The 70,115-nt window shown below is 53.9% G+C and overlaps 1 protein-coding gene across 2 annotated transcripts; it reads left to right on the top strand.

Annotated features, from left to right (window-relative positions):
- Nucleotides 1-26,100: 26,100 nt before the first annotated feature.
- Nucleotides 26,101-64,057, top strand: ST3GAL5 (ST3 beta-galactoside alpha-2,3-sialyltransferase 5). Of its 2 annotated transcripts, none has more exons than XM_081264279.1 (7): nt 26,101-26,281; nt 49,922-50,045; nt 51,171-51,282; nt 55,954-56,297; nt 59,152-59,338; nt 59,717-59,875; nt 61,881-64,028. In XM_081264279.1, the coding sequence occupies exons 1-7, from the start codon at nt 26,206-26,208 to the stop codon at nt 62,127-62,129; spliced, it is 1,251 nt and encodes a 416-aa protein (XP_081120405.1). In that variant the 5' UTR covers nt 26,101-26,205; the 3' UTR covers nt 62,130-64,028. The 2 variants fall into 2 exon arrangements, with proteins under 2 accessions (XP_081120405.1, XP_081120406.1); XM_081264280.1 differs by lacking the exon at nt 26,101-26,281 and adding an exon at nt 26,330-27,086 and having other exon boundaries at nt 61,881-64,057.
- Nucleotides 64,058-70,115: the final 6,058 nt, after the last annotated feature.

Genomic DNA, 70,115 nt, shown 5'->3' with positions numbered 1-70,115 from the left:
TAACAATACCTGGTCCTTCACTTTTTAACTCAAGCCCTGCAGCTTGGAAACTTTACAATGCCCGGTCGTTTACACTTTAACTTCAATTTCTTTTACTCTTACAACATTATGACAGAATCAGCGACATTCCTTCCCCTCCTTATGGAAACGCAGTTTGTCAGTTACAACTAGACTTCCCCTAAGTCGCCTTTACCTCATGCAGAGACCTTGTCCTTTCTGTCAGGATAGTTACCCCTGGTCACCAGGTCCTGTAGGGGGGCTGGGGCTGGGGCTCAGTGGCAGAGCGCTTGCCTAGCCTGTGTGAGGCCCTGGGTTCCATCCTTAGAACCACATAAAGATAGATAAAATAAAGGCATTTTGTCCATCTACAAGTACAAAAAGAAAAAAAAACTATAATAGAGGAACTCCCTATCTTTTGAGACACTTGGGAAACCACCCAATTATTTCCCAATGGCTTTAAGGACCCTCCAAAAGAAAGAAAGAAAGGGGAGGTCATCATGACCACCCCAGGATTTCTCTTGAGGCTGACTTATAGCAGCTGCTGGGAACCTCCTTGCTCAGGAAAAAGACCTGTAGTGTGGGCTGGGCTGTCCGGTTACCGTTCAGGGGCTCTCTTCATCGCAGACTCCAGTGTAATGGTTCTTCAGAGGAGGCCAGCTGGTTAGAGCTTGGTGCTGATAACGCCAAGGTCGTGGATTCGATCCCCCCCCCACGGGCCATCAAATGCCGCAGTCTGGCTGGGCACAAATCACCGAGCCACCACAAAGCACTTGTATGTTCAAACAGGAAACTTTATTGCCCGAACTCCACCAGCACTCCACGCACACTTCTGGGGAACTCTCTCTCCTCTCCACCGGGCTCCACCCCTACTCTCTCGGACCCCCAGGAGAACTCAACCGGGAACTCCAAAATAGCAGGTGCCTGAGGCAGCAAGAGCTGCCTTATTGCCGGACAGCAAAGGTATAGACCTGAATACACAGCTTAACATAACCATCATCATCTCAATGGCTTGCTGGCATCACCTCTCAACCACTCCCTTCTGGCAAAATGCCATGCGTCATCCTGACTTGGCTGTGGCCCTCAACAGCCTCCCCTCAGATGCTTGTGCTCCTGAGAATTCTGAACCCCTTTCTGGCAGGATTAGGGCGGGAATTTCATGATTTCTGGGATGAAAGCATCAGAAAGATCTGGGTTATAAAAAGAAATACTGGGGACATGGACAGCAGGCCAGGAGTAGGCTTGGCTGGTCCCTACCTGGACACCGTCCCCCGTGGGCAAGCCAGTCCACCCTGTGGACTTGTCAGAGTGAGGTGGGGGTGGATGGCCCCCATGGGGGCCTCTTTCTTTTTGTTTCCAGATGGGATCCCATTCTTCCAAAATCCTGCGAGCTCATCCCTCTCCCATCTGCTCTAGAACTGGGATAGTTTGGGCTCCAGTTAAAGAGAAAACCTTTGATCTTTTGCACTGAGGCCTGGCCCCAGTACCCAGAGGAGATGGAGGACAGTGGCCCCCTGAGGGGACCCTAAATCACAGAACTATTCAGCAATGAGACCTTTTCTGTAGCAGGAGGGTAAATGGATGAAGCTCCTTGGTCCACTTGTTCCTTTACCTGAGACATCGTCCTGAGCTAGCAGGACTGCAAGCCTGACCCTCAGACCCTAGTCTGCTGCCCTGAGCCAGACACCAAACCCCAGAACAGGAAAACTTGTACAGAAGAAAGGGGACCAGCTGCACAGGAAGTCCCCTCGGCCCCATCGGAAGGAAAGGTAATGAATCCTAAGACGGCTTCCCCTTTACGTCCCAACTTAGAAGTGTAAGGGTCCGGAGAATGTCGGAGGAAGAGACCACCAAGAGACCGACTCATGCAAACGCAGAAGGGGGTTTATTGATCCAGCGCGCTGGGGCTCCGTGCTCACTCAAGAAGGGAGAGCAGCCCAGAGCCCAGAGCAGGGTTTGAGCAGTGCTTAAGTATACTTTTTGGGGAGGGCAGGGACTTTACATATATCACAGTCTCCTTTAACAAATCACCATACACCGCGGGAAAATCAAACAACAATTCTTAAACTTGATTAGTACATTCATTGGCAGGAACAGGTCGGGCTGGAGTCATAGGTCATTCCTAAGGAAGGGGTTACATTCAAACTGGTTCGGGCCCTGAATGTCTATGTGACAAGCTGCACAGGGTCCTAGGCTATTAATCAACTAAATGGTCAGTGGGGCATTGTCTTAACTGCCTCAGGAATTTCAGGTTCTGTGTGCAGTTCAGAAACTTTACAATACCTAGTCCTTTACATTTCAACTCAGGCTTTGCAGCTTAGAAGCAGCTTTACAACGCTTGGTCCTTTACATTTTAACGCAGGCTTTGCCGCTTAGAAACTTTACCCTTTCAGAAGGACTGGAGCCCAGTCCCCCTCCTCCAGGGACAACTCCACCTGTGATCCCAGAGGTGCTGGGAAATCGGCTGCTCAGGGTTGTTTCCTCTCAGGGCAATGCTGGGGCAGGGGGTTTGGACCTGAGATAGTACATGTCCCCTTTTCATTAGCTGAATTCAAGGACATAAAGAAAGACCTAGGGAACTGCACTGAACCAGAGCCGCCTTCCGACCTTCCAGCACCTTCCAGCGGTTATCAGTCTCTATGACTGTGCAAGAAGGTGTCCTGTTGCTCTGAGTCACACTTTACCTTCCTTGAAAAGCACAAGGTCTTAGAGACGGCTACGCTGCAGCAGGAGGACAGCAACCCTGGCTGGCAAGAGTGGGACCTCCCTGCGGGAGCCCGGAGTCCCCACCCTGAACCACATTGGGACGCTGACAGAGAGACAATGGGCTGGACGTCACTGTATACACTGGGTGTCAGGAGGGCTGAGGACGGGGATGGAAGTCACTGTATACACTGGAAGTCAGGAGGGCCAAGGACCGGGATGGATGTCGCTGTATACACTGGCGTCAGGAGGACTGAGGATGGGGACAGATGTTGCTGTATACACTGGGTGTCAGGAGGGCTGAGGACCAGACAGACATTGCTGTATACACTGGCGTCAGGAGGACTGAGGACACGGATGGACGTCGCTGTATACACTGGGTGTCAGGAGGGCTGAGGACCTGGGATGGACATCACTGTATACACTGGGTGTCAGGAGGGCTGAGGACCCGGGATGGACATCACTGTATACACTGGGTGTCAGGAGGGTTGAGGACCTGGGACGGTCGTCACTGTATACACTGGGTGTCAGGAGGGCTGAGGAGAGCCCATGGTAGCCTTCCATTTACGCCCCGCTGGCCACTGTGATTCCAGGGGGAGAGGAGCCACGGTGACCTTCCTCTGGGAGGCCATTTCCAACACACTAGCTCTGTGTCCCAGAGGAGGAAGTCACTCCTACAGATAGACTCTTACCCAGTCCTCTCCAGACCTGTGGAGTTTGCTGTGCAAACGGGCTGTGGAGCCAGACACAACCTTGGACCTTTGGTCCAGGCTGCTGTGGTCTTTCATAATAGAGGCCTGGGAAAGGAGGACAAGGAGGACAACGGACAGGGACGACAGATGGCAGCCTGTGAGTGGGCTGTCCTCCTTGTTCTCCTTCTCCAGGCCTCTAACAGGAGTGGAGCCTCCTCCACTCCTGTTTCTCTTGAGGGAAAGAAGGCCATTCCTAAAAGGATTGTCCCCGGAGGTGTCGACCACCTGCCGGACTGCCTCCCAGACCTGTCCTTTACGTCCAAAAGCCCACCTCTATTTGCCTTTGAGGACCCTACCCGTCAGGCAGGACTGGTGCAAGGCCTCTGGACTGGTCATACCGGACACAGTGTTCCTTCAGTGTGAGGGCGACCTTCTTTTGTGTGGACCTTCAGAAGAATGATCTCTGAGGGCACTGGCTCTCTTTCCAATTCCTGGCCCTGGGGATATAAAGTCTCCCCAGTTGTGCCGACCCAGGTCTGACTTGGACATGATACTGGAAGGGGAAACTCGAAAGCTTGACCCAGAAAGAATCCCAGCCGCACTCCCGCACCCCCTTCCTTGGACAGTAAAGCAGCTCAGGGGCTGGCCAGGACAACTAGACATTGTAGAATTGGATGCCTGGATGTGCTGAGAGGTGAGGCCCCTCTGTGAGTGCCTTAAGGGGGCGCAGGGACATTCACGGGCAGTCCTTAGTTGGACTCCAGAGGCAGGAAGACAGCGCTTATCCAGGCCCCTGCTCTGGGCTGGCCGCCCAGTTGACTTTTCTATGTGGCAGAAAGGGACGGAGTGGCCCACTTAATCACTGGGGGCCCCTCCCAGCCAGTGGGGTACCTAAGTAAGGAGTTGGATGAGGTGTCCCGGAGCCGTGGCTGCAGTGGGCTCTTGGTGCCTGAGGCACATAAACTCACCCTGGGAGGCTCCTCCTATACTGCCCTCCCAGGGCATCAGAGGCATCCTGAGCTGTAAGGGTAGCTCTGGCTACGGACAGCCGCACTCTCCAGCAGCAGGCCCTGCTGGAAGGACTTGAAATGACCCGAAAGACTTGTCATGACCTCAGTGCAGCCACGTTCTTACCTGAGGTAGAGGAAGGCCCTCCACTCCCCTGAGGAGTTCTAGTGGACACTTGCGCTGCCAGGCCAGAGGTACCTGATCATCCTGTAGATATTCCGATCGCACCCTATCCACTCCTGGGAATTCATCAGTGATCGACGGGACTCAGAGATCTGGGTACGCAGCAGGGACAGACTTTGAGGTGGAATCAGGGCCACTTCCTACTAATGCCAGAGTGCAGGTGCCAGAATTGGTTGTCCCCCCAACCTCTGGCCCTAGAGTCTTCTAAAGACAAGAGGGTCGAAATGCACAGGGAGCTAAACAAGCCTCTCGTACCTATGCTCACGCCTGGGGGAACGGGGCTTGCTCACCACCGCACACTCCTGTTGGCACGCCGAGGAGCTCTTCACTTCCTGAGGCCACCTCCTGCCGTCTCAGGTGGCAGGTGTCCATGCTCCTGGGCATCAGACGTAGCAGCCAGGGCAGCTGTGGGACCCTGCCCTGCTCCTGTGGGAAATTCTTTCTGGTCCTCTGAACGCCCCAGTTCTAGCTGAAAGAGGCCCAACAGGCTGCGCCTCAAGGACCCCACCTGAGTCGTAGAGGATGGGGTTTCTCCTGAGGGCACCCTGTTACTTCCCCAGCATCTGATGGAAGGTTTTGAAGTCTCTTCCCCAGCTCTACCATTGGGAAGAGACATACTCTTACCCTAAAACGAGATGTTTTCAGGAAAAGTCCAACAGATCGTCCACAGCTGTGGCGTCTGCCGGCAGGGTAATTCCTCTAACAAATGCCTCTGCCCTCCTGGACACCAAGGAACAAGTTGTCTGTCATCCCGGAGGGGACTGGCAGCTGGATTTTACCCATGTGCCCAAGGGACCAAATGCGAAGCATTTACTAGTTCTGGTGGACACATTCCCTGGACAGGTGGAAGGCTTTCCCTGCAGAACTGGAAAGGCGACTTGTAAAATGTCTACTTCAGGACATCATTCCTCAACATGGTGTCCCTCAGAGTCTTCAGAGATATAATGGGCCTTTTTTTTTTTTTTTGATATTTTTAGTCGTAGGTGGACACATACCTTTGTTTTATACATTTATATGTGGTGCTGAGGATGGAATCCAGTGCCTCACACGTGCTGGGCAAGCACTCTGCGCTGAGCCCCAGCCCAGCCCTGGACCTTCTTTTAAGGCAGAAGTAACACAAGCATTAGGAATTAGGTTTCATCTTCATTGTTCATGGGACCTCAATCTTCAGGCATGGTAGGAAAAAAACAATGAGCTTCTTAAGAGACACTTAAGAAAATTGTTTCAGGGGACTAAAATTCTGCCCTTGGCCCTGATAAGGCTACTGGCCCACAGGATCTAACTCACTTGCATCCCCGTGCAGAAGGCCTTTTTCGTCTAACGATTTACTTGCAGGTTTTGAGACCTCTCCATTAGTATCAATTAGTGGGGGTTTCAACAGATGCTTCCAGAAATCTGACTAGAACTTCCTGAGGGAGACGATCAAGGGCCCCTCTCTTCTGCCATGTAAAAACCATAAATCCAAGTAAGGGGCTACATACTCCCAACTGGGAGGGTCCTTACTTGGTAATCAGGTTTACCCCTTAGTGGCCGTGTGGCAGCAGGACAAGACCCCTGGTACATCATACCCCATACATCCCTCAAGCCTTTTCCTGAAAACATTTCCTATTTTAGGGTAAAAGTATGGCCTCTTTCAAATGGTAGAGGTAAGGGAGAGTTCCTGTTTAAACAAGCTAAGTGGCATGTTTGGTTTTATTGGTTTTTTGATTGCAACATCAGTGGCTGTGTCGCTTGCTATCAGGTTAGTAGGGACAGCTCCACAGGACGGAGGTCCTTCACATGAGCTATTCCTAGCTTTAACCTATCCAGGCACAACAAGGATCCCCACTTGTGTGTGCCTTGGCCCAGGGAAGGCTTCCTTTTACATTGGACATTGGGTCTAACCTCACTGCTCCCTCTTTACGGCCCACTTGTCCTGCCCAGGGTCGCTCTTATCTGCATTCGGTAGGCACAATCGCTTCAGCTATCCTGTCTTTAATTGCACTAATGGGAACATTACATAAACAAACGACAGACTGTTTTATGTGCTAATGCTACAGCCACCTGCAACCGCACAGCGTGGGTGGAGGGCGCTGCTGTTTAATCTCAGATGACAAAGTACAGCCTCCCCAAATAGAGTCCCCAGATCTTGCGTAAATGTCACTCAAAATTATCGGGAACAGCAATTACATTTTAATTTGACTTTCCCTACTTTAAAACAACTAAATTGGAGAAAAATAATTTGGTCTGATACACCTGTCTTGGTGGAGCTGAGACTGGTTTGGGCCTAGTGAATTCCATGGACCTGGAGAGCTGGGTGGGCAGAATGCAGAGCGGGATGAGACATGGCGCCAGTCCTGTGTCACCAAGACGCCCTTGACCTGAGGAGCCGTTCCTGGCCTGTTTAGCAAGTCTACTCTTACTAGTCTGAATGTACACACAATGTCAGCGTGTTGTCTAACTGGACGGCCCTGAAAGACATGTACACCTTAATACAGAAAGAAAATGGACGACTGGTACCTGCCAGACACGAGGTCACTTTTAGGAACTTATTTGCCACTTACATTCCTAGAGCTCCGGGGGACTTCACAGCCACCTAATTGACAAAGCGCTGATTCACTTTGCGCTGCGACTTCCCAGCACTGTGAACGCCGTCCGCAGGTGCTCTGTGTCGTTCTCTGGCCTGTCACCTACACTGCCCATTGCTTTGGCTGGTCCCCATCTGAGTGTGTCAGGTGTGATCAAGGAGGAGCGTGTGGTGGCTGAGCAGGCGGGCAGAGCCCCGTCGCCATCGGTTCCTCTGATTCACGTGACCTCACTATGAATCCTGTGCGTGGCTTTCTGTGCTCTATGAAGTAACTGCTCCACGTGTCCCCTTGGCCACTAATAGTCAACCTGACTTAAATGTCCTTAATCAACTCGCTCCTCTCGCTGGTTGTATGGCGCACCTCGAGGTCCTCCCATGGCAGGGTGACATCTTTTACCTTTCTCCTGACCAATGGATGTTACTTAACTTGGGCCCCAAAACCATTACCTTTACCCCACCTGGGAATTTACAACCCCTAATAGACGTCCTTAATAAAAGTACTGTATGAAGTTAAAGATTTAAACATAATTAGCATCAATTAAATCAACACAAAACACATGCAAATTACGAATTAGTCTGCACTAATTGATGTTTCACATTTAATAATTACTGACACTGATCATTGGTATGATTTTCTATTTCCCCAACTGCACGATGACATTTTTCTGCTCTGTTTAACCCTATAACAGTATTTGCTTTAGTGTTGATCTCACTTTGATGTTGTGATATGTATCTGTATGTTAGGATCTAAAGAAGGGCTGTACAGATAAACCCCAAATAACTGTGCTGGCCAGCTTCCACCAAGGGCCTCTGAACTGTCCTCACAATGCCTCCTTGCCTGACCTCTCCCTCGGGAGAACCCCGAGACTCAGGCCCTTAATGCCCCTTTCCAGCCTGAAGTAGCCAGAGTAGTAGCCAGAGTGGCCCCAGCTCCCAGCAGTAGTCAGGGTTTCCCCTGAGCGGGGATTGAGGGAGATGGAGAAGGGCCTAGGCACCCAGGCAAGAGGCAGTGAGGAGGTCAGGGCAGGGCCAGGACAAAGGAGCGTGGACAGGGTCTCCTGGTGAGGTCAACTTCCAACTTTACGAAAGTGCTCGTGGACACAAGCCAGGACCCAATCAGAAAGGCACCTCCGTACTCGTGCTCCTAAGCCAGGGATCCAATAGAAAACCTTAATCAGAGGCATGGGCAGCAGGGCACAGTCAATAACAGTGAAGAGCACGTGGACAGGGCAGGAGACAAGGACAGGAGGGAAGTCCAGAGACCATAAGAACAGGCCCAAGCTCCCACCAGAGTTCCAGCTCTGGGACCCCTTCTCTTGGGAGAAGTCTCTCTCTATCTCTGCTGTGTTTGCAATAAATCTGTTGCTGGCTTGCTATCTCTGTGTCCTGTTCCTCAATTCTTTGCTGAAGAGAGACAAGGAACCCAGCATCCAGACAGCAAGAGAAAGCTCCCTCTTGCCCTCTCCCAACACCCTGACTGTTCTGATTCCTAACACTCTTGATTTTTGCCTTCTCTGGTGTGTGGTGTAGTAGAACTGTGTAGCACACGGGCATTTGTGTTGTCCCCTCCCACCTGCAGGATTCCCTGGAGCCTTTCATCTCTGTTGAGGAGGTATCCATTGTACACATCCTCTAGGACTTGTTTATCTTTTCATCTGTTGATAAACACTTGGATTTTTCCATTTTCTGACTATTAAGAATAAAGTTACACTGGGCGCAGCGGTGAACACCTCTAAACTCAATGGTTCAGGGGACGAAGGCAGGAGGACTGTGAGTTCAAGGCCAGCCTCAGCAACTCAGTGAGGCTCTAAGCAACTTAGAGAGATCCTGTCTCTAAATAAAATATAAAAAGGGCTGGGCATGTGGTGCAGTGGTTAAGCACCCCAGGGTTCAATCCCTGGTACTAAAGAGACAAACGAAAAATAACCTCACGGGAAGAGGATGGTGGTGACTTTATTGGAAATGACTGTCACTTGCTGAATCAACCGTCTCCTGGTAGGAGTCCCAGAGGGCTAACTGTGGCCTGCACCCAGGAAAGAGCTCCTTCACATTCCTGGGAAGTGGACCAAGCCACACAGCAACGTCGAGCTTTGCTGAAGGTTAGGCTGAAAGGTTCACTGCATTTCCAGAGTTTTGCCTGAGCTCAACTGACTCCAACTCAGCAGGATGACATTGAGAAGATGAAGTGGGGAAAGTGGCCTTTCGAAAAGCTCATCTGAATTCTGAATCTTCACCGCTGTAAACTTGGTGTTTTCCTTGCCAACATACACAGCATTCTCTGATTCGAGGGCCTCATTGTCTGCACCCTCGCCCTCTCAGAATGTCTCTCTAAGCTGCATCAATGATTTCTGAATAGAGACTGGCATCATGGAGACTATGTCTTTTGGGGGATGGGAATGGGCAGGCTCTGACACTGGCTGGACCTCTGGGGATGCAGCAGAGGAAATGTCTGTGGGTCCCGCGAGAAGGACTCCTTGGAGGCCCGTTTCCCTTGGCAGGACCTCAGAGGAAAGCCTGAGGGGCGGCTGGTGGGGCTCCAAACAGGATTCGTGGCCTCAAAAGCTATTGTGAGGCCAGGCCAGCTTGGCTACCACCTGGAGAGCTGGAGCTTCAGCACCAGGAAGTAGATCAGGAGTGGTGCAGGAACAGCAGGGACAGGGGCTCCGGGAAGCCTCGGTGGGGGGCCAAGGGCAATGCTGCCTTTCCCAGCACTGCTGACAATCCGCAAGCGAAGGCTCATTGTTCACAGCTGAGATGCTTCCTGTGTAGGCCTTCACCCAGTTCCTGTTCTGTGGCGTTGGTAGCCAACTACCCACAGCTTGCAGAGAGCCAGGGACCAGGCCAGGGAAAAACCCAGGCCCCCGAAATCCAAACGCAACATTCTTTTTCTTACCTTGCACGCGTGCTTACTCATCAGTGTTCTCTTTGGGACTCCCACAGGTGGGGGCAGAAGAGCAGTTACAAAGGGATGAGGAAAGAATAAGAGAAAGCCAGACAGGGAGCATCTTGGGGAGAGCAGGCTGTGCCTGCCCTACAGACTCCACAGTGTTCAGGACAGCAGTCCTCAGGCTGCACCTGTATTAGGTGGCTCCATGGTGTGTAGAATACCAGTCCTCAGGCTGTGCCTGCCCTAGGTGACACCATGGTGTGTGGAACAGCTGTCCTCAGGTTGTGCCTGCCCTGGTGACTCCATGGTGTGTAGGACAGCAGTCCTCAGGCTGTGCCTGCCCAGTGACTCCATGGTGTGTGGAACAGCAAACCTCAGGTTGTGCCTGCCCTGGGTAACTCCATGATGTGTAGAACAGCAGTCCTCAGGCTGCACCTGCCCTGTGTGACTCCATGGTGTGTGGAACAGCAGTCCTCAGGCTATGCCTGCCCTGGGTGACACCATGGTGTGTAGGTCAGCAGTCTTTAAGCTGTGCCTGCTCTAGTGGTTCCGTGGTGTGTAGGACAGCAGTCCTCAGGCCGTGCCCACCCTGAGTGACTCCTTGGTGGGGAGAACAGCAGCTCTCAAGGCTTTGCTCCATACTCCTAAATTACTCCAAGGTATATAAAAAAGCATTTTTCCAACTCTGCCTAATCCTGAGTTCCCCATTTTGTAAAGTGGAAATTTGCCATAAACTAGTCCATTTTAAATGCAAGCCTCAATGTAGGACTATTGTTTGTACAAATAACCACCATTTCCTAAGGACAGCTTTAAGGAACAAACTGGTCAATGTGCCAACTTATCAAACTGATTCAGGAGCACCTGGACTTGTGGACATTCCAGATGCTATCAGGAACACCAGACAGGGAGGCTTATCAATATCACCTAAGACCCGTAAAAGGAGGAGCCCCCAAGCCTGGGCACAGCAGCACCCTGACCCCAGCACGTGGTCACTTGCCATGAACCTTCCCCAGGAAAACTGCCACGGGGACAAATCTCCCCTTTCCTGTCCTATCAGGAGGCAGCAGAGCACAGGTTCACCACACAGGGCCCACTCCAACCTGACACCCTGAGTGGACACACCAAGCTGACACTCTGCAACTGAAAGTGCCACCCACCGTGACTCTACCCCTGCCTTGCTCGGGCTCAGCGTGCTGTATAGCTCTGTGGCCATCATAATCCTTCTTGATCTTTCTGTGACCTATGAACCTGGACAACATTATGTGAAGGCTGGTGTGTCACTCGCGTGTATCAGGTTTAAAATCAAGGTTGGGATAAACAAGTCTGTGATTGCCTACTAGTGAGTGCGGGTGACCCATGGTCTGATTCAGGACTCAGACAAGCTTTTCCGAGGCGCCCTTTCCATGTCCACAGCCTCGTTCTCCTCAGCATGGAGGAAGTCAGTCTTCAACTCCAGCCCAACGTGTGCAGCAGGAGACTCTCCCGGCTTTCAGAGGGGAAGAGACGACTCCCTGTGTTCACAGAGTTTGGGCAGAGGGCAGGAGGGGGACAGGGGAAGAGAGCGGGAGAGGTTTTGCTTCATCCTCTTAGAGGTGACCCAAGGTGCTGGGGATGGAAGCCAAGAAAGTGGGGAGGCAGAGGCTGCAGGCAACCAGGGCCCCAGAAGAAAGAGGGACACTGCAAAGGCCGCACGCATGCTGGACAGTGTAGTTGCTCTTTCGAAACCCTGTCCTACAGTGTCACCCACAGGATCTTGTGTCCCGACAAAGTGGGCTGCAGGTAGGTGGGCACCAGGGCCACCCACTGGCTGCACCGTGTGGCCTCTTACACATGGTGTGCTCCAGGCCCTGGTACCACCCAGATGCCTTGGCCGTTGGGATTCCAGTCACGTGGCTCCATCTAGATTCAAAATGCCAGTGAGGGGAGCAGTGCGACCCTCAGCCCGGCCTCTCTGAGCTTGGCAGGGCAGGCAGACGGCCTCTGGTCCCCAGCTGCTCCACCTCTGGCGCAGCCTTCCTCCTCACCTCCGCAACACAGTCAGGCAGCCACTCAGAGTGACAGCCACCAGGGGTGACATCGACACCAGCCACCTGAGTGAGGCGACTCCCAGGATAGGGCATGGTGCCCAATAAGACTACCCCACCCTGTGATCCACATGACGGGGCCTCCAGGCATCTGTGCTGTTCATCACTCGCTACAGATTCAGGGTCCCCACCACCTCCTGCTCTGTTTTCTAGACCAACTCAGAACTAGGGCAAGTACTTGGTGATTTCAGTTTTATCATAGAAGACAAGATCAAAGTCAAATGAAGAGGGCGTGGGGGGTCTGGGGAGGGTCCTAAAGAAGGCACGCACCTCCCAGCACAGGGATGCACCCACGACTGGCTCAGGTGTGGTCAGGAACTTTGGCCACCCTACCTTAAGGCTGAGTCACATGGCTACACCCCCACCCCTGCAGTCTCAGGACTGCAGCCCCCACCCAGGAGTGTTGTGGCCACCAGGGGTCCCCTTGTTTGTATGAATGGAGCACTAGTCCTGGGGTCCTCAGTGAGAGGGGAGACTGGACACTCAGGGAACCCAGGACAAAGGCCAGACAGTGCTGTCGGCCTGGCTATCACAGGCTGAGCTGTTGTGGGGAGGGCGCCTTGGTCCCCACCTTGTTCCTAGTGATGGGTGGTGTGTGTGGTGGATTCTGGGTGTGTGCAGCACCAGCTAGTCCGGAGAACCCTGCACAGAGAGGGCGGGAAGGCAGGCGAGCAGGTCTCCTCACAGGTTGCCCACCTAGGGTTGGGGATTTTTTGTTTTTTTACACAATAACTTTATTTTATTTGTTTATTTTTTATGTGGTTGTGGGGATCAAACCCAGTGCCTCATGCATGCTGGGCAAGCGCTCTACCACTGAGCCACAACCCCGGCCCCTGGAATCTGGGGATTAAAAAAGGAAATGAAATTTGATTAGATAGTTATAAAAATGTGCCTGCTGTTTCCAAACAACCACTTGCTCTTGGGCATGCGACCCACTCCCTGTTAGCTCCAGTCCTCAAACCGCATGTCCCCTGGAACCTCCGCTGCCAGAGGTGCGTGTCTCTGGATGGTCACAATCTACACTCAGCATGGACACAGTGTCATCTGACTCCTCGCCTGCCCGCTAGCTTCTGCCCTTTGATCCTGGTTTCCAAACTACGTGAATTATTTGGGGCTCACCGTGGGGACCACCCCTGTGGGGACCCTGTCAGCTGGTCAGCACTGGAGGCTGCCCCTCCTTAAAGACCGAGGCACTTCATGCTGGTGGGTGGGTGGATGGGTCTGCTGCTCCTGCGCCCTTCCCCCAGGACATGAGCTCCTCGGCCCCACAGTGCGGGCAGTGAGTGGCCTTGGGGTTTGAGAGTGAAGACTGGGGCGGAAGGAGTCATGGGGATAATGTGGAGCCTGCTGACCCATTAGTGAGCCAGGCACTGGCCAGAGACCAACCAGAGGAAAGCAGGAGGGGGACTCGGGCTGAGGGGGTGCATTGTGGGCTGGGCAGGCTGCTCCCCTTTCCCAGCCACGTGCCTGGCTGAGGCTGCCCCCTGGAGGGATGAACCCTCTGCCCTGGGTCTGCTGCCCTAAAGCGGGGCTCCAGAGGTGGGGGTCCACTCAAGAGATAATGGGGGACCTGCTGAGAGTGAGTGAGCTTTGAGAAGCAATTAATTTGCAAGCCAGGCACTGAGAGAGGTGGTGCCAGACCACAGCAATTGAAGCTGTTGAGTGTCTATTCACAGGGTGTGGAGGCCGTGGGAGGCCAGGGCCCCTCAGCCACCCCTCCCTCGTTCTCTGCTCCTTGGAGGGCCTGTCCTGGGACGCCAGCTGGGCCGCCATCAGGACTGAGTCTCTGTGTCAGAGGCAGGTCACTCTGGAGCGGCCCCTCCTGCAGCATCCTCATTCAGAGCCGAGGTCCCTCTGAGTTGGGAGGTGGGAGCTGACCTCTTGGAGTGGCGGCCACCTGGTGCATGTGGGAGACTGCCTGTGGTACAGAGCTGGATGCTGTGCACAGATGAGGCTCCCTCCCCAGCCAGACTCTAGACAGCAGCTCACAGGAACTGGGCCTGAAAGACCAAAAATTGGCCTTAATTCTGATTCAAATACCTAGATCCCAGATGAGCTGGAATTGAGGCAAAGCCATCCTTCTTCAAGGACCCCTGGGAGATCCATGTACAGAGGAAGATGCCAAGGGAAGGGACAGTTTATAACTTGTGGGGACTTTGACCTAGAAATGGAGACCAGTATGACTCTCTTTAACTCTAGAGAAGGCCAAAGTGCTCTCTGGAGCTGGGACCCTTTGGGCACCCAAGGAGGACCCTGCGCTTTCCCACGTGCTCCTATGCCGTGCACGCCCATGTCCCCCTTTGCATGCCCTGCTGGTCACTAGCAGGTCCAAGGCTGCCCATCCAAGGACTTCAGCTGCAGACCCAGGATGAGGACATGGCCACTCCTCCTCTGGCCTTGCCACAGACGGGGAAGTCCCACCCTTGCCTACCTTTGACCCATACCATGTCTCCAGCACCTACTATATTTAAAAATAAATATCATTAAGAATTAGGGCCAAATGCCCACGTGTGACCCACAAAGTGCTTTTCGTGCTCAGGAACCCACCACATGCTGAGGGCCTCCCAGAGTGGGGCTCGGTGGAGCTGGGATGGGAAACAGAATCCACTGTGAGCAGAGCAGCACACAGGGTGCTGGTGGAGGGCAGCAGGTGCACTTGAAGCCAGGGCTAAGTAGTCATCGGGAGGGGAGAGGATCCCTGTCACAGCTACAACCAGGGCCCGGCAGGACACTGATCAGGATGGGACGGGAATGTGAAGGAGAAGGATTGGTAAGAGGACTTGGCCATCCTGGACTCCTGGGCGTGGTCACCAGAACTGTGAGGGACAGTGTCCACAGTGAGAAGTGCATGGAACCAGGGTGGCCGCTGCCAGCCCTGCTGTCCTGGCTGGGGTCTTGGGGAGGGAGAGTGCGCCCGCCCCTGTGGTGTTTGATACTGCACTCTTCCCAGCAGAAAGCAGGTGGCCTGAATGGGGACACCAAGGAGGGCTTACGGAAGGGCCTGTTTGTAGAGAGTGGCCTCAGGGAGCCTACAGGGATGGGAAACACAGGAGTCTACAGCAACAGCCACCGCAGAGCCATCAGCACTCCTGGACTTGAACTCCAGCTGGGAGAGGATGAGGCACCACTGAGGGGCCCGGAAGCTGGTGGCCACAGCAACAGACCCCGTGGGTCTCCTCCAGGGCCCCTCACTGCATGTCCAAAGACCAGAGGGCAGGTGTGCAGGCAAAGGGGCCTGCGGACACCCCCTCTTTCATGGAGCTCTGCCAGGCACAGGGTGACCCAGCTGCCATGTGATTAGCATCAGGGTGTTCTTACTTCTAAAGCCAGTTCTACCTGGTGGACCAGATGACTAATGTTGGCCTCTAGCTTTAGAAGTGCCAGTAAAACAGGTCAGGGGGCCTGCTTCCGGCCCATGGTTGGTGTCTCATTACTGTTTACTTTCATGCCGGGCCCTGGATACCTGCTACTCTGGTCCAGAGATGCCTCAGTCACCCCAGCCAGGCAGGGTCTTGACCACAGGGCCTCCAGCTTCCCGGGTGGGACCATGAACTTCCTGGAGTTTACACCACGGCCTGCCTGGACACTTCAGCAAGCTAGTGCCTGCAGAGGACATCTGGGGCAGACCTTTCCAGCTGAACTTCTCTCCATCTGCCAGGGTTCCCACGTGGTCCCCCTTAGCCCTGCAGAAGTCACGGGCCCTCAGGGAAGTTCTGTTGCACCCACACAGTGTTCATTTTCCTTGAAGTTGAATTTTTAAATTTTTTTTGTGTTGCAACATTTAGAAACTGGGCAAATTCACCCCCAGATTCCAACTCCTGGGTTTGCTTGGGAGCTCTGACGACCTGGAAGCCCAGGGTGCTGAGAGGCCGCGACAGCACCGGCAAAGGTGGAGCACAGGCAGCCCCTTCCTTGGGGCTGCAGCTGCCCAGCTCCTGCTTCCTACCCCCTTGTGCCCCTCTCTGTGCCCTCGGTCTTAAAGATGACTCCTTTATTGTACAAGCTGAGCCAACAGCCATTTGTCCCCGGACGCTACAGACACTATCTCCCCTCTCCCAGGAGCCCTTGGGTGGCTGCTGCTTCTTTGCTTGTCTCCTTCCTCCGGCTGCCTCAAAGGTCTTTTCTTTTTTTAATATTTTTTCAGATGTTAATGGACCTTCATCTTACTTATTTATTTTTATGTAGTGCTGAGGATGGAACCCAGGGCCTCACATGTGCTAGGCAGGCGCTCACCACTGAGCCCCACCCCAGCCTCTGTTGTGAGATTCGTCTGCTCACTTCCTGCCTGTGAACTGCTGTCTGCCCTCATCTGAAGACTGTGTCTTTCATTAGTTCTGGAAAAGTCTTCGGTCATGGCTTCCTCAGTTCTTGCCTCTATATCATTTGCTCTATTTTTTTTTCTTTCTAAAAGTCTGGTCAGGCATGTGCAAGCTTTTTCCTTACTCATTCTGACCCACCTCCCAGCTGCTGAGCCACACACCTGGCCTGCTACTCCCCACCAAGAAGCCATGGCCGAGCCAGAGCCGTGGAGAGCAGCCGGGGCAGGCTGGGGCATGAGTGAGGAAAGGACAAGGCTGCAGGGAACCAGCCAAGCAGGCGCAGGCCTGGGCTCAGGGAGCCAGGCCAAGGCAACCCATGGTAGCCAACCTGGTGCACCGCAGTGGCCCAGCCCAGGCCCAGGGTTAGCCCTGACCCTCCCGGCATCTGCAGTCCACCAACCTCAACCTCCTGCATCCTGGTGAGCGTTGAGAGGTGGGGCAGGCCTGAAAGTTCAGGCTTAAGAACTAACCAAGTGCTGAGCCCTGCTGTAAACCCCAGGCTAGCGCACTCAGCCCACAGCCCTTAGGCCCCTCTTGCCCTAGGAGAGCTGTCTCTCTTCTTCACAAGTGACTAGATTCTACTGTTTTATTCACCCTTCCTACTCTGTAAATTTGATTCTTCGAATTTGTGAGACAAGAACCCAGAAAGAAGTTGCCAGTGAGTTGCTGAGGTCTGTTGTAACACAGAGGGGGCACAGCCCGCCCTCAGGGGCTGCAGCATGTTACCCTGTGGTCGGGAGGAGAGTTGGCCTTTGCCGGCTACAGCCTCAGAGCTGGGGCAGGCAGACATCCCCTGCCTTGGTTAGCTGCGAATGCGGCCTAGCAAGTCCAGACACAGGCTTTCCTGACTGCAGAGGCCTGCAGCTTACGCAGAACCCACCTGCCAGTAGGAGGGGAGAAGCTCTGGTTTCAATCCTATCCTCGGTATCTATTTGCCTCATTTCTATTCTCTGCAGTACTAGTCTCAGTACTGCATTTGGGGAAATTTCTCTCTCTGCTGCTCATCCTGCGCACTGAGTCCCTGTAGGTGACCCCCTGCTTTTCTTATCCCCCTGTTATACTTTTGACATCTGTCTTTCTAGAATCACCATGAATAGCCTCACTTTTTCACTCTCCTAACTCCATTCTCTGAGCCTTTATTCTATTATTTCTGCTGGATATCTTGTATAGGGGCTTCCCCTTATGAATATTGTGAAGTTTTAAATTGCAAACTCAGATTCCTTGGAACCTGGGATGGACTATCCTAGGCTTAGGTCCAGAGAGCATGCCCCTGGAGGTGATTTGCTCTTTGCAGGTGCCCAGGGGAACTACCAACCTGGGACTGCTTTAAAGTAATGTTCAGCTTGAAAGGTTTTGAGTTCCAGAGGTGGTATGAATTTCAGCGCCAAGCCTGCAGGAGAGTGGCCTTGGGTTAGGGGAAATTTACAGGGGAAACTTTTGGTTTGGTTTTGGTGCCACTTTGAGCTCACAGGGGGCATCTCCACGCAAGCTGCCATTTATGGTGCACTTCCCCTGTTTCCTTGAGGATCAAGGTCCCACTGCCACCTCTGGAGTTCTTGCCCTTTGGGGCTCTGGGTGGGCACTGAGATCTCCAGTCCCCCCAGCACTGGCTGCCAGGCTGTCTCTCCTGCCTCAGATAGCTTCTTCCCACCCTCCAGCTCAGCCCTACTACGTAACATGGACCTTTTAACAATTTCCCCAGCATCTTAGAGATTTTGACTCAGCAGATTTTTCCAGAATCTAGTCCACCATGTTGCCGCCAGCACGGCCTTCACGTTCCTATCTTCATTCCCAACAGTCTCTCAGAGTTCTTTGCTCATTCTGTTTCCTCTTCCTCCTTTGCATGTCCGTGTCTTCTGCATTTGCTGAATTCTACTGTAGTAGTCAGGGTTCCAAGATGGCTCTCACATTCCTGGCCGATGGTGCGCACACACTTTCTCCCTCTTTCAAGTGCTAACCTAGATATTGCTATGATGGGAAGTCTGCAGATGTAATTAAGATCCTAAATCAGTCGACTGTAGAGGAAAAGATTATCTGCCTGGTCTCAGCTAATCATGTGGGATGTTGAGTCTTGTCTAACAGGTGGTGAAGGGAAAGCCATAAACCATGCTGCCTGGTAAAAAAGCAAACATCCACACCTCGAACTTCCTTTGAGGCCACACGACAAAGAAATATGTATGGGCAGCTCCCAGGAGCCAAGGGCCCCCTGCCAACAGCAAGCAAGGAAATGAGGGAAGAAATCTGAGAAAATTAACTCTTCCCAAGACCAGTGAGCTTGAATGAAGACCCCAGGGCCCAGATGAGAACCCCATCCCAGGCCACCATCTTGGTTTCAGTCCCTCCAGACCCTACAGAGTCCAGTTGCACCCACAGATCTGGTCTGTGAGATAGCGCTTTTATGTTGTTTTAATTTAAATTTGTGGTAATTTGTGACACAACAGTAGAAAGTGAATACAACCCCCAACTAAACTCCCTTGGAATCACCCTCAGGAGCCTCCTGGAGCCCTGGGCAGGTGCCTGTGCCCCGCCCTGCTGCCCCGCCCTGCTGCCCCGCCCTGCTGTCCATCTTGGTCAAGAGTCCTTCCCTCTGTCTGGCTGAGTTCCTGGGCTGGCTAGTCTGTTTTAAAGTGTCTTTTCTTCAGTGAGGCCATTTGGACCTGTCAGTAGATGGGCTCTGGGGTCCTGACTTTGTGACCTCTTAGCTGAGTGACCTTGGGCAAGTTATTCCACCCTCTAAGCATCTGAGTCTCAACTTCCTTACTGTAAGATGCAGGGATAAGAGGACTGTGCCTCAAAGGGGTGCAGAGAAGACAAAATGAAATGACTTAAGGGACCTAAAGGGCTGGGATAACAGGCACAGAGCAAACCTTCCTGCAATGCACACCCGGGTGAGGGAATGATCCTCCACCACCCTCGAGGCCTGCCCAAATCCGGGGACAGTGTCTGTGCTTGCAGAAGGATCACATCCCTGCGTCCCTGCGGGGCGTCTGCTCAACCCCAACCTCCCACTGCCAGGAGCCTGCCCTGCTTTGTCTGCTCCCCTCCTGCTCCAGGTGGCTGCTCACAGGAAACATTCCCAGAAAAGCCTCAAGGGGCCACTTCCTCTGTTCCCCAGGAAGCAGACAGTCTGCTGTGTCTGCAGCTGGGCTCCAGTCCCTGGGGGCCTGAGCAAGGGTCAGGAGCTCAGGAGGAGCCAGGGGGTGCAGTGCCACCAGAAAAGAAATCAAAGCACCTCAGCAGGCCCCGTGGAACCCACAGGGAGGCCTGTAGGGGCCAGGGCCCGGTATGCAGCCCCTCTGACTGCCTTGGCACCCTGCCCCCTCACTCCCTCTTCCTGGCGCCACCAGCACCACCCCTCCTGCTCTGAAGGCCCCAGGCCCTGAGGGAGGCTCAGCTTCTCCTGGCGTGGGTGTAGGCAGGGAGCTTTTGGTAGGCAAAGAGAATAAGGCCATCTGGACCCCTGGGGCATCAGTAGTTTGTACCAAGAATTCCCTCATTTTATTTATTGTTAAAAACAACATTGTAACAACATTGAAGAAGCTTTTTTGAAAAGGGGGGATGAACACCCCATTCATAGTTCCCCCACCCCAACACCCTGTGGTGGGTGTCATTTCTCCAAGTTCCCTTCCAATTGGGGGCTGCAAAATAGAAGGTGGCACACCATCTGTGTCCTCCCCTTTATTCTTTTCAATGAGTGTCACATCCCAAGCCTTTGCCATGTTGCCCGAGATCTTCATACTGCCCTCTTTTTCTTTCAACTGCAAAATTCCAGCCAATTGCATTGAGGCATAATTAAGAATTCCTTAACCCATGGCATCTGGCTCCTGGCTTTGATGTCCAAGGTGGGGTCTTGGCAAAGCTGTAAGTAGTTTGTTTTGGGAGCCATCTGCATCCCTTTCCCATCTTTCTTCCCTGCTAGGCACCGTAGCCTGGGAGTTCTCTTGCCCTACCCTGACCCTCAGAACCTGCTCCTTGAGATTGTGTCCCCAGGAAGGTGCTATTTAAAAAGTAACAGTAGAGGTTCTATTTGTTCCTCATGTAACAGCAATGCATGCTTCTCCAGATAGGCACTGATGGGGGCCCAGCAAGCCTGCAGTGGGGAAAGCAGGACTCTAGGATTGTGGTTATAGGGGGTGGGGTGGGTGGGGGTGGAGGTGGGGATGTAGGGGTGAAGGTGGGGGTGTGGGGTGGGGAGAGGTAGGGGTGGAGGTGGAGATGGGGGTGGAGGTAGGGGGTGGGGGTGGAGGTGAGGTGGAGGTGGAGGTGGGGGTGGAGATGGGGGTGGAGGTGGGGGTGGAGATGGGAGTGGAGGTGGAGGTGGGAGGTGCGCTGGCCACTCCCCACTGAGTCTCAACTTTCTTACTGTAAGATGTGGAGTGTACTCACAAACCCCGAGGAAAGCCACGGCACAGTGGGCATGCACCCTGTCCCATGAATCCCCCCAGGAAGCAGGCACGCATGGGCCTCTACTGTGTCCCACTGCCCCCAAGGAGCATGTGAAGAATGTCCAAACCTCTCCCTGGGTCCTCAGTGCAGCAGGGCATGTGCAGCCCTGGGCTGGACGATGCTCATGTTTCCAACTTGTAAACAATGAAACACCACGAGATCAACTCTGCTCTAGTATGCCAGTCAAGCTCAGAGTGGTCACTGGGTCCCTCTCCTCTCAGACTGTGCCTCCTCTCCAGCCCAGTCTCAGATCTGCGCTGCCATGATGACAGCTGAATGTGAATCCCAGGGATCCTGAGGTCTACCGCACTGGTCTAGGTAGAATACAGGTGAACAGGTACACAGGGCCTCACATGCACCTGAAGCTCTCTGGTTTAACCCACAGAGGAATCCATTGTCTCCTATAACAGGAATGTATAGAGGCTGTAGGAGCTGTAGGACTGGTTTGATCTAGCAACTCAAAAATGTCTTAAAGGAAAAGGTTTCTTTCAAATCTCTCTCCTCTGCTCCCAGCTTCCTTCCTTCCTAGGGTCAGATCCTCTTTTAGACTGTATGGTTTGGCTATAAAGTGGCCCCCAAAGTTCCTGTGTTTCTGCAGGAATATTCAGAGGTAAATGATTAGATTCTGAGAGCTGTAACCTAATCAGTTCATCTTCATTTAAATGAGTGGATAGTAACTCTAGGTAGGACAGGCGTGGCTGGAGGAGCAGGTCTCTGGGGGTGTGCCCTGGAAGGGTGTATCTTCCCGTGGGCCCCTTCCCTGCCCCAGTCCTCTCTGCTTCCTGGTCCCACCATGAGCTGAGCAGCTTTCCTCCATGGGGCCCTTCACCATGATGTGCTGCCTCACCTTGGACCCAGAGCAAGAGTCAACTGTCTGTGGACTGAGACCTCTTACACTGTGAGCCCCAAAGAAATTTTCCTCCTCTAAGTTATTCTTTTCAGGTGTTTTGTTCACAGTGATGCAAAAGCTAACTGAAGCAGAAATTGGTCCCAGGAGTGGGGTCATTGCTGTGATTAACCTGACCATGTGGTCCAGGAACTTTTGGAACTGGTTTGTGGGAAGAATTCTGAAAAGGTTAGAGACACAGACTGGGAAAAGCTTTAGAATATTGTAAGCAGAGTATAATAGATGATTCTGGTGGGAGCTCGAGAACCAGGATACTCATAGGAATGTGGACTGTGCTCATGAGGTTTCAGAGGGAAATGGTTGCTACCAGGAATTGAACTCATGTTATATTCTGGTAAAGAACTTGGTTATATTTCACCCATGTTCTGAGACTGTGGGACTGAATTTAAAGGTAGTGGACTAATAAATCTGGTGGGGGATATTTCAGGGCGGCACAGCCTTTGGTCAGTGGTATGGATATTGCTGGCAGCTTTTAGTAAGGCTTACTGTGACAATTAGGAACAGAAAACAGATCTAAAGGATTTTTAAAAACTTGCAGTTTGGCCAGAACAGTGCATGAAAAGCTGGGGCCAATGAAAGTGTGCTTTTTGAAGAGATTACAGACCCTAAAGAGATGCTAAGTAGTTTGCACAGAGAAAACAGGAAATATGGTTTGAGAGCATCCCAGGAATTTACAAGATCACACTCACTGAAGGCTCAAGGGTGTAGAGGGAAAATTCCTTTGAGATCACGGAAGACCCTGCTTGCCTAGGGAGGCCTAGGAGTTGTTTCACTCATCATGCTGAGTTGCAGAGGTATGCAGAGACCACTGCAGCCAGGGTTCCAGGGGGTCCAGGTATTGCACAGGCTGGTAGCAGACCTTGGACTCCTCCACATAGTGCTGGTTCAGCTGCCCCTGAGAGGGTGACATGTGAAGCTGTGAAGGTGAGATGCCAGTAACGTGGGCGTCTGCTGAGAGAAGCTCCTGGCTGCAGAGAGGGCCAGGCTGAGAGAGAGCCCACATGCACTGCAATGAGCAAGGCCAGTAGTGTGGGCTGCTTAAGCCCTATGGAGAGCACATCATGTGGCCATGTGTTCCAGGTGCTGTATAAGGAGCTACAGACAGAGTTCTGTAGTGGGTAGTTCTCAGTGTGTTTCAGGCTAGCTTTGGTCCCATTCTTTCTTCCTGTGCTCTTATACCTCCCTTTTGGATAGCAATGTTCACTCTGTGTCACTGTATATTGGATATATGGAACTTGTTTTCTACAGGTGCTCACAGTTCGCTTTGACTCTCAGCAGACACTGGACTTGAACTGGATCTGTGGGCAATGCTGCAACTGTTAAAACTATGGGGCCCTTGGAGATGAACTAATGCATTTTGCATTGTGAAATGGACATAAGCTTTTGGGGGCCAGGGATAGGATGCTGTGGTTTGCATGAGATGTCCCCTAAAGTTTCTATTAATGCAGGAATATTCAGAGCTGAAGTGATTGGACTATGAGAGCTATAACCTAATTAGTCCATCCTAGTTTGAATGAACCACCTGGTAGCGTAGGCAGGTGTGGTGTCGCTGGAGGTGGGTCTCTGGGGGCATGTCCAGGAAGGGTGCATCTTCCTTGTCTCTCCGCTCCCTAGCTGGCACAATTAGAGCAGCTCTCCTGCGCTGTGCCCATGCGCCATGACATACTGCTTCACCTGAGGCCCACAGCAATGGACTGAGACCTCTGAAACCTGAGCCTCCAATAAACCTTCCCTCTTCTAAGTTGTTTGTATTGGGTATTTTGGTCACAGTGACAAAACATAGTTCCTGTGGCTACCTTATCAGCAGCTCTGGAGCCCACTTACTGCCTGATTCCTCTCTAGCAGGAAGTGGAAGCATCTCTCATCCTCCAGCAAATCAGACCTGAGATTTCCTTTGATTGGGTTAGTCTGGCTCCTGTGGTCACAGATGGCACTCTCTCGGTCGCTTGGACAGTGAGTTTCAAACTAGCCTCAGGACCCCTATGTACTTGTAGAGATTACTGACGATCCCAAAAAAATCTTTTTTATTTTTTTGGAGGGGGGGGGGTGGGAAGCGCAGTACCGGAGATTGAACTTGGGACACTTGGCCACTGAGCCACACCCCCAGCCCTATTTTGTATTTTATTTAGAGACAGGAACTGAATTGCTTAATGCCTTGATTTTACTGAGGCTGGCTTCAAATAAAAAAAAATATTTTGAATGTAGTGTCTTATCTCTTGAAATTTGTCAGATTAGGCCTCAGGACCCCCAGGGGCCCTCAAATGGGACTGTGAACCCAGTGGCTCATACCCATCAAACTCACTCAGCACTCAGAGGGCATACCTACCTACGTGGGCCTGGGCCCCTGGGATGCCTGCTATCAGACTGACCCAAGTAATAGGCCAAGGAAATAAAAATTTAGGAAACCATACTTGCCATCCCAGATTTCTCCCTCTTGCCAGTCAGAATCTAGAAGCTTCTCTGAGTTCAGACACTGACCTGGAGAGATACCAGCTAGGCTCTGAGACCTGGCGGCTGACCCCATTTGGGGATCTTTGGGGAAGGGCTCATTTGGCAGTTGGAGTGAGTCAATTCCTCACTCCTTGCCAAATGTGAGTGGATGAATGAGGTAGTGGGTGCTCACGAGAGGTCCTGGGGGCTGGAACGGGAGGCGGTCAGATTTCTTTCCATCCTCACCCTCCTTATACCCATCCTTCCAAGCCAGGGTGCAGCAGGCACCCACGACAGCCAGGACCTGGGAGATGGGGGACCTGGGAGGGAAGCAGAAAGACAGCTGACCAAGCAGGCAGGCCTCAGCTGTCCTCCAACAGGGACAGGGTGAGGTGCTCGCATTCTCCTCGAAGCCGCCACTGCCCAGGGCAGCTGCTCTGTCTGGCTAGCTGGGGCCAACCTGAGGCCATTAGCTGCCAGCGACAGCTCTTCCTCCATTTTTGTTCTAAATGTTCCCACATCCTCACCTTAGGATAATCCAGAAATATTTTTACAGCACGCCCCCTTGGGAGGCAGGAAGCAGAGTCCTCCCCACTTCCTTCAGTGTCTGCTCTTGACCTTGATCACCCAGATAGCAAATGTCCCAGCAACCCTGCCCCACCAGAGGAAGAACAGATAGCTTCAAACCAACTGCTCCTTACAGGCTGCCCAAGGTTCTGGGCTCATGCAAAAGCATTTGGATAAGGGCTAGGATCTTCCTTTTCATCCGAGAGGGGTGTCATAGGCACGTAATGAAGCAAAGACCACATACATGAAGAATACATAAACTCGTCCTCTATGATGGCTAGCGATTCTGCAGAAACCTCTTCACTCCTTAGTGGGGTTTAACAGCAGAACCAGGAGCGGGGGCCTGGGAGGGACTAAGGGCCATCGCAGACTAACCCTCCCAGCCGACAGGAACCCCAGCCACACGGGGGAGGGGTTTTATTTCATACATGTTTTATTTCTTGTATGTGGCCTTTGCTTCCTAGCACTAATGCTGGGGGAGCAAAAATGCACACACTGATGCGTTAAAGAAGTACAAGTCAGAACTCTAAACTTTTATTAATTCCAGTTGAAGGGAGATCAGTCACATAGAGGAAGGGAAGGGGAAGGAGGGGAGGGAAAGGGGGAAATACTGGGAATGACACTGGCCAAATTATATTGTTACGTTGTGTGCACGGACGAATATGTAACAAGAAATCCCACTATTATGCTCAATTGTAAAGCCCACCAAAAAAAAAAAAAAAAACTTTTTTAGTTTCTTAATTCTGGGGCTAATATTTATGCTTTAAAAAACAGTATGATCTTTCTTCTCCAGAATCAAACACAGGTGAGGAGGCCTCTGGAGTTGTGGAAATGAGCGCTACCGAAGCCCAGGTCCCGACGCGGCAATGACTTAAGGTCACCACGTTCCCCGGGGCCTCAGCGAGTCTGCTGGCGGTAATCAGCGCGCTCTCTCCAGCACGTGGACCAGCACAAGGCGGCCGCGCAGCCCCACGGACACCTACCCCATCCTAGGAAGCCGGGGAGGGCTGCGGAGCGGCGCCGGCGGGCACGGCACGTGACTGCGTGAAGCCCCTGGTCCAGCGGCCCAGCAACCACCCACCTAGGAGTCGCACGAGCCCCTGTCGTCCAAGCACCTTTTGTTTCTGTATGCGCTCCACCACGTCACCGCGTGGAGCCCGGGGAGCTGCGGGACGCGGGACACCCGGCCAGCCGCGCGCGCCCCCCGCCGTCCCAGCGGGCGCCCGCCCCCGAACGGGTGGGGACCCCTGGGGCGGGGCCTCGGACTCCCGCGCCCCGATTGGCCGCCGCGGCCCCGTGACACCGCCCCGCCCCTCGCGTCCACGGGCCTCGGGCGGGCGTGAATGGGCGCGCGGCGCCGGGGCGGGCGGGGGCGCAGGGCCCGGGCTGGCGGCCGGCCGGCGCCCGCTCCCTAGGATGCGCGCAAGGCGGCGGGAGGCGGAGCGGCGTCCCCTGCAGCCGCGGGCCCCGGCGGCGGCACCTGCTGGCCGAGGTACGTGCTCCGCACTCCCGGCGCAGCGGGCTGGGCCGGATCGGTGGGGGGCGGCCTTCTGCCTCGCGCGGCTGGCCGACGGCTCCTCCCAGCCCGCGGGCGGCGTCGCTGCGCGCCGAGGACTAGCTTGGCGGGGGCCGCGGGCGGGGGTCGTGGCCCGGCCCGCGTAGACCCGGCAACCGCGCAGGTATGGATGCGGCGGAGGCAGAGGCCGGCGGCAGGTCCCGGTCCAGCCGCGGTGGCCTTTCGCCGCCGCTCCCCGCAGCGGCTCTGGATAATTCATTGCTGGAAGCTTCCGAGCTGGCGGAGCCGAGTTAACTCGCTCCCCAGAGGGTGCGGGGCCCTCTGCGGGGCCACCGCAGCCCCGAAGCCGCCTGCTGCCTGGTCCCGTAGGCGCGACGCGTGGGTCCACGGTGCGGGTCCGCTGCTGGCCCTCCCCGCCCCCTCTGCGGACAGCCCTGTGGAGGAGGCACGATTTGGCGACCTTTTGGGTTCTGGGACCCGTGAGCTGTGGCTCGACACGGGCATGCCTTCGTTGTGCGCCTTCTGCAAGGATTTCGGGAGCGTCTCCCGGATCTCAGCGATGGACAGGAGGGTTCCTGCCCCTACCCACGCTGCTGGTGACCTTGGTGCCTCCCTCCTCCCCGGTGCGGCTGGGGTTCCTGTCAGCTGGGAGGCTTAGTCTGCGGTGGCCGAGATCCCTCCCAGGCCCGGCTCCTGGTTCTGCTGTTAAACCACACTAAGGAGTGAAGAGGTCTCTGCAGACTAGAGGATGAGTGTGTTTGTATTCTTCTGTTTACTTCATGTATGTGGCCTTTGCTTCATTATGTGTCTTTCATTTAAAAGGGAAAACGGTTTTGTGTGCTGCATGTAGCACCCATGGGTTGCCTGCCCCTGGTGGCAAGGGCCCGGCTGGGCTGGGGTCACAAAGAGAAAGGAGACTCATCTCCTACCCCCTGGTGTTTAGCAGAGCCCTCCCCTTGGCTTAGGACCGTTAAGCCTCTTGAGCGAGCGGAAACGATTCTGAAACTGGGAAGAGGGATCCTTTTCTCCTGAGTAAAGGGCATGAGCTCCCACACAGGAAAGGTAGGGTTTCCCAGGGTAACTGAAGGCCCAGGCTCAGAGGGGCTCCAACAGTCCAAGTAGCCACAAGGAATCACCTGACTTCCAGCCTTTGTTTGGACAGGAGAGATGGCAGTGAACCTGAGGGCTTAGTGCTCAGAATGTCCTGTCTTTTCACACATGTGTCCAGCATGTGGGTGCTGCTGTTTGTGTAGGATGAGATGACCCTTGCAGCCCTGGTGATGTGTGGCATTCTTTCTCTGGGCAACAAAAGGAATGGGCTTGATGAGAAGGCACAAGGGTTCTGTGGAACAGAGGGGACTGGCCTGACTCAACTCTGAAAGCTCACATTTGTGGAAGATTCTTACAATTTGGGCACACATTGCAGATGGTCCATGTAATCAAAATAGATGGTGTTGTAAACATTAAGGGTGCATTCAAGGCAGACTGAGGACAAACCTGTTCTTCCGTTAGCCCCCCCCCCCACACTCTTCTGGCTTCCCACATGGGCTCTTCCTAGTGGGGAGGGAGGCTGGCAGTGAGTGGCAGATAGAAGAGGATCCTCCCCTATAGGCTAGCTGCCTGTGGAGACGGGAGGGTTGAAATCACCCAGAGGGCAGGCTCTGTGTCTATAGTCTAGCTAGGACGCTTTGGTTCTTTTTTTTTTTTTTTTTTTTTTGTCTTTTTTTTGGAACTGGGGGGCTAGGACGCTTTGGCAGGAATAAAACAACTGGGAATTGGCACGTGTTAATAATAATGCAAACACTCTAAGAGCTGAGGAAGGGGAGGCCGGGTCTGGATCAGCATGAGTGGCATAAGGTAGCCCAGGCATCCCCAGGAGGTGTGGTGAATCTCAGGCCTGGGTGGAAGGAAGCCATAAATACAGATGGTCGCACAGGCCCTCCCAGGAGAGAGACCACGCTGAAGCACATGTGTAGCGGGGGGGAGGATGAACAAGGGGCAAGAAGACACTGCACGCCTGTCCTACCCTGACTCCAGACTGGGGAGCTGTTTTATGTTTTTTTAGGTATAGCATAGATACCAGAAAGATAGACATATCCTAGCGTTCTGCCCCGGGGGTTTTCCATGCTGAACCCACCCATGCAGTCACATTCAGATCCAGGACCCTGGGATCTATCTCCCTGTTCTCCCTCCAGCCATTGTCCCCTGCCCTGGGTTTACCCCATCTACCTGCCTTCCCCAGGTGTCATGTGACTAGAATCCTGCAGGTCTGTGTGTGAGTACCAGTCGTCTGAGAGCCCCTCCTGGTGCCATTGTGGCTGTGGCATGTCCACACTCATTGCAATGGAGGCCGATGGTGAACACGTAGGTACCCACACATGGTCTTGAGCTTTGGACCCTTCCAGCGTCTGACTGTTGGTGCTGCAGCTGTGGCCGCTCAAGTGTCTGGCTTTGGTGATGCGCACTTCCAGTGGGTCTGTGCTGAGGAGTGGGATTACTGGGTCCTAGGCATGTATTGCTCCTTCTGGGGACTGCAGGCAAAGCTGTCACCCAGTCCTGGGGTAGCCACATTGGTAGGTGCTCACTACCAGATGGAGAGGCAGTCTCCAGGGACTGAGGCAGGATCTCCCAGAAGTCTGGTAAGGTCCGGGAGAGGCAGTCCCTCCAGCTGCAAGCTGCCCTCAGGTGGACAGCAGACTAGCTGCACGGGGGGCCTCTGGCCCTGATACCCCCTGGCACGAGGGAAGAGTTTCTGCTGCCCTTCGCCTTACTCCTGGCAGCTCCTGCCCCTCTTGTGCAACAGACCATACCCTGGAGCTGGTGACACGGTGGTACTACGTGCCTTGTCAACTTGCTGTGTCCGCCGACCCCTAGGCTCTGCTCAGGAATTCCCCTGACCTAGAAGGAGAGCCACTTCTTGTTTGGGCTTTTGAGCCACACAAGACCCTTCTGTTCTGTGACAGCATGGAGAGACATCCAGGAGCCAGTGGTGAGATTGCCACCAGCTCTTGGACCCATGAAGTCACCATTTTCCTTCAGTTTTAAACGTCTGGAATTATAACAATTAAATATCATGTGATAGAATTTGGTAGGCTTGATAAAAATAGCCAATTAACTTTAAAATGCCTACCCTGGTGGGGTGTGCTTACGTCTGAACGCTAGGCTGTTTCTAAGACTGTTATCTTCATGATGACAGGCTTGTCGCCACCCGGGCAGAGACGGTTTTTCTTTTAAACCCGGAGAGTTTGTTTTTTTTTCTTCTCCTGGGCCTTAGCGTTGCCTCCCTCTCGAGTTCTGTTCTTCGCCCTCCTTCAGTTTTTCACAAACATCTTGTTCTCCTTTCTTATCTGGACGTGAGCAACAAGAACGTCAGGAAGCCAGTGTGGCCTCCGATACTCTTCTTGGCTTGTCATTTTCTGAGTTCAGATTCTTGGTTATCAGGGCTTAGTGGCTGGTGTGGGCTTCTTGCTTGTCCTTCCACTAGGTCAGTGCCATGCGATGGACATACCACCTGAGCTCACCTGCAGTGTTAAGAAAGAAAACGCAGATCCAAGCCTGAACGTTCCAGGAAGATGCAGGCTCCTGGGCGCTCAGCCCTGCTGCTGCAAGGTATCGAGTCCATTATTGATGAGCTACTTTGTATTCTTCTGTATTCTTCAGACTAAGTCTTCACAGACTTCTCCTGCAGACCAACCTGGCTGGCACAGGACAGGCAGGGCAGGAGACTGGGCTGGGCAGTTTTACTGTGGCCTGTTGTAGATGTGTTGGCACCAGCTCGCTCACTCCTCAGCACAGCCCTGAGCTTGGTACCATTGCTGCCCCCCTAGTGGGGCGGGGGGGTGAGTCAGAGAGGGCCAGGAGCTTGGAAACAGTGAAGGCAGCATGGCCTTCAGGCCTGGAGATGGCCAGGCGACTGGGCCGTGTCTGTGCAGTTGGTCCCACCACTCACCTTGGTGAGTCCCAATGCCTGGTATGTGGCGGGGAGGGCCCTATCCTGTCTAGGGATGAGGGCTGGGCACCACTTGCCGCCCCTACATGGCAGCCTCCTCCCAGTCCAGCCCCGCAGGAGGACTTCCTACCCCAGTCCAGCCCCGCAAGAGGACTTCCTACCCCAGTCCAGGCCCGCAGGAGGACTTCCTACTTCAGTCCAGCCTGAGGTGGTCTCTCCAAACCCCAGGTCCAAGTCACAAACCCTGTACTGCTCCTGTTGCTTTTCGGGTCAAATCCCAGCCTGTGGTGGGCACTGCCTGCTTTTCCAGCGTCCTCCCAGCATCTCATGCCCTCCTGGCTGGTCCCTTCTAGAGCTCTGCGCTCAGACTTCTCCCCGTGCGCCTGCTGTCCCTCCCTGTGCCAGTGACGCCTGCCTCCTCCTCCTCCCAGATTCCTACTCAGACCACGGCAGACTTCCTTCCCCAGGGAAGCCTCTTCTAGGACACGCCCTCCCCAAACCTCTAAAGTGTGACACTTGGGTGCTTGTTCTGTCCAACGTGGAATGAGAAGAAAAACCGTGGCTGGGCACAGAGGTGGCACCTGTCGCCCAGCTCCGAGGAGGCTGAGCCGGAGGATGGAGCCCGGAGCCCAGAGCTTGAGGCCAGTCTGGGCAGCACAGTCAAGCCCGTCTCAGAAAAGAGGGTTACACTCTGACACACTGACAGGTCCCATCCTGCCCTTAGAGGGGGACCCTAGGAGCGTTGGACCCTAGGAGGAGGGGCTGTGGCTGCTGCTCATCACACCCTCTCCATCGGGAGCCTGCCAGATGCTGAGTTCCCGCACGTGTGGAGCCAAGTAGAAGGGCTGTGTGACTAGTGTGAGAGGAAGGCACTGGCTGTGGTCACTCCTCCCACAGGCCCGGGAGCATGTCAACTTTGTGTGTTTGTGTGGGAAAGGCATCTTCCCTGTCTCCCTCTCCTTCAGCCCCCAAGTGGCCAGCTGCTGCCTACCCCCTTGTTCTGGTCACCTTCCTTCCGTGGTTGCTTTCTTGCTTGGGTCCTTGTCTGCCTCCTCCGGGTCTTTCATTCATTCCCACAGGACAGGAGGACCTCTGAATGTGTGGGAATGACCATAGGGTCATTGCCAGGCTGCCTCCCACCCCAACCCCTGCCCCCAGCCAGCTGCTCCCCGAGGACTGATTCTGAGGCCCACTGGCAGCGTCACTGCCAGACACCAGCACCTTGTGGCCGTGGCCTTGCCCTCTTCTGGCGTGTGGCATCCCAGTCACTGTGATTTCCTGCAGATGACTCCTGCCGTCCTGTCTCGAGTGCCCACTGGGCTGTGGCTGAGGCAGCTTTAAAGCCGGAGCCCTTCCTGCTGGTCATGCCGTCACTCTGTGGACTGCCCATCCTCCTGAGGTCCTCTCTCTCCCTTCAGGTCCTGACTGTTCAGCCAGGGACTTGTCCCCTGCAGATTAAGAGGGAAGCCTTGTGCTGAAAGGTCAGCTGGTGCCTGGCTTGTTGGGGGCTTGTGGGGCTGTGGTGACTTGTTCTTCTGCATCAGGTGGCCATGGCATTGTGCTGTGCCATCACAGCCCCCCACGGGCAGCTCTTTCATAAGGCACTGGTTAAGGCTACGGGAACCCCAGGGTGGGGAATCCTGTGGGCAGCTCCCTCCGACCCCCGGTGCCCTGTCCTGCTCCTCTGGCCTCTTTCTGCCTGAGGGCTGCGTAAGCAGCTCTGCCACGAGCACTCCCGAGCCTTCTTCTTGCCTCTTAAAACGTTTCCCTTTGTGACCTGAACTTGCTCTGCGGCAGACCTTGGCTGCCCTGGTGCTGAGAGCAGCCCCCAGGCCAGCATCTTCCTCTTCTGTCTCTGCTTGGCCACCCTGGCCCTGCTGGCTCTGACTCAGCCGCTCTGTCCCTCCGGTGGCCATGATGTCAGTGGCCCTGTGACCCTGGTAGGGCTTCGCCGTCTCCTCCCCCAGCTGCTGTTGGGAAGCCCTGCTTCTTCTTAGCTGCGTCTCTGACCACTCCCTGTAAGCTGCGGTGGGGGCAGCCTCAGTGCTCCTCAGGTACCTCTGACTGGCTGCCCCACCAGGGCCATTCACATATCACCACCTGGGCAAGGCCCCTGGTTCCTGAGAAGGCCCAGGCTGAGCCGCAGCTCCTGTTCGATGTTTCCATAACCCCAAGTGTTTGGGTGCTTTGACTTTCCTGGTGGATTCTTCATCTGAAGAGGAAAGGGGCTGCGTCTTACTACTTCTTGTATTCTCAGTTCCTGGTATGTGAGGATTGCTGTGCTTACTAAATAACCTAAATGATCATCAGGTGAACAAGACAGGTTACACAGTGGCACAGATGAGCCCTTTCTCTGAGGCCCGAGTGCCCCGGGCTGCCTGTGTTGTCAGGAATTAGCTTTCCCCAGGTTCTGAGATGATCCTCAGGCACTGTTGAAAGGAGAAAGGAGAAAAGAGACGCCCCATCCTCTGCTGTGGGCTCCTCCCCACTAGCCCTGGGCCTACAGGAGGTGGGCAGAGGACGGCACGATTCCTGTCGCCACGGGGTGCGTACGTTTGGAGGCGAGTGGCGGGTGTCACCAGGTGGGAGGACAACAGGGCCTTTTATGGGTCTTGCTGCCTTCGTGCACTTGTGAGGCTCCTAACTTGCTCTAGCAGTTTTTAAAATGCTCTTGGATCAGGCTAGTTGGAGTTCCTAATCCTGTCCTGCAGCGAGTCTGAGTCGCAGGGAGTTCCTGCTTTTAAACTCAGCCCCACGGGCTGTGCAGTGGCCCAGGAGTCACCAAGTAGAGCCACCCTGTTGTCCCTGGAATGCTGGGCATTGGTATGACCAGGGGCTCTTGCTGCTGGGGACACCTGCCCCTGAAGGGCTGGGTTTGTAGTAGGCAGGAGCACCAGAGGGCCACTGGCGTGCTCCTGACACAAGCATGCTCCCAAGCAAGCCTAGAGCCCTGTGTTTGCTTGACTCTTCATGCCAGGAAGTTGGGGTTGTTGGCATTTAGTGGATAGGAGTCTCACTTCCTCTCTCTCTAGCCACTGCGTCAGCCAGCCCCAGTTTTACTCCTAAGTGAACTTGTCTGACCTTACACCAATTTTACCTTCACCTAAGAATCTACCAGCAGGCGCCCAAAGATTCAGGCGTGATGAAGAGGGCACTTCCTGGGCCTCTGTGTCTCCCCGCAAGTCACCTGCTAATTACGAAGGGAAAGCAGTAGCTGGACTAGGAGAAGCATGGCCCCTTTAACTCCCCATCAGACCAGGTGTCCCTGAGGTGGGGACACTCAGCAGACATGCCTGGACAGCGCTGCGGAAGGCACGGCCTCTCTCTGGCCTCATCCAGCCAGGAGGGCCCACCTCAAGTCAAACCATGGGAGCAGCAGTGGACAGCCCAGCTGGGAGACTGTCCATGAGTAGGTGGCCGGCACTCTGCAGAAGGACAGGGTCAGACAGATAAAGGAATGGCCTCAGACATGACAGTGAATGTCATGTGTGGCCCTTGACTGCATCCCGGAGCAGAAAGAGCCTCCGTTGGCAGTTTTGTTCTAAGGCCGTCAGTGGAGCTAGTGGAGAATTCTGGAGGAGCTTTCTGCTAGATTCCAGTGTCAGATCCACCATCGTTTCCTGACTTCTGTCACTGTGCTGTGGTGGTCTAAGGAATGTCCATTTTTTAGGAAATATGGAATACTTAGGGTAGCTATCACCGTGTTGTCCCCTCACTTTTAAGTGGCTCAGTGATGGGTGTTTTTCACATTGAAGGAGCTGCAGGGCTGGTGGTGGACAGTTGGGCTGAGGCTGGATGAGACTTCTTTGTTCTCTTTGTGTAGGTTTTATGTAAATGAAATCATTTCACAAGGGAGTTTACAAGCCCGCCAGGTCCCAGTGCTGCACATTCCCTGGGAGTGATCACTCCCGGTCATAGCCAGCATCCTTTCCCACATTGTCCAGCTCCCTTGATTTGTGCTTTGCCTCTTCTGGCCTTGGCAGGACTCAGGCAGAAGGCCTACAGGTTCTTCTTCCGGCCTGCTGTGGCCCCGTTCCTAAACGCCATTGCCCGTGGTTGACCCAGCACCTGGCCTCTGACGAGACCTGCCCTGTCCTGGGAAGAGACTTCCCATGCAGGCACTGAAGCACGGTGGAGGTGTTTATTCACAGAGGTCAAGCCTCCTCTGAGGCTAGCATTTGCTGGTAAAGGGTGGCCTGTCCCCGGCCTGACTTCCGGTGTATGCTTAGGCTTGTTCTGCCTGGGGACAGGTGCTTTTCCAGCACCCGCTCTATAACGCAGGGTGGGCAGGCGTCTCTGCTTTTGGCTGGGCTCTCCTGTGGAGACGGTGGCAGGGGTTCAGGGAGGACATCTGGCTGGGCCTGGTAGGTTTTTGGGTGGGTCTGCTTATCGCAGTCTGCAGGGCTCCAGTGATACTGACCAGCCCCAGGGAGCAGCCGCGGCACCAGTGCGGGTGTGGCCTCTGCTCCTCTGTCCTTCCTGTCCTCCCACCCTGGCTCCTGTCCCCCTCACTGTGTTCTCACTCCTGTCTCCCCCTCCTCCGATCCCCCCGACTCCCCCTCCCATCCCCCCCACTCCCGCCCCCCACTCCCATCTCCCCCCTACTCCCATCTCCCCCCCACTTCCGTCTCCCCCCACTCCCGTCCCCCCGTCCTGTTTCCCCTCTCCTGTCTCCCCCCACACTCCTGTCCCCCGTACTCTTGTCCCCCCACTCCCATCCCCCCTCCTGTCTCCCCCCGTCTCCCTCCCTCCTCCCTAACTCCCCGTCTCCCCCCTCCCCCCATCTCCCCCACTCCTGTCCCCCCACTCCTGCCCCTCCACTCCTCTCCCCTCACTCCTCCCGCCTCCCCTCCTTCCTCATCTTCTTGGGTGCCCTCTTCCTCTTCCACAGGGGCCTGAAGTGCTGGTGCCTGTGGGACTGGCGAGCTTTCCTCTTTCTGTGGAACAGTTGGTGAGTGAGAATCTGCCATGTGAGTGGGGCCAGGATGGTAGAAGTGTCTCTTCCAACACTGCTTTTCACAGATTAGCAAACATCCTCTAGGGTTGAGTGACTTGGCCGCTATGAAATTGCCCACAGTTGAGCATTTGATCTCTTCTTTTGTTCTTAAGGGGGAAAAAAAAATCAAACAGCGGTAGCTGCTGCTTCTCCCCGAGGTGGTGGGCAGTTGGGGGATTGGCTCTCCTGCCCTTCCCACCAGAGGCCCACCCCGTGGATCTTGATTGAAAAGGGGCCTGAGCCCTGTTCTCCACGAGCCGGTACTGGTGGGACCCGTGTAGACACTCAGGAGTCTGGGCCTCCCGCCGGCCTCGGCACATGGGGTGCTTTGGTCAGCTTCCTGTGGGCACCCAGTGGCAAGCTCTGGTGCCAGCATCGGCTCACATATGCCCCAGGTACTTGTTGGACACCTTTTCCACAGTGGGCATGGCTTTAGGTGCCGAGTTAGCCTAGTGAACAAATAGACAGTCTCTGCCCCTGGGGAGCATGTATTCAAGGGACAGCAGTGCCCAGTAGTGAGTGCTAAGGAGCAATGGCTGCTGGCTCTCTGCAGAGGGCCCTAGAGGAGGACAGGCTTGTGCAGACACCAGGACGGATGGTGGGGGACGTCTCTGGAGGGCAGAGGCCTGCTGTGGGTGTGTGCCAGCGTGGAGCGGGGAAGAGAAGGTGAGAGGGTGGGAAGGCGGGGGGGCCCTGAGAGCCCCTGAGGAGAGATCTGTCTGGCGCAGAGCGCCGTGGCTTGGTGGGTCAGGAAGAGAGCCACGCGGGGTCGCTGGGCCAGTTCTAGTGTGGGGGACATTTGTGTTTCTAGGGGCTCGGAACCTCTGCCCTTTGCGCTTGATAGTGGTGATGGGGTCCCAGTCAGAGGAGCACCAGTTGGATAAAAGGCCTCAGTCGGTGAAGTGCTAGCATTTTGGTGGATGGTCACAGTGGGCTCCGTGGGGACTATAGTGATGGCATCACGGTGGGCTCCTGTGGACTGTGGTCATGGTGTCACAACAGGCTCAGGGTGGACCGTGTATCTGGACAGCAGCACCTTCACTCTCCATGCAGAGGACTCACCCTGACCACTCTGCCCAGTGTGTGGGAGAACTTGGACACCTGTGGGCTGAAGCCTGTTGCTGACCACTTGCTTTGTCCCTGGGGAGAGCTAGCTGGGGAACAGGCTTCTCAGTGCTGCCCATCCCTGGCTGGAGGGACCCTGTTTACCCATGCCCGCTGGGTGTCCTTGCCTGGCCCTGCCAGCTAGGAATGGGCCTGGGGATCTGCCCACTTGCCAGCAACCTGCAGTGGTCTTGTGCATGGTCGGGTAGGACAGACCCTGCCAGGGATGGTGGCGGATGCGTCTATAACTGAGACTGACCCAGGTTTCCTGGGCAGTGGTGGTCAGGTCTCGGCACCTCCTCTGTGGTTTTGATCTCCTGTGTGATTTCACACTCCTGAGAGTCCAGTGAGATGCTGCCACCCAGTGGAAAAGGGGAAGGGTTGGAATAGTGGCCTGGGCCTACCTTGGTGGTGGGCTGAGGCTGCCAGAGGCACTCTGCTGGGGTCCTGGGCGCCCAGGAGTGAGCCTGGGTCTCCGTCCACCACAGGCCTGCTGCTGGGGCCCCACCTGGCTCAGGACATGGACTTGGGCCTGGCTGTGCAGTTGGCTTGCATGCCCCCAGCAGGTGAGGACAAGACCACACGTGTGATGAATCAGGATTCTCTAGATGGTGTAAGGCAAACAGACCTTGGGAAGGTTAGATACTGAGACTCAAAACCCTGATCTCAACCCTCCATCTCAGTCTTGCTGTGCACAGTCACCCATTGACTTTAAAGTAGGACAATGTTGAAATTTTAATGTACATGATGATGATCTCAGTGGTCAGGGCTGGGTGATCTTGTCCCCAGGAAACATTTGTGGTGTCTGGAGATGTTTTTGGTTGATACCACTAAAGGGTAGGTGGGGAACCAGGGGTGCTGCTGGCATCTTATGGGTGGAGGCCAGGGGTGGACAGCCCCCACCTCACAGAAATGCCCGGCCTGAGTGTCGGGAGCCCCGTGGTGCAGAAGCCCTGCAGGAGGGCCTCTGGGGTCCTGGGAGTAAGCCCCGTTGCTATGTGTTAGGATTCTCAGTGAACAGTCATAGGAGAGTTCTGATGACACCAGTTGGCACGTTGCCAGCGCAGTGGAGGATGGAAACCTGCCTGTTCAGGGCAGGCTTGCCCTGGACTCCTCAGAAGTGCGTGTGAGGGGCTGGCAGGCTTAGGGCCAGGCCCCAGTGGGCAGGTATACTGCTGCTGTTCAGGTGCATGTGTGTGGCTCACATGTGATGCTGTGGGACGTGCGTAGGTGCAGAATGGTTCTGTGGTGAAGCAGGTAGGTGCCTCCGTTGTCTCATGTGGTTGCTTTTGGGGACAATAGCAGCTGCGACCTAACTTCTCAGAAGGTCCTGCCTAGGCAGCAGCATCAACCCTGAGATCTCTGGGCTTCTCACCCTCAGCCTCCTACCTGCATCTCCCCACTTCCTCCCGCCCACGCTAAGCCCTGTTCCACTTTGTGTCTTGAGCTCTTTAAATTCCACATAAAGGCAAGCTCATGCAGCCTTTGTCTGTCTGTCTGTCCGGCTTACTTCATGTGGTGCCCTGTTCTCTACGTCTGCCCTTGTTGTGGCAAATGGCAGTATCACTGTCCCTGTCCCACCAAGCAGCCTGTCCTCTGGGGCAGGAGTGGACCTGGGTCCCAGACTGCTTTCATGCTGGTGCCCTCAGGGGGGCATCTGCTGGCGGCAGCCACACCCTGGGCACAGCTTCTCTCACGCCCTCCCTCCATGTCCTCTCTTGGCCGTAGGTCTCCTGAGAGTAGGGACCAGTCCATCACCTTGTCTCTGCGTCCTTACAGAGCACAGAGCACGGCACAGAGCCTCGTGGAACTTAGACCAGCCCCTGTGTGAGTCAGCGGGGCACTGAGTGGCCGTGTGATGGGGGAACTTCAGAGTGTCCTCACAGTCGCAGGTCTTCTTGGTCTCCCTCCTCAGCCCCTTCGGGGTGGCTTTCCCAGGGCAGGGCTCATGGGCGCTTCCCTTCTGCTCTTGGGACCTTAGCTCTCTGGGTAGCCATGGCCCACCCTTCCACGTGGCCTTCCTCTGGCTGAGCAGACTTGCTGTGAGCCCCCTCCCTCCTGCCCTCTGGGCCGGCTCTGCAGCTGGGCAGCCGTGGTACCGATGACCAGAGAAACCTAGGTGGATGCAGTTAGGGTCTCCAGGCAGGTGCCCTCTCTTCCCATCTTCCTTTATTCCTATCTGGAAGGGGGAGCAGAGAGGTCAGCCTCAGGTTGATGCTGGAGGAGCCCAAGAAGGCAGGGTTTGGGGACACTCAGACATGGTGGAGCCGCCTGGTCTGTGGCGTGGCCCAGGACCTTCGTGGTCAGGTGTCTGGTGTGCAGCCAGAACAGCCCCTGGCTGACACCTCAGCTCTTAGCCAGTCAAGGCAGCCTGGGTTTCCTGCTGTCCCTGCCTTGTTGACCTGGAGGCTGCAGATGTTGGAGACTCCTGCATGTCCTCCTCTGCCTCCCTCCTACCCTCTTGCCTGTGTGGTCCCACCCCCAACCCTGCCAGAGCTGCAGCCAGAAGCCTTCTCTCACTGGGAGCTGTCCCCGCTCACCTTCCCAGACGCCCTGTCCCAACCCAGCACTGCTTTGCTCTCTCTCAGCGTGTCCTGGCCTGCCTGTTACTCAGTCACACCTCCCTGATCTTCCCCAGATGCGGGTGCACAGGCAGGGTGTGAGGTGGACGTGGAGTGGACAGCACCGGCTGAGTGCTCAGTCCTGTTGCTCTCCCAGGTGTCTGTCGCCAGGCCGAGTGCCCCCACAGTGCAGGGGGCAGGTGTTCTGGGACTTGGTGGGGCTGTGTGCAGGGGAGTCCCTCCCAGCAGAGGCTCTGCCTGCCACTCCTGTGCAAGGGCCATCCAGTCCTGTCGTTCCTGCTTGTCCTGCTCGTCAGTGTTCATCGTTAACTTGTGAAAGGTTGGTGGTCCACAGAGACGCATGCCGTGTGCTCACCAGGACCGCGAGCGGCCGTTTCCTCATCAGATCTGCAGGCTCCTGAAGACCCCGGTGTGTCTGTGGGTGGAGTAGACAAGACTTCCCTGCACAAAAGTGGCTGGTGCAGCCGTGACATGGGGGCTGTCGCCCTGGTGGCCCGTGGAGAGGGTCAGAGTGATGTGCCGGGGCCCAGCACTTAGAGAGGGGGAGGAGAGCAGGAGGACCAGCCCACTGTCCCTGCCAGCAGAAGCCCAGGGGCAGCCCCCGCAGCCTGAAACTGAGGATTTACTCAGTAAGTGTGGACACCCAGTCCCTGCCTGTCGGCAGGGGACCACAGCAGTGTACACAACAAAGACCCCACTGCAGGAACAGGCATGGGGGGCAGAGACATATCCTATCATGAAGGGGAGACGAGTGTCTCCCAGGAGTGTTAGGAAGACAGTAAACCTGGGGCAGCCACGTTCCTGTTAGTCCAGCCCAGGCACTTTCCTGTTATGAAAATTAACTGAGTTGACTCCTGCTGTAAATTGAATTGACAGGAAGATGGATGGGGCTGTGTGCACACATGGCCTTGGCCAAGGGGTGGCTTTGGAGTGCGGACATGTGTGTGACAGCTCCTGCCCCAGCTGGCCCCGTGATGCAGTCCATGTTGGGCGGCTGTGCAAGCCCTCTGCAGGGAGGGCCCATCGTTCTCTGTTGGCCAGCGCTTTGGAAGCCCAGGAGGCTTTGCAGAAGAGGGTGGGCCATCTCTGCTGCCCAGCAGGCTGGACTTCCTGGTGTCCAGCGCTTTTTTCTCTTTAGATGTGTGTTTTCCAGCTCAGCAGACACATGGTCCTTTCTTAATGAAGCTCCCTCTGAAATCCAGGAACTCGGTTCCTGCTTCTCCACTCCTGAGATGCTGTCCCTGACATTCTGGAGGTGCTCCAGGGTTCTGAAAGGCATTTTGTTTGGGTGATTTTTGTATCTCCTGATAGCATGGCATCGGTGATAGCTTAAGGATTCTCCCCCCAAATGAAAACGTTTTAATCTTCTAGGAATGAAGATAGGAACGAGCGGGATTCAGTAGTAGCATTGAGAGGAAAAGGTGAGGTGTGCTCCCCGCTCCTCGTACCCCTGTGCCCGCTGTGAACCAGCGTCCTGATCATAGTCCTCGGCTCAGAAGCTCGGCTCTATGTGCGCTGGCTGTGGGTAACAGGTCCCCGCGCTTGGCTGCACTGCACCAGCTAACCACAGGTCACGCTGTCCGATGCCATGCCTTGGGTGTTCTCAGTGCTCATGGGAGAATTTGGTAGATTCTTCAGCAGAGGGGTCCTATTAGGTCTTGGGCGCTGTATTTCAAAACTACTCAAACAGAATGACAGTCTAGAATTGGTAGCTCTTGCTTCTTAGTTAGACTTGGAGTTGAGATTGTTTTTAGTGAGGAGAAATAAAAAGAAATACTTGAGTGTTCGTTTAGTTTCAGATTAAAAGGTTTTTCCACAAAAGAAAATGGCAAAACCCTAATGGGGAAAATAAAGAGTTATGAGACATACTTTGAGTGTATTTACTCTTTATTGGGTCTGATGGTTAATTTGAATTGTCAACTTGATTGGATCAAGAGATGCCAGGGATTAAGTGGCTTCTGGGTGTGTCATTGAGGGTGTGTCTAGGAATGATTGGCATGTGGAATAGCCAACTGAAATGGAGACTCTTCCTGAGTGTGGGCAGTACTGACCAATAGGATGATGGCTTGGATGGAACAAAAGTTGGGAGAAGGGAGCAGCAGCAGATGCAAGCTTCATTCTTCCTGAAGGGGCTCTTCATTGCTGCTGCGATCATCTGAGGGTATCAGACTCTCACTTCTTCACTTGTCCAAAGTGGACTCTGCCAGTGATTCTCCAGAAGGCTTGGGTCTCAGGCCAGGGCAGAGAAGCCCCTCTTGGGGCTTCAGCCTCTTGGACTGCGCAGCTACTGGTTTCTCCATCTCTCTAGCTGCAGATGGCCATGTGGACAATCCAGCTTCTGGTCCCATAAGCCAACCTAATAAGTCCCCTTTTATAACCATACTTCCTGCTGATTCTGTTCCCCTGGAGAGACCTGACTAATACAGACCTTGGTACAGGACTGGCTCTGGAGAAGCAGAATTGTAAGGATGGTTTTCCTTAGTTGGTTCTGTGGGTTCTGGAGTTGGTGGTTTAAATTGTTCAGACCTAAAGTTACTAAAGTCTTTCCTCCTGGTACCATGGAGAGCGCTGATAATCCGTGGTGTGAACTGTTGAAAGAGATTTTTTTTTTTTTTTTAAAGAGAGAGAGAGAGAGAGAGAGAGAGAGAGAGCGAGCATTTGTTTTAATATTTATTTCTTAGTTCTCGGCGGACACAACATCTTTGTTTGTATGTGGTGCTGAGGATCGAACCCGGGCCGCACGCGTGCCAGGCGAGCGCGCTACCGCTTGAGCCACATCCCCAGCCCCTGTTGAAAGAGATTTATAAAGTAAATGCATTGGATGCTCCCAATTTGCCACTTGTAAAAAGTGAGGCATTTAGTGACTATACGTCATACCTTTGAACAGTTCTGGAAAACTAAGAGATATGATGACATTGGTTGGCGCTCCTGGCTTCCCTGGACAAAGTCACAAAGGAGAACCATGAGCTCAACAAGTCAGTTTCTCAGCTGAAGTCGCGCATGACTGATCTGAAAGCTGCTCAGTGTGTTCTGAAGGAGACTCTCCCCTCTTGTTGTCATAGGGCTAAGGTTGCTGAAAACCAGACACAGACTCTAATCCTGCAATTGGTGAATTAAAACAGAACTTTAACTCTCAGCCTCAGGAGGTGTCTTTGGTCAAAGTGAGGGCGCTGCTTTGGAAAGAAGGGATCCTGCAAATTGGGATGGTGACTTGTGGGAGGAGCCTAAGGCGTGGGTCATTGAACTCCGTATTCTGATGAGTTTATTTGGCCAGAAGTTGTTGAGTCTCCACCCTTAGCCAGGACAGTCACTCCTACCCCACCCTCTGTGGCACTGGCTTCTCCACCTTCCCTGGAGGGAACTAATCCTGCTTTGCTTGTGGAAACAGTAAAAACCTTCCTTGATCCAGTTGCTCAGCAGGAGAATGCTGCTGCTTCTCAGGACCCAGCCTCACCACCCCTTTTGCCTGAGGCCTATAACTAGAGCCCAGTCTAATCAGCCCCTAGAGGTGAGGTACTGAGTGTGACCAGCAGGAGCTCCGCTCCACTCCAAGGAACTTCTTGAGTTTTCTAATTCATACAAGCAGAGGTCGGGTGAACATGTGTGGGAATGGATTTTAAGGGTGTGGGATAATAGCGGAAGGATCATCAACTTGGATCAAACTGAGTTTATTGCTATTGGCCCATTAAGCAGAGATTCTAGGTTTAATGTACTAGCCCGCAGTGCTAAAAAGGGTACTAATAGTTTGGCTGGTTGGCTGAATTATGGGTCCAAAGATGGCCCACTGTAAATGAGCCGGAAATCCATGACATTCTTTGGTTTACTGTTGATGAGGGAATTCAGAGTCTCAGAGAGATCAGAATGCTCGAGTGGGTTTGTCCCGTGCAACCTTCTCCTCCATTCTTGGGGTGTCTGCGCTTCACCAGAACTGTAAGAAACAAATTCGGGAGGGGAGCCCCAGCATCCCTGAAGGGCTCTGTCATTGCTCTTTGCGTGCCAGGCCTTACTGTGGGAGCTGCCGTCAGTCAATTGGAAGACTTCAATGCGATGGGCATGATTGATCTCGGGGAGGAAGAGGCCAAGCAGCAGCCCTCACTTGACAAAGACAGCATGGTCATAGTTACCATAATGGACAACAAAGGGAAGAAATGGACACAATACCCTGACTTCTGTAGATCTCTGGCATTGACTACTTAATCAAGAGCCAAATAGATGAAAACCCACCACATTCTTACTTGACTTATATAAGCAGAAAAACTCCAGGGCAAACGTCCAACAGTCTGCCCCAGATCATAAGAGCAGAGAATCACGACCTCTCAACCACTTCCCGGATTTGAGTCAATCTACTGATCCGGAACCCCTTGAATGAAGGGAAGGCCAGGTCCTCTTGAGGAAGCACCTTGGTACAGTACCATAAATCTTTCCTGTTAATGTGTCTCCCATCCTTCCCTAAAGGGACCTAAGGCCTTTTACCAGGAAGACTGTGCACTGGGGAAAAGGCAGTGATCAGACCTTTCGGGGACTACTAGATGCAGGCTCTGAATTGACATTGATTCCTGGAGATCCGAAACGTTCTTGTGGCCCTCCAGTAAAAGTGGAGGCTTATGGAGGTCAGGTGATCAATGGAGTTTTGGCCAGTGGGTCCAGGGGACCCCCAAACTCATCCGGTGGTTATTTCCCCAGTCCAATAATGTATAATAGGGAAAGACGTGCTTAGCCCTTAGCAAACTCCCACACTGGTTCTCTAACCTGTGGAGTGAGGGTTGTTATCTTGGGCAAGGCTAAATGGAGCCTCTGGGGAAATAGTGGATCAAAAGCAATATCCCATCCCAGGAATTGCAGAGCTTAGTGCCACCACCAAGGACTTGAAGGGTGCAGGGGTGGTGATTCCCACAACACCCCACTTAACTCTTATCTTTGGCCTGTGCAGAAGACAGATGGGTCTTGGAGAAGGACAGTTGATTGTCATAAACTTAATCGGGTGGTGACCCCAACTGCAGCTGCTGTACCAGATGTGGTTTCTTTGCTTGAGCAGATAATGCATCTCCTGGTACCTGGTATGCGGCTACTGATTTGGCACATACCTTTTTCTGCATCGAGGTGCATAAGGACCACCAGAGACAATTCCCCTTCAGCTGGCCAGGCCAGCAGCCCTTCACAGTCCCTCCTCAGACGTGTCTCTGTTCCCAGCACTATGTCACAGCTTAGTTTGCAGAGACCTTGAGCGTCTTTCTCTTCCACAAGGGATTACACTGTCCATTATACCAATGACATTGTGTTGATTGGGCCAACTGAGCGGGAGGTAGCAACCCCTTTGAACTTTCTAGTGAAGCATTTGTGTATCAGAGGGTGAGAAACTAATCCCACTAAAATTCAAGGCCTTTGAGTAAAGTTTATAGCAGTCCAGTGACATGGGGCTGTTGAGATATTCCTTCCAGGTGAAGGAGAAGTTGTGGCATCTGGCCCCTCCTACAAAGAAAGAAGCACCAGGCCTGGGGGGCCTGTTTGAACTTCGGAGTCAGCACATTCCTCACTTGAGTGTGTCACTTAGGCCCATCAAGCGAGTGAGTGGCAAAGCTTCTTGCTTTGAGTGGGGTCCAGAACAGAAGGCTCTGCAGCAGGTCCAGGCTGCTGGGCAGGCTGCTCTGCCACTCGGGCATGTGACCCAGCAGACCCAATGGTCCTTGAGGTGTCAGTGGCAGATAGGGACGCTGTCTGAAGCCTTTGGCAGGCCCCCATTAGCGAATCACCGAGGAGGCCATTGGGTTTCGGAGCAAGGCCCTGCCATCATCTGCAGATAGCTACTCTCCCTTTGAGAAACAGCGCTTGGCCTTCTACTGGGCCTTAGTGGGAACTGAACGCCTGACCTTGGGCCACCAGGTTACTATGTGACCTGAGCTGCCCATTATGAGCTGGGTGGTATCAGACCCACCAAGCCATGAAGTCGGACATGTGCAGCAGTACTCCATCACCAAGTGGAGGTGGTACCTACGCCATTGAGCACAGGAGGGACCTGAAGGCACAAGTAGGCTGCATGAAGAAGTAGCCAACTGTCCATGGCTCCTGCTCCTGCTGCAGTACCTTCTGTCCCTCAGAATGAACCTGTGTCTTCGTGGGATGAACCTTATGCTCAATTGACAGAGGAAGGGAAGACTGGGGCTTGGTTCAGGGATGGTTCTGCATAATACCCAGGTACCACCCAGTAGTGGACAGCTGTGGCACTGCTGCCCCTTTCTGGAACAGCCCAGAAGGACACTGGTGAAAAGAAACCTTCACAATGGGCAGAACTTCAGGCATATGTGGTAGCATCTGGCTGGGCATTTTACCTGGAAGGAAAATGGCCAGATGTGTGATTAAACACTAGCTCATGGGCCACAGCCAAAGGGTTGGCTAGCTGGTCAGGGAAGTGGAAAGAACATAATTGGAGAATTGGTGACAAGGACATTTGAGGAAGAAGTATGTGGGTAGACCTGTCTGAACGGGCAAAGGATGTGAAGATATTTGGGTCTCATGTGAATGTCCACCAAATGTGATGTCAGCAAAGGAGGATTTTAATAATCAGGTAGATGGACAGCAGTCCACCTCTTTCCCCAGCCACCCCTGCAATGAACAGTGGTCATGGTTGCAGGGATGGCGGTTATGCATGTGCTCAGCAGCATGGACGTCCACTCACCAAGGCTAATTTGGCTACAGCCACAGCCCGTTTGCCAGCAGCAGAGACCAACGCTAAGCCCCCTAGTGGCATGATTCCCCTGGGAAATCAGCCAGCAACCAGAGGCAGGTTGAATATAGTGGACTGCTTCCATCACAGAAGGGGCAGTGGTTTATCCTTACCAAAATAACACTTATTCTGGCTATGGATTTGCCTTCCCTGCACGTAGTGCTTCAGCCCAAACTACCATCCATGGACTTTCAGAATGCCTTATCCATTGCCATGGGATTCCACACAGCATTGCTTCAAACCGAGGAACTCACTTCATGGCCAAAGAAGTGCGGCAGTGGGGTCAGGCTCATGGGATTCACTGTCTTACCATGTTCTGCTCCATCCTGAAGCAGCTGGTTTGGTAGAACATTGGAATGGACTCTTGAAGATGCCGTTACAGTGCCAGCTAGGTGGCGATACAGTGCAGGGCAGGGACAAAGAACTTCAGAAGGCTGTCTATACTCTGAATCAGCATCCACTCTATGGTACTGTCTCTCTTATTGGTAGAATTCATGGGTCCAGGAATGAATTCATGGATGGAGATGGAAATGGTACCTCTCACCATCACCCCTAGGGACCCACTAGAAAAGTTTGTGCTTCCTGTCCCTGCAACATTATACTCTGCAGCCTGGAAGTCTTAGTTCCAGAAGGAGGAATGCTTCTGCCTGGAGATGCAACAGTGATTTCATTAAACTGGAAGTTAAGCTCCCCTCCCCCGCACATACATGAACTGAGTCAGCAAGTTAAGGAGGGAGTCACCGTGCTAGTGGGGTGACTGATCCAGAGTCCCAAGGGGACATTGTCTGTCACTCCACAATGGAGATAAAGAAGCACACTCCTGGAGTGCTGGAGATCCCTTAGGGCGTCTCCTGGTACTGTTGTTAAGTACTTGGGAAACCACAAGGACCCAATCCAGGCAAGGTGACAAAAGTCTCAGACCCTTCAGGAATGAAGGTGTGGGTCCCACCTCCAGGGAAAGAGCCAAGACCTGCTGAAATACTTGCTGAAGATTGAGGGAATACACAGCGGGTGGTAGAAGGTAGTCATAAATACCAGCTGTGGCCACATGGACAGTTACAGAAATGAGGATTGTAATTGCCACTGATGACTCTTCCCTGTTCCATTAACAATATGTTCAGGTGTACTTACACATACATCAAGAGGAAATGTTGTTATTCTCCTGTTATTCATCATGTAATGTAATACTGTAATGACTTAACATCAGTAATGTTTGTGTTTTTTCTATTCTGGAGAAAGAACTAGTGTATTCAGTTATAGGAAGGATAATTATGTTAGTCAGAATTATCACCTGGCTATTGTGTTTACTTGGAGATTAAGTATGATATAAAGAATCATACTTGGATATCAGATTGAAAAAGGGTGGACTTGTAACAGTTAATTTGAATTGCCAATTTGATTGGATTAAGAGATGCCAGGAGTTGAGAGGATTATGGATGTGTCTTTAGGTTGTGTCTAGGAATGATTGGCATGTGGAATAGCCAACTGAAATGGAGACCCTCCCTAAGCTTGGGCAGCATCGACCTATAGGATGGTAGCTTGGATGGAATAAAAATTGGAAGAACAAGGAAGCAGCAGCAGATGCAAGCTCAGTTCTTCTTGAATGTTTTCTTTTGTTTTTAATAGTTTTTAGTTGTTGATGTACCTTTGTTTTCTATTTATTTATATGTGGTGTTGAGGATCGAACCCAGCACCTCACACATGCTAGGCAATGCTCTGTCACTGAGCCCCAGCCCGAATGGGTTCTTACTGCTTCTGTGATCATCTGAGGATATGGAACTTGGGCTTCTTCACTCTTCCAAAGCGAACTCTGACAGTGGTCCCCAGAAGCCTTCCCTCTCAGGCTAGGGCAGCACCGTGAATCCTCTTGTTCTGGAGCTTCAGCCTCTTGGACTGCGCAGCTACTGGTTCTCCCATCCTGCAGACGGCCATGTGGACTGTCCAGCTCTGGTCATAAATCAACCTAATAAGTCCCCTTTTATAATCATACTTAGGTGATGGTGAGATTACAAACTGAGTTGATCTTAAAGCAGGAGATGGAAACTTTATTCACCAGCCCGTGGTCTGGATCCACCAGCTGGTGGGCCAAGGGGCAGGCTCCAAGTCTATACCCTTCCACCAGCTCCCAGGGTTAGAGCACACCTTTATAGTCCAAACCATATTAATCATAAGTGGCTGTTGCTGTGATTCAAAATCATAAACAAACATCACAAGATCTAAAATCATAAGCAGAAGGGGAAGTATGCTGAGAGCCACAACCAAGTCAAGATGGCGCCTGGCACTTTGCCATAAGGAGTGGTTTGAAAAGTAATGCCAGCGAGCCATTAAGATGATGGAGATTCCTTAATGACTGACTGCTGTATCTAATGATGTTAATTAAGTTAAGCTGTGTATAATTATTAAGATGATGAGGATTCCTTAATGACTGATTGCTGTAACTGGATGATGCTAAATTGAAACAAGCTGTGTATTCAGTTATGTATAAATACCTCAACTGTCTCGCAATAAAGCGGCTCCCGCTGTATCAACCTTCACAAGTTGCTTGTCACCCACTGGTTGAGCACAAGTTAAAGAATGATTACTAACATCTAGATAATCGTTCTCTGACAGGGTTTCACTAAGTTGCTGAGACTGGCCTCAAACTTGCGATCCTCCTGTGCCGCAGTCTGGCTGGGCACAAAATAACTGGGAGGTCATGAGCCACTTGTAGGTTCAAACAGGAACTACTTTATTCGAGAACTCCACGGGAACTCCGAGAGAACTCAAAAGTAGTGGGCACCCGAGGTAGCAGGAGCCGCCCTATTGCCGGACAGCAGAGGTCCATATGCACAACTGAATACACAGCCTGCCCCAATCCAGCATCATCCAGTTACAGCAATCAGCCATCATCCCAATAATTATACACAGCTTAACTTAACCATCATCATCCTAATGGCTCGCTGGTGCTACCCCTCAATCATTCCTTCTGGCAAAATGCCAGGCGCCATCTTGACTTGGTTGTGGCTCTCAACACTCCTGCCTCAGCATCCTGGGTTCCTGAGATAATAAGTATATGCTACCACATATGCTTGAAAGGTCACAAATAAAAAATAAAAAGGTCTGGGGATGTAATGAGACCCTGTCTCAAGATGGAAAATGGGGGGCAGGAGGCTGGGGCTCAGTGGTAGAGTACCCTGAGCTCAAGCCCAAGTACTGAAGTAAAAAGAGTAAACATTTTGGAATAATCGTAAATTCACGAGATACCTCGGGGTGCCTCCGTGCCTTTCCTAGTCCCCGACAGTGGTGCCTGTGAGGCTCCCGTCATAGCTGGGAGGCTACATGGGCACCAGACAGGGAACATCTTCATCACTGAAGCCCCCGACACCCCGATGTGTCCCCACCCTCCAGCACCAGACACCCCCCACGTGTTCCTATCCTGCAGCCCTAGACACCCCAACGTGTCCCCACCCCACAGTCTTAGACACCCTGATGCATCCCCACCCCACAGCCCCAGACATCCCAACACGTCCCCACCCTGTAGCCCCAGATGCCTTGATGTGTCCCCACCCCCAGTCCTAGACACCCTGATGCGTCCCCACCCCCAGCCCAGACGCCCAGTTGCTCACCCCTCAGCCCCAGCTGCCCTGACACATCCCCTACCCATGCGTCCCCACCCCACAGCCCCAGACACCCCATCACACCCCCACCCCTCAGCGCCAGTCACCCCGTCGCGCCCCCACCCCTCAGCCCCAGCTGCTCCGACACATCCCCCCCATGCATCCCCAGCCCCAGACATCCCGATGCATCCCCAGCCCCCCAAGCATCTCTAGCCCCAGACACCCCGATGCATCCCCAACCCCCATGCATCCCCATGCATCCCCAGACACCCCAACACATCCCCACCCCCCAGCCCCAGACACCCCGACGCATTCCCCCCATGCATCCCTCCCCAGCCCCAGACGCCCTGTCCTCCCCAGCCTCAGACACCTGATGCGTCCCCACCCCCCAGCCCCAGGCATCTCGATGTGTCCCCCCCAGCCCCAGCCTCCCTGATATGTCCCCAGCCTCAGACACCCTGATGTGTCCCCCCCCCCCAGTCCCAGACGCCCCCACGGGTCCTCTCTACTGGGCTGTCATTCTGGAGCTCAGGAATCATGGCCTGCAGCTCTGCTGTCACTACCGACTCCCTCTACCTAGGCCCAGGTGGCACTTTCCCCAGTTTGTCCCCTCACTGCCAGCCCACTTCGGCTCACACACCCTGTGCCCACTGTGCCCTCTCCTGCAGCAATGCCCAGTGAGTGCGACTCTCTGAAGCCCAGGAGTGACGGTTCAAGGACCCCCCTGCAATGGTACAGCGGTGCACAGAGCAGGATGCGGAGACCCAGCCTGCTGCTGAGAGACGTCATCAAGTGAGTGCCCGCCCAGGGCCGGCCAAGGCGTCCAGAGGGGAAATGGGGCAAATAGGAGAGGCCTCGGGCACTCAGCATGCAGGACTCTGGGGGCCAGGGAGAAGGACACCCACGTCCCAAGGCTTGAAACTCAGAAGACAGCACAGGGACTCCACAAGTCCCCCAGCCTGCTCCCCATGTCCCCTCCACCCTTCAGGACCACCGTGCTGCAGGGTTCTTGTGAGTGCGTGTGTGTCTGTGTGTCCTGTCCTGTTCCCACACAGTAGTGGCAGGATCCTGGTCATTCATGGTCTTTAGTCTCAGGGAAGAATTCAGATCTGTGTCCAGGTGTCCACAGGGAGCCTGAAATGAGAGAGAGGACCCTGACTGCCCAGTAGGCTGGGCAGCTGGGGGTAGGGCACTTGCCCATGTGCCTGGGGCTGGCTCCACTCCCAGCACCGAGAACCAGACCAAAACCTGCCTGCCACGCCTCCTGCCTGTGCCCAGCTCTGCCACCGTGGCACCTACAGAGGGCGCTTTGCTGGGTGCTTTGCTCTAAGCTGCCCCTCACCTGGTGCAGGGACCATTCCCCGTGGCCCGGCCCCCTCCTTCCATGTCAGACGTGGGTCCTGGAAAGCTGTGGTACTTAAACCTTAAACCCGTGTGGGTGGTCTTACCTTTAGTTCATCAGGGCCCTGGGGAGCTCGTGAAAAATGAGACCCCTAGAACCTAGACCCAGCTCTTCCTCCAGACCTCTGTGAGTGTGCACGTGTGAGTGGACATGACAGTGTGGATGCTCACATCTCTGAAAACAGTTTTTGGGTGGTCCTAGGGAGATATCCAGTGCTGTCTCCCTCCAGTCAGCCTCATTTCTGGGTAGAACTTTCTAGAAGTATTATGAGTAGATTGTTTCTTTCGTGTTCCTGTTTTTGGAAGGACTGACAATATTTTAAAGAAGCCAAAACCCGGAAGCTCAGATTCTGTGGTCCTGACCCAGAGCGTGCTTCTGTCCAGTCTCTGATCTGCACTGTGGCCTAGGTTTTATCAAGGTCCTTGGACAGCCGGGTGACCAGCTGGCTTTGAGGGAAGTGGCACCTTCCACGAGCTGCGTGGGGGTCGGCGTCACTGCCTGCCTGGTTCTTCCAGGTGCTCCCTGCTGGTGTTGGGAGTGTGGCTCCTTTACATCCTCAAGTTGAGCTACACCTCGGAGGAGTGCGGCGGCCGGAAGATGCAGTATGTGGACCCTGAACGCATGAAGGTGAGCTGCCATCCCCGGGTGATGGACGTTGGATGCAGGAATCCACCCAGATGCCTCCCCACAGGCCCCGCTGCCTGCAAGCTGCCCAGCTGCCCCTCACTGCAGCTGCAGGGTGGGGGTGGGGGTGGGGGGTCCACTAGTGTGCCAGCGCGGGGGCTGCTAGTGTGATACTGCCCACCCGTTCTGAGCAGAGGGGAGCATGCGCCAGGGTAGCTCTCGTCCCTCCGGTGGTCTCTTCCATTCTCACGAGGTCCTGTGTTGAGTTCTCTCTCCATCCACTTTTCTAGCAGGTAATGGATTGACGGTTCAGCAGAGATCCCGCTGGCCATGGACGAGGTTGGATTAGTAGGCCTGGGGCCTGCCTGTGGGAAGAGGCGCCTCACTAGGGGGCACGTTAGGGACGGTGGCTGACACACTGGGCTATGTGGCTCTCTCCTGAGACTATCACTGCCTTCTGCTGGGGAGGCCAGACCTGGAGGGCTGAGCTACTTGCTCAGGCCTCATTAGTCAGTGCTCGCTGTGTGCTGGACCTGCCCTGCAGTGGTCAGTGGTGCTAACTCACTCATCCATGTGCCATGTGGAGCAGGTGTGTGACCTTACCCCTCACAGCCCACTACAGTTGATTATGGCCCTCTGCCTCCTGGGTTCACAGTGAGCCACAGCACCAGCACCCATGCCCTGTCTCCCCTCCCTGGAATGTCTGGGAGGTGAAAAAATGATGTGACCAACTGTGACCAAGGCAACATTACTGGTCTCAAGGCTCTGGAACGTCCCCCCACCATGTCTGCCAGATGTGGTTTCCTTAAGAGTTGGTGATGGTAAACTGTAAGTGGTAGGACTCATTCCCTTGATGAGAATAAAGGTCATTTATAGGGACTCGCCCCTGTGGCCGCAATTAGGCTGGGGACATTGCTTCACGCATGTCAGTGTATGATCCCTCACAGTCAGTCCTCAGCTCGGCCCCTGGCCCAGGCAGCTGGCCAAGTTTTCACTGTAGTATTCTTTCTGTGACTTGGTCATTTAGATTGTGTTGCTTTAAACCTGGTGACATTGCAGAAGGCGCGTCAGTGTGGGCTCATGACTCAGGAGCTCCAGCCCTCCCTGTGTCAGGCTCTGGGCGGGTGCATGGGGCGTCTCCCCTCGAGTTTCCAGACGGGGAGAAGGAAGTGGTCCAAGGCAACCGAGGCCCCAGGTCACGGTGCCCGGCAGGTGGGCTCCCTCCAGTGGTTGCCTTCCTCCTGAGCGCTGTGCCCTCTCCTGAGTGCTTTTTTGAAGTGATGACCGTAACAGAATCTCGCCTCTTACTAACAAACATGCCCCGTGCCTATGCTCCTGAGATGGACGATCCTGAACGTCACGGAGTGGAGTGAAGTGGAGGCCAGGACCTTCACCCTGGTTCTCCGTGGCAGACTGCCACGGCGTTGACCTCACAACTGTAGGTACCAGGCGTCGGCTTAGTTTTAGTTGTGAACATCCTGAAAGACGCTGAGAATGGGATGGACAGGCATCATGTGTCCTGCATGAGCGTCCCATTCCCTGGCCGCTGCCTAGGCCCTGCACCAGCTCCTCCTGGGGTGCCCCTTGCTGGCTGCACTGGCTTCCAGCTCTGGAGCTGTCAACGGCAGAGCTCGCTCAGGGTGCCTCTCCCAGGCGTTCTCCTCGGAGCTTTGGGCCCAGGCAGCAGTGAAGGGGTGCCCGGGTGGAGCTCAGGAAGGAGGCCCTGACCTGTCCCTTCCCTGCTCCTTACACGTTTGAGTTGAGGTGGATGAAGGGAACGGCACCGGCTGTCCCAGCTTCCGTGGCATTTAGAAGGCACATTGGCTCAGACTGACTTCCTGCACCAGCCTGCTCCAGGCCCACGAGGGCAGCAGACAGAGGTGACTGCTGGGCCTTGCACTCCGCTCAAAGCCTAGAAAATGTGGCTTGGAGCCTGATGTTGAACTCTTGGCCAGAATGGAAAAGGAATGAAGTCTTACCCCTTCCAATGAAACTCCTAGAGCAGGCTCGCAGCCCCAGAGCTGTGCCCCTCCCTGGCCTGCGACCTCACTTTCCACCACAGGCAGGGGAAGCTTCCCAGGTCTCTCACGGTGCTTCCCAGATATTCCCTCCACCCAAGGAGATATGCAAAGCCAGATGCCTGAGATGTCACTGTGATGGGAGGTTTGAGCCTTTGTTTTCTAAAAATCACTGTTTACAACCTTCAGACCTGGAGTCTAGGGATAAGTGAATACAGTATGGTGGGGTGTATACAGTAGGGGTGGGTGTAAACAGTATGGTGGGGTGTATACAGTAGGGGTGAGTGTATATAGTATGGTGGGGTGTATACAGTAGGTGTGGGTATAAACAGTATGGTGGGGTGTATACAGTAGGTGAGTATATACAGTATGGTGGGGTGTATACAGTAGGGGTAGGTGTAAACAGTATGGTGGGGTGTATACAGTAGGTGAGTATATAAGTATGGTGGGGTGTATACAGTAGGGGTGAGTGTATACAGTATGGTGGGGTGTATATAGTAGGGGTGGGTGTAAACAGTATGGTGGGGTGTATACAGTAGGTGAGTATACAGTATGGTGGGGTGTATACAGTAGGGGTGAGTGTAAACAGTATGGTGGGTGTGTACAGTAGAGGTGAACGTAAACAGTATGGTGGGGTATATACAGTAGGGGTGAGTGTATACAGTAGGGGTGAGTGTATACAGTATGGTAGGTGTATACAGTAGGGTGGGGTGTATAAAGTAGAGTGAGTGTATACAGTAGGGGTGAGTGTATACAGTATGGTGGGGTGTATACAGTAGGGTGAGTGTATACAGTATGGTGGGGTATATACAGTAGGGTGAGTGTGTACAGTATGGTGGGGTGTATACAGTATGGTGGGTGTATACAGTAGGGTGAGTGTAGACAGTATGGTGGGTTATATACAGTAAGGTGAGTGTGTACAGTATGGTGGGGTATATACAGTAGGGGTGAGTGTATACAGTATGGTGAGTGTATACAGTAGGGGTGAGTGTATACACTATGGTGGGTGTATACAGTAGAAGTGAGTGTATACAGTATGGTAGGTGCATACAGTAGGGTGAGTGTAGACAGTATGGTGGCCCCACTGCTGGTGTGGCTGTCCGGGTGCAGGGTCGCGGTGTCTCCTCATTGGCCTGATTCCTCTTGGAGCCACCGATCGCGTGCAGACTGCTCTTCTCGGGGGCTGCCGTGTGCTGTTTCTGTGGGTTCCTGTCGCTCCAGGGGCTGCGAGTCAGCCCGGTCGGCACTCCGCACACACCTCTCTGGAGGCTGCCTTGCTCCACGGTTGGCTGGATCCGTTGCTCCGGGTCTCAGATGAGGCACAACCTGACAGAGTGGAGCACACTGCCTGCAGCCTGGTGGCTGGGAAGCAGAGAGAACAGAGGGGAAAGGCCAGGGACAAGATACACCTTCCAGGGCACGTCCCCAGTGACCCCCTTCTCCTGCCTGTGATCCACCACCCTCTGTGGGGCAGTCCCTTGTCAAGTCCAGAGCCCTTGGGATCCAGGCGCTGCCTACCAGTCCCACCTCTGAACGGGCTGCAGGACAACAAGCCTGCAGCGGGGAGCCCTGGAGGTCACTGCAGACCAAGACTGGGACAGAGCCCTGGAGGTCACTGCAGACCTAAGCTGGAATAGAGCCCTGGAGGTCACTGCAGACCTAGGCTGGGACAGAGCCCTGGAGGTCACTGCAGACCAAGGCTGGGACAGAGCCCTGGAGGTCACTGCAGACCAAGGCTGGGACAGAGCCCTGGAGGTCACTGCAGACCAAGGCTGGGACAGAGCCCTGGAGGTCACTGCAGACCAAGGCTTGGACAGAGCCCTGGAGGTCACTGCAGACCTAGGCTGGAACACTGGGGTAGCATTTAGAACTCGGCTGCAGTACAAGTCCTCATAAAACAACACTGGCGGAGTTGAAAAGACCTGGTAAATCCCTTATGTAACACCCTGGGGAGTACAGGAGCGCACACGTGCGCACACGTGCACACGGCAGCATAGAAGGAGGTGCTCAGAGGAAGGCCGGGGTGGCAGAGAGATGGAGAAGGGCCCCTGGCTCAGCAGCTGCCCCTGGCTGACACGAACCACACAGGTGCTGCTAACAAGCCACTGTCCCCAACCATGTTTCAGGTCACTTACCCCCCAGATTGTGCACAGCTTGTTACCCAACTGCTAAAGAAACCTTTTCCTTATCCTGCAGGATGGGAATCTACAGAATGAAACCTTTTAAAAAATTGTGGTCAAATGAAAACTATGATTGGTTCCTCTTGGCCACTCTTACACCTGTAGTTTTGCACCTTAGCATGGTCACTTGGAGGCCAAGCAGCTCTCCAGATATGGGTCTTGCCAGAATAGCCCTCTGCAGCTGTGCCAGCTCCCTCTCCCCGCAGGCACTGTCCGTCTGTGGGTGACCAGATAGGTCACGGAGGGGTCACATGAGCCAGCTTTCCCCGTGGGCTGCGGCAGGTGCCCCTGTCCAGCACACCAGCCTGCTGGCATTCCTAGGTGCTTTCTTCCCCGGGTCCTCTTCAGCTAGACTGGCAGGAGGCAGAGCCCTTGCCGCCTCCAGGAGCAGTGAGATGGGCACCCTCGGACTGTCCCCCGGAGGGGTGGTGCTCCCAGTAGGGGCGGCTTCCACTCAGCCTGCGCTTGCCTTGCAGAGAGCCCAGAGACATGCCCAGCAGGTCCTGCAGAGGGAGTGCCGGCCGGCGTTTGCCAAGAGGGCGATGGTGCAGCTGTTCGAGGGCCGGTACAGAGCGGACCTGGCACCCTTCGTGCAGAAGGCCCCTGACGCCAGCGGGGCCGAGTACAAGTACGACCCTCCCTTCGGGTTCCGCAAGTTCTCCAGCAAAGTCCAGAGCCTCCTGGAGACGCTGCCCGAGCACGGCTTTCCCGAACACTGGGAAGCCAAGGCCTGCCGGCGATGCGTGGTCATCGGCAGTGGAGGGATACTGCACGGCCTGGGGCTGGGCCCTGCCCTGAACCAGTTCGATGTCGTGATAAGGTACCTGGCTTTCCAGAGCCTCTTGCTGGGGTTCAGGCCACTGCTGGGGACAGTGAGGGTGGAGCTCGGGTCCACGCCCCCAAGGGACTTCTCAGCACCCAGGCTGCAGGGGCAGCAGGCAGGGGCCGCAGTCAAGGGGGGGGGGGTCTGGAAGGATGGGCAGGTCCAGGGGAACAGAGGCCCCAGAGGTCAGAGCAAGGTGGGGACCCTGTCTTCAAGGTGGCGAGAGGCTGGTGAGGCCGTGGGGCTGGCAGGCAGGACCCGCAGTGAGGAGCTGGTGTCAGGTCTCTGCTCGGGTTAAAACTTGTTTTCCGGCGGGGTAGCTCAGTGGTAGAGCACCTGCCTGCCCTCCCCAACACCACAGAAAGAGCAAATGAACAAACCTGTTTTTCCAATTATACTAGTAAAATATGTTCATTATTAAAATTCAGAAGAAGAGGGGAGGAAATTGCAGCCGCTGCTCCCCACAGAGTTCCCACCGATCCTGAGTGACTCGTGGATTTGCAGGGTGCTTCTGAACTCGACACTAGGAGTGGTTTCTGAGGTCATTAAATTCCTGGCAGATCTTCCAGGAAGGTGTTGTGAGGGCTCAGGGGTTCTTTGGGGGCACTTGGATGGTCTCAGTTTTCATTACTGTGGAGTATCCTGCATATCCTTGTCCCTGCGTCTCCATGTCCCTCTGCCGTCATTTCCTTGGAGACCTTCCTTAAAGCAAGGTGGTGGGTTCCAAGACAGGTGGCTGTCCCCAGGTCCCGGGTCACTGCACTCAGCTGCCTGTCTCCATTTTACAGAGAAGCAGAGCCTGGGCCTGGGGGGCCACAGCCCACCTCAGTTTGCCCAGCAGCTGCACATGGGTGGGTTGAAGGCAGAGGAGAGGGACCTGCGCATGGAGGGCCGGGCTCAGGGTGTGGAGCCTGGGGACAGAGGGAGCCCTCCTGGGAGGTAGGGCAGCACTTCCTGACAGTCTGGTGGTGACAGGGGCATCTAGATTTCCAATCTGGGGTCAGAGGCATTAGTGGAATCACTGTCAGAAATGGGGAAAGTGAAAAAGTCTATGGTTGGTGAGGGACAATAACAAAATCTGTTTTGGACATTTGAATCCTGAAAGTGAAGATACGCCCACATAGTGCCCTGTGGTTTGGGGCAAGTTTCTTAACTGCTCTGCACCTGTTTCTTATCAAGAAACGCTGCAAGAATGGCACAAAGAGCTTCCCCCCCTCTGGTCCCCAAGTCTGGCCCATCGTGAGTAGGAAGCACTGTTAGGTCCCAAATGCATTGGAGCCACCTGCCCTCCAGAGTGCCCTGGCCCAGCCATGTGGCCCACTGGCCTGGCCAGTTTCCCCTTGTCCTGAGGCTGCCTGGAGCCGTGGCTTGCTGCCCAGCATCACAGCTGAGTATTGAACCACGTGTCCTTGGCCTGGGACGACATTCAGGCTTCTGCTGCCTGCATGTTCTTCTGCGCCACCGAGAAGTCAAGGGACTGAAGTTGGACTGTTGACAGGGACCTACCTGCATTGCCATTCTTTTCTGGACTCTTTGAGAGTTGCAGATAGGTTCCACCCACATCCCGCATGGGCAGTGGAAGTGGGGTTGCCCTCAGTGGAATGGGCTGGCTGGGAAGTAAGAGCTAGGAAAAATAGAACGGCGAGAGAACCACAGGGCACAGAAAATGTTTCCACAAAGCAGGGGCAGGACAGGCTACCCCACAGACGGGTCCAGCTTCTGGACTCTGCAAAACGGAGCCACGCTGCTTTATTTACATCAGGAAACATCAAAAGCCTTCCATAGAATGTTCCTCACCAAAAAAGGCTAAATGTGGGCTGTCCAGTTCCCAACAGGTTAACACCCATCTCCAGAGCTAACAAGAGTGGAGATAAAGATCACATGCACTGGGCACTCTGTTGCTGCAGGAAAGCCATAGATAGTGCACAGTGCCAAACCTAAATGTCCCTGGCTACCGCACCGAGAGAAGATCCTCCTGTAATCCCTGGTGGCTTCCTGCAGAGAGCAGCCCTCTGCCCCTAGGCAGTGCAGTGTGCTTGTCCTGAGAATAGGCCCCAGCGCTAATATAATGTACTCATTAGGAGACAGGCCTTACCTGAGCCCTCACTTACATTCCACCCATGGTCCCCAAATGAGCTTTATTTAAAACAGAGGAAAGAAAGGACCGGAGTGCTGCCAGCCCAGGACCTTGGCATGTGGTACTATCATGTCAAGTGACGGGACAGCACATGAGGTCAGGAGTTCCGGAAGAGGAAGTGGCCGCAGGAAGGAGGAGAAAGGTTAAATGCAGGTGTGATCAACACACAGGAAGAAGCAAAGGCATGTTTCTTGAGATTTCAGAACAGTGTAGCTGCTTGTGGCGCTGCTTCTGCGGGGTTCGTAGAACCTCCTGGAAATAGTGCCCTGGTGAAGGCTTTGGTGACATGCCAGGAGCCCCACCTGAGCCCCGCCTCCTCGGCTGCTGCACGTGCGTTTGTGCCTGCCTTGTGCTAGCGTGGGGGATTGATTCCCTCTGACTTCCTTTTGAAATTCTAGCAAGAACCAGGAATATTTTGAGCACAATGGGAATCTTTCAAGGAAACTTTACTGGCACCCCAAGAAAGCCCAGGATGGAATATGCGTTCGTGGGCTTAGGTCCTGGGTAGGTAGAATCGCTAGTCATTCAGAGGTGAGGTCTGGCGCTCTGTTGTGACTGAAGCTGCGTTTGTCATACCAGCCAAGGTGGCAGGCAGAATGCCCACCCCAGCATGTCCTGGTCCCAGACAGTGTGGGAACATGGCCTGGGTGCTGTGGGGTGTGGCCAGGTGGTGGCGCTGGCCTCGTCACTGTGTCTCTCTTTTTGTTTGAATAGGTTAAACAGTGCGCCCATTGAGGGGTATTCCGAGCATGTTGGAAATAAAACTACCATACGGATGACTTACCCAGAGGGCGCCCCACTCTCTGATGCTGAGTATCACGCTACTGACCTGTTTGTTGCTGTTTTATTTAAGAGTGTTGATTTCAACTGGCTTCAAGCAGTGGCAAAAAATGAAACCCTGGTAAGCAGCAGAAACCACATCTCAGGGGTCCTTGGTGGAAGGCATAGGCGTATTTGAGCCCTCCATCAGGAGGGCTTCCTGATGGACGTTCCTGTCCTGTCCAATGCACCGTTTTTGTTGTTTTGCTTTGGTTTTCTTGTGGTGCTGAGGATTGAGCCCAGGGCCCTGTGCCCAGGAGGTGGGCGCTCTGCCAGCTGAGCCACACCCAGCCCTGCCGTTCGTCTCTGGGCCTTGCTGCTTTCCTGGTAGCTGGTTCTGAGTGGCTCCACGGTCTTCAGCAGCGGCTGAGCTGCGGGTCCTGCGGGTGGGCGTTTGCTCCCCTCTGCTGGCGGGGTGACCTTGTCCAGTCCCTAACAAGGGCTCACTTTCTTTCCTTAGCCATTCTGGGTGCGACTCTTCTTTTGGAAGCAGGTGGCAGAAAAAATTCCCCTACAGCCAAAACATTTCAGGATTCTGAATCCAGTTATCATCCAGGAGACGGCCTTCGACATCCTGCGATACCCAGAGCCCCAGTCGAGATTCTGGGGCCGAGACAAGGTACTCTCCTGCTGCGTAGTTCAGCGTTGTCCACGTTCAAGGGGAGACAGTCCACAGTTCCCGCAGGCTCCACTAGAAACCCAGGAGCCTCCCCAGAGGAGGAGCCTCAGTGGGCCCTGGCTTCCGGGCGCCTCCTGGTGTGGTGACTGCTGGCTGGCGTGGTCAGCACTGTGTCACTGAGGTGTGAGGGACAGGGCTCTTTTTCCAGGGCTCCATGCACTTCGCTGGCCAGAAAAGTTCTCTCCTTTGAACACGGTGAGCCGCTCAGTGCAAGGTGGCGCTCACCATCACCTCGGTGACAGTGATGGTGACTTCGCTCTCCAAGCCTCGCTCCTCATGAGCCCGTGAGCTGGTCTGCAGGATCCGAGTCGCTCAACTGCGTGTGTAGAACTGTGAACACTTGCATGGAAGTTGTTCTTAAATGAAGTTTAGCACAGGTGTAATAAGCACTCCCAGAACACACAGAGCTCCTCACAATCCACGAGAAGAGGTGTGCCAGTGACCAGGGCAGACACACCAACAGGCGTCCCCAGGAGAGATTGGCATGAGCAAAGAATGCTGTGCAGGGGACTCGGCACTACCAGCCCCGCAGGCACCAAGGAGCCGCCTGGCCTTCCTGCCTCCTCCGTAGCAGAGGCTGGGAAATCTGAGAGGTCTTTGTCAGGATGGAGGTAGAATAAGCCAGCACGGTCCTGGAGGGTGGCTCGCAGTGCGGGTCCAGGCTGCCCAGCGGGAAGGCGCCCTGAGCCCTCACTCCTCTTAGTTTCCATGGCAACCATGCAGGCTGGCCATGGGGTTCCTGCCTAGCCCCAGAGGGAGTCTGAGGGAGATGAGCACATCACGACAGGGAGCAGTTTCTAAGGAGTGATGAAGGTCCCTGTGTTCGCTGTCCCCACCTAAATCAGTGCATGCCGGAGAGAACCCCATTCCCATGTCAGGGTTGTTTATGGCAGCCCCCGGGGCCCAGACAGCAGGAAGGCAGCCCCTCTGCACGTGAGAGCCACACAGCAGAGCTTGAGAGGTCACCCATCCCCAGTCCAAAACCCAAGGCATCCTGAGCACCAACCCCACACCCCAGGGCAGAGTTCATGGGACCTCGGAGGCCACCACCCTGAGGGTGCTGGTGAGGTCGCCTTCAGGCTGCATGTGAGATGCACAGGAAGCCACGGGTGTTGTGTTTGGACTTGGGTCCCAGCCCCAAGGTGTCTTATGTATGTGCAAATATTCCAAGGTCCCCAAGTACCCAAAGCAGTGCTGGCCCAGCGTGTCTGGAAGGGCTGCTTACCCTGGGATTGGCTGCCAGTTCTGTTCTCTGTGTCTTCACCCAAGACCATGCTGGAGGGCGGGAAGCAGAATGCAGAGTCACACCCTCCAGGTGGCATGGGCCACTGGGACAGGAAGAGAGCAGCAGCCCAGGGAGCCACGAGTGGCCTGGACCTGGGCATGCTGGGCCAAGTGGGGAGGATCCAGTCTAAAAGGAACAGACAGGAAGCCCTTGATTCAGGTCGAAAACTGCGCTGGCCTGAGCGGAGGGTGGGAAGGAGCTGGCTTCAGCTGGATGTGGTCTGCAGTGTCGTCTGCAGAACAGCATCTGGCCAAGTGGACGTAGAGCAGCAGGACTGATGTTCATGGGACAGCCTGCCCCCCACAGGGTCCCAGTGGAGGTCAGGCCCTGGGAGGGACAGGCAGGTCCTCTGGTTGCCTGGGGATATTTGTCACATGAGAAGGCGGTGGGCCTGCCCTGGTTCAGGACGCCCAGCAGAGGCAGAGCTTGGGAAGCAGCTTGAGCTAGGACCAGAAGCCCTGTCCAGCTGTGCCTCAAGGGTACATTGGGAGCGTCCACAGACTACATTTTGGAGATGGGTTCCTTGACCCCCATGGGGAGTTGTGCTGTCCAGGTGAAGTAGTGTGAGGTCCACCCCTGCAGCGGGCAGTTTTGTGCCCACACAGCCCCTGCAGCACCACAGAGCAGCGAATGAGGAACTTGGTCTTTGCTCTTTTTCAGAATGTCCCCACAATGGGCGCCGTGGCCGTCATCTTGGCCACACATCTGTGCGATGAAGTCAGCCTGGCAGGCTTTGGGTATGACCTCAGCCGCCCCCAGATGCCCCTGCACTACTTCGACAGCCAGTGTATGGCGGCCATGAACTGGCAGACCATGCACAACGTGACCACGGAGACCAGGCTCCTCCTGCGGCTGGTCAAGGGAGGCGTAGTGAAGGACCTCACGGGGGGCATCCACTGTGAATTCTGAGCACACCGACCTCACCAGGAAGGGTGCCTGTGCCCCAAGGGCTGTGTCGGGCCTCCTCTGTGCAGTTCATCCTGCAGATAATATGAAGAGCAGTTGGTATTTTTAACCTTAATTTAAAAGATGTCCAGGTCTTCCCACTTCTTTTCCTATTTATTTGAAGTCAGTATTTGTTTTTGCACAACATTTTATAAGTTAAGTTCAAAAATGGAAAGACTTTTCAAAGAGAATTGTATGAAATATTTTATTGGATTTTTTAAGAAAGTAATTTAATCTGTAGAAGCTCTGACCATGCACATTGCACGCGGAATACCAGGTGGTGCGGTGGATGGCGGGCTCACTCCTTGAAGACCTGCTGACTGCCTGCCTTCTCGGGTCCTCTGCTCCTTGGGTGGCACAGCAGAGCGGCTCTGAGGAGGGCACTGGGCACTGAGCCACTGCAGCCTGGAGGCCTTGCTGGGGGAGGGACACTGGCCAGGGCCCAGCCCTCTGAGTGCTGTGTGGTGCCCAGGGCCGTGGAGGCCACGGTCGTCCCGGCAATCACAGCGACTCTTGGCCTTCTTGAGGACATTAGTCCTGCCCTTCCAGAGCACTTAGGTTCTGTGAGATGTTTGAGGTGGCTCATAAAGACCAGCACTGGTACCCAGCGTCAGGGAGTCATAAAGACAAAGAAAGAGCCTCTGGTATCCAGCGTTGGGGGAGACGCCCTTTTCAGGAACAGTCACATTTTCTGAAATCTCCCAGTGTTATAATTTCCTTATTAAAACATTTTTTTAAAGATGTGTGAATGCTCACCTGGTGGGGTGTGCCAAGCAGTGTGCTGGCCAGAGAGGGAGAACAGGAACGAATGAAGTGTGTGAGGGCTAACGAGGAGGTCCTTGCAATGCTTGGTTATTTGTTCAAGGAAATGAGTCTGAGGCTCCCTGAAACTGTCTGGCTGGGGGCCACTCCTCGCAGGGACCCTGGAGGCTACAGCAGCGGGGACAGGGTCAGGGTGCCTTCCTCACGGGCTGCTTGGCCCCAGGCAGGACTTTCTGGAGAGGCTGTGATATCCTCTGGAGGGCCTGGTCCCTGAAGTCAGCAGGCTGGCGCTCCTCTGGCCCCGTCTCCACCGTGTGGCTGCTGGTGTCCACCTCTCCCCTGTCCTCTGCTGCCCTGCTACACAGCCAGGCGGCCCTGCCTATTCTGAGTCTGTCCCCCTGCCTGGGTGGATCAGGGCCATGGTGCATCAGTGCCACTACAGGGCCCCTCTGACCCTGGGCTCTGGGTCCGGCTCAGGCACCATAGGGCACCACACTCTTCTGTAGTCTATCTCTCTTCTTAAACCTGTGTGGGTCCCGCATTCTTCTCTGTAAGGCGCTGGTTGCCTAGAAGAGGGTTTTAAACTTCCCACCAGTTACAGGACTTCATCTTGGAAACGGGCTCTGAAGGCGATCCAGAGCTCCCTGAGGGCCCCGCTGACCCACAGCCCTCAGTGCTACTTAGAGAATCCCAGATGGTTCTTTTTTTTACAAGGCAGAATTAACCCCCCGTGTCCTTCCTGGGTGCTCAGCCTCCAGACCTCAGCTGGTGGCCTCCCAGCACCTGCCCCACACGTCCGTCTTCTGTACTGTGCTTCCCCCTCAGCCCGTGTGTCCTCCTGGGCAGTAAGTAGAGGCCCTAAGTAAGTCCGAAGGCTTGGTTTTGAGGGTTGGGGTTGTGTCTCAGTGGTAGAATGTTTGCCTACTGTGTGTGAAGCACTGGGTTCAATCCTCAGCACCACATTAAATAAATAAGTAAGCTGGGTGCATGCCTGTCATTCCAGCAGCTTGGGAGGCTGAGGCAGGAGGATCTCAAGTTCAAAGCCAGCCTCAGCAACAGTGAGGTGCTAAGCAACTCAGTGAGTCCCTGTCTCTAAATAAAATACAAAACAGGGCTGGGATGTGGCTCAGTGGTTGAGGGCCCCTGAGTTCAATCCCCAGCACCCCAAAATAAGTCAATAGGGAAAATAAAGGTATTGTGTCCACCTACAACTAAAGAAAATTTACTGAACAAAGAAGGTTTGTCTTGGATCTGTGATGGTGTCCAACAGCCTGCCGGTGCTGGCCTGAGCCCATCTTGGGACTTCGGACCCTTGGTGTGTTTAGCTGGACCTTTCTGCTTTGCTCAGAGCTGCTCCCCTGTGCCCAGCACAACTGTCTTCCGGGGAACAGGCCCCTGGGCCTTGGGTGCAGGGAGGCCGATCCCTGGTCTCTGAAGCTTTATGGTGCCCCCGGCCCCTCCTGCAGCAGCCCAGGTACCAGCCTCCTGGGGGTGGAACCGTGTGAGGGTGCCTTCCCCGTCTCGTGTAGCTGGACAGACTCCATCCGGATCATTCCGGCAGCTTCTCCTGTCTCGGTGTCCCTTGCTGTCTTCCTTGCTCCCAGTGCTTGTTCATGTTCCCAGGGACCCTGCAGGAGCACGCGGTGTGTCCACTGATGGTGGGTCTCAGCACTGGCCACGCTACTGTGAGTCACATGCGTTGCAGAGCCAGCACTGTGACTGGACTGCCTTCTGGAGACCAGCCGGGCACCAGGCTTGAGTGGCGGAGGCTGCACCATGTCCAGGTCACCAGGGCTCCCAGGTCTTCGGTACTTGGGCAGCGCTGAGCCCAGGTCACACCACACCTCACTGGACACAAAGGGGTTGTGGTGTCACCTTGTACTGGAGCACCTGTGGAGCAGCTCACTAGAGGACAGGGCGGCAGGGACCCGACTCCGCTCAGCCTCCGCGCCAGGTGTGGGCGCGATCCATGCGCCTGTGCGACCCTGGCTGTCTGTTGGGAAGGCTTGAAGGCTGCGGCTGCGGCTGCGGCTCAGGGTTGAGTGCTCGAATGGCATGTGGGAGGCTCCATCCTCAGCACCCCATAAAATAGAGAAGTAAAACAAACACAGGCTGTCTACCTGTACACACTGACCCTCCTGAGGCACCCTGATGGCCACACACTCCACTCAGGCCCCAGGAAGGAGGCAGATGGGCTCCTGCCTTATGAACAGAGGCAAGGAGGGCCTGCCCAGGCTCCTGACTCGAGCCCCTCCGCCCTCCAAGGTCGGGTCACACCGCACCGGGTTTGCCTTGTGCAGGAAGCGGGGTATGGCGGGGTAACCCTGGCCTACAACTCACAGTCAGCAGACGCCTGAAGCTAAATTGGGAAGAAGGTCTATTCACCACCCATACACAGATTGATTGATTACAAATTAATGTTCTGAAGTGAAATTGCAGTCTGAGGAGGTTTTATGCATGTACACACTTCATTAATCTGCATTCTAAGATATGCGAGGCCAGTGTTGCCCATAAGTTTCTATTATCATTCCAAAAGCATTTATCATGGAACAGTGATTATATGAATCAATCAAGCAAAAACAGCGTCTGTGGGATCATCTTACTGTATTATTTCTTGTACTTGTTAATAAATAGAGCTTGAAATATATAATATAGCATTAGAATGGGAAGAGGGGCCAGGCACGGTAGCATACACCTGCAATCCCAGTAGCTTGAGAGGCTGAGGCAGGAGGATCTCAAGTTCAAAGCCAGCCTCAGTAATGGTGAGATGCTAAGCAACTCAGTGAGACCCTCTCTCTAAATAAACTACAAATTAGGGCTGTGGATGTGGCTCAGTGGCCAAGTGCCCCTGAGTTCAATCCCTGGTACCAAAAGAAAAACAAAACAAAAATAATAGGAAGAAGGAATTTTAATTTGTAATAATAATCACTTTTTTTTAAGAGAGAGAATTTTTTAATATTTATTTTTTAGTTATCGGCGGACACAACATCTTTGTATGTGGTGCTGAGGATCGAACCCAGGCTGCACGCATGCCAGGCGAGTGCGCTACCGCTTGAGCCACATCCCCAGCCCAATAATCACTTTTCTATTATTAGACTTTATATAAAAGTAAAGGGGTGCTGTCCAGAAAGTTCAGCTGTGGGTAGCACATCTCTTATCAATTTCAAAACAAGCTCTGCACAGATCTAATGTTTCAGCCCGTTTAAAGAATAGAAACTGCAAATGACTCTTGGTTGAACAATAGAGGGAACCATGTGCCTCCAGTTCTCATGCCACTGGGACAATTCCTGCTTTCTCCCTCCCTGGATTTCAAACAGTATTTAAATATCACCACATTTCCAAGGTTCTGTCCTAATATCCCACCTGTGAGCCAAGAGGGTCTCCAAGGCAAACAACCCAGTGGAGTGAAGGTGGAAAAATCTCCTGAAGGATAGAACCATCGTCATTACAGGAGCAAGAACACCTCAACGTGGCTGTCACAGAACAGATACACCAAGTGTTCTTTAAAATGGCACACAGGGGACAATGACATTAGTTTTGAAGGTTGTGGGCTTTGCACAGGCGAAAGCAACAGGAGACAAAAGCTTTCAGTGGCTGTGATGGCAGTGATTACAGTTCACAATGAAGGACACATCACATTCTGAAACAGGACTACCACAAGCCAGGTGAAGTTCCCCACAACCGAGGAGAACAGGTTTCCCTTCCAGCCATTCTGTCACCAGCTGTGAGCCTTCAAGGCACCATCTTCCTTTAAAATCCAAGGAGCTTTGCCTTCGAAAGACGCAAATGCAGCAGATTTTGCTTCTTACATTCATTTAAAAAATGGAACAGGGCTGGGGCTAGAGCTCAGTAGGTAGAGTGCTTGCCTCGCATGCACAGGCCCTGGTTTCAGACCCCAGCACCACACACACACACAAAATGGGACGGCATGATTCTAGCAGGCACTCTGCATGTTAGACAATCCAGCTGCAGCGTCTGAACGTGAAAAGGACACGGCACTTTACACGGTATAATTGACAAATAACATGACCAGAGCGTATACTCAGATTTCCTGAGGCGCTCAGCCAGGAGTTTCCTTCTGGAAAGATCAACGGGGTGCCCTGCACTTACGAGTGGCCACAGTGTGTGCAGCTCAGCTGCTTAACAGCAGGAGGCACAACAGCATTGACTTCAGCTCCTGGAAGCTTCCTCATAGAGGTCCAACTGCCCCTCCTGTAATGCAGCATGGACACACACTGGATTCCAACTCTGGTGGCACCACGTAGCAAAACATCTGTCACCACGTGTCAAACAAATCCAATGACAAAAAGAAACCAGAAAGAAAGCAGCAACTGAAACAATGTGGCTTCGACACTCACAGCCTCCTCCACCCCCCCCCCCCTCACAGCACGACCACGTACCCAAGCCACCTCATAATGCCACCGAGACCGGACAGCTCTGAGGACCATGCGCTTTGTATGCAAATGCATTATTCATTCGTTTGTAGATGCTCCACACCTGGTCAAGGTAGGACTTTCCTCTTTTTGATGACCCCATGTGGAAATAGTAACAGGACTTTATATATTTTATGTAGTCCTCAGACCAGCAAGTTTGGGAGGAGAATCGCCAACTGGGGCAGCAAAGTCGTGAGGTCCTGGGGGCCCGGCCCAGGCATCCTGAGTTTCATTGCACTCTCAGCTCTCCGACTCACCCTCCTGTCCTACACACCACCAGCAAAGAAGCAGCAAGGACCGTGATGGAAGTGACAAGACATTCCTTTCCTCTGTGAGAAATGATAAGTTAGCAGCATCTCACACAGGAAAAGGAAACCAAATGATGTGCTTTAAGCTGATGCAGAAAACTAGAAATAATCTGTTCAAAAGCAACTTGCATGGGCTGGGGTTGTGGTCAGAGGTAGAGTGCTCACCTAGCATGCATGAGGCTCTGGGTTCCATCCTCAGCACCACATAAAACAAAAGATTGTGTCCACCTACAACTAAAAAACACAAATAAGTATTTTTTAAAGAGAGAGATAATTTTTTAATATTTAGGTTTCAGTGGACACAACATCTTTATTTTTTATTTTATGTGGTACTGAGGATCGAACCCAGCGCCCTGCGCATGCCAGGCGAGTGCGTTACCGCTTGAGCCACATCCCCAGACCAAATCAATATTTTTAAAAAGCAACTTGCATGGCTCTGGGAAATAAAGATAATGGAAATGATGGAGTCAACAGGGAACAACAACAAAACCTCTCGAGCAAGAGAATGTCTGACCAACTTGATCCCATCACCCCTGGGAGAGAACAGGACAGCTGTCCACATTCGTGCCACGCTTACGCATGCAGGCCCAGAAGCAGGTGCCCTTTGAGGCATGAAGGAAAAGCAAATCTTCTAAGTGATCAAAAACCAGTATTTTGAGATGCAGTCTCTAAATACAAAATGAGATCAGCAAAAGCAGACACGATGGTAGGAAATTAAACTTGAGAGGGGAGAGATGCCCTCAAGTAACGGCATCAGAAGGGCTAAAATCTGTCTGACGCCGATCCTCAGTATGCCAAAGTGCCCTGCCTTCCTCACCTTCCTCACCTTCCTCACCAAGTGTTTTATGTGGGAAACGGCACTGAATTAAGTTAAAAAGCACTGAATCCAGAACGGTGAAGTCACTTGGGCGAGAGATTATCCATCAGGATGAAGGAGGAGCAAAAGAAGCAGCCGGTGGGTGAGTGAGAGGGTGAGCTGCTACTTGGACCACCACCTAGACACCCGACCTGAACTGAGGTCAGACAGCATGCTGGGTCGCGGGCGGCAGGCTGGCCAAGCCCTGGGGGACTGGCTTTCTGTTTCCATCTCACCTTTTCTTTTAAGAGGACCGAGGACCCTAGGCCTGATGATGTGGGACTCTGACTCCTCCCACTGGGAACCTGACTTGGGTCAGGAAAGGGACTTGGTATTTGTAAGGATGGTGGGAAGCGTGGGGAAGGTGCTGGCGAGCTGCAGGAAGGACATGGGAGAGAAGGCCCCTCCCACAGGCCTCCTCTGCACTGCGGCTTGTCCTTCCCTCTCGGGCAGCTCTGTCCTCTCTTCCAGGCCTCCCTCCTCTGATTTGAAGCAGTCTGTGACTAGGAGCACCATCAGGGACTGTGACAGTACAAGCTGAGGCAGCTCCAGTCATTGTACTAGGTCCTCTGAGTTCTGAATGTGTGAGGCTGAAAAACCCATGAGAGGTCACTGCAGCCTCTTGCGCCACCCCATCAGAAGTGGGAGCCTCAGCGGGGCCAGTTGTCCCACGTCCAGGCACCCATTGGGTCCTAAGCACTGCCTGGCAGCCTCTCCAAACCAGTGGTTTCACTTTCATAATCTGATTGATTAGATTTGACTAATTCCCAATACTAAGGGCGATCCGTTTCACAAAGAGGAAATCTCCGTGGTAGCATAATACGGTGCCACAAACATGCCCAGACTTTCAGTGGTGACTTTCCCAAGAGCAAATGTCTTGTAAGTGGAGAGAGGGTCCTGCCTCTGGAGCTCAGCTGCCACGCAGGGCTCAGCAGGTGCGGGGGCCACAGGCTGGGTGCCAGCAGACACGGAAGGCAGGTTTCCTGAACCATGCAGGAGCCATCAGGAGACCCCCAGGGGCAGCACACAGACCCTGGAAGGACCTGAAGCTGGATTGCGCCAAACCCTATGTATACCACATCCTTCCGGCACCCATGGACATGGCAAGGCTGGTTTATAAGCGAGGCACAAAGATTGGCAACCTCAATGACAAGAGAGAGCGATCATGACAGTGTGCTGTATTAAAGCTATTTAAAACTTACAAATTGCTTAATTTCCCATTTGCTAATTTCTGACTGTGGTTGACCACAAGAAGCTGAGGTCACAGGAAGCAGAACCCTGGTGAAAGAGGGGACTCCACCACCAAGAAGAGCTCACAACCTAGCTCCTGTCGACGTCACAGAAAGTCAGTTCCAATAAAAGTTGATGACAAGCTCACTGGAATCATTAGGCCCCCTGAACTACCCAACAGCAGTGTGACTGTGACAGACGACTGAAGATGGGCAAGGGCCAGGTAGAGCTGACTGAGAACAGTAGCTAAATGAAAGCCGTAGCCAGATGTGGTGGCCCACACCTGTGATCTCAGTGGCTTGGGAGGCTGAGGCAGGAGGATTGTGAGTTCAAAGCCAGCCTCAGCAAGGGCGAGGCCCTA

The sequence above is a fragment of the Spermophilus citellus genome (genome assembly GCF_964194105.1).
Source record: "Spermophilus citellus genome assembly, chromosome: 13".
NCBI lineage: Eukaryota > Metazoa > Chordata > Mammalia > Rodentia > Sciuridae > Spermophilus > Spermophilus citellus.
The sequence above is the reverse complement of the archived record's forward strand: the minus strand, read 5'-3'. Positions and strand labels throughout refer to the sequence as shown.

Bases quoted from the DNA above. Each gene is read 5' to 3' on its own strand.
- ST3GAL5 (XM_081264279.1), top strand. From the start codon at position 26,206: ATGCGCGCAAGGCGGCGGGAGGCGGAGCGGCGTCCCCTGCAGCCGCGG. The intron at 26,282-49,921 runs GTACGTGCTCCG...CCTCTCCTGCAG, and splicing joins GGCGGCACCTGCTGGCCGAG to CAATGCCCAGTGAGTGCGAC. The intron at 59,339-59,716 runs GTAAGCAGCAGA...TTCTTTCCTTAG, and splicing joins TGGCAAAAAATGAAACCCTG to CCATTCTGGGTGCGACTCTT.